Source organism: Falco peregrinus, chromosome 3 (genome assembly GCF_023634155.1).
Source record: "Falco peregrinus isolate bFalPer1 chromosome 3, bFalPer1.pri, whole genome shotgun sequence".
Classification (NCBI taxonomy): domain Eukaryota; kingdom Metazoa; phylum Chordata; class Aves; order Falconiformes; family Falconidae; genus Falco; species Falco peregrinus.
Genome location: NC_073723.1, coordinates 47,572,905 through 47,644,993, shown reverse-complemented (window position 1 = coordinate 47,644,993; position 72,089 = coordinate 47,572,905). Strand labels below are relative to the sequence as shown.

The following is a 72,089-nucleotide window of genomic DNA, read 5'->3' as shown; positions in this document are numbered from 1 at the left end:
ATGAATATTTATCAAATTCCTAAATTATTTTAAGAAAAATATGCTACAGAGAGGGAGCAAAGTAATGTCAGTGAAGTTAATGCATCTTTTCTCTTTGAAACACAGAAACATTTTGAGATTTCATTTTAAAGTTTTTGTTACATAAATCGGCTTTAAAAAATATTTTTTGTGTCTATGAAGCTGAAAAATTGCCAATAAGTAGTTGGTTTGTTTTTTAAAAACTAGGTTTCTTATTTCAAAATTTTACAGAGAAATGTCTACCATTTTTATTTTACTATTGGTTAACAACTGGCTCTGTTTTCTATGTTATTAGTTATTAACTAATAACTAAATTAAAATTTAATTATGTCACAGTCACATATGCCTAGAAATGTAAACACTGGAAATATTTTTGGTTTCCTATTTACCTTCACTGCATTACATGGAAGTGATTTGTTTATATTCTCAAAATTCATAGATTATTTTTCAATAATTTCTAGACAGGATTATTCTTTTTGAGAGTTAAACTCTTAGGCACTTTACTAAGGTTTCAAAGATGCACTTTTAAAAAGTCCTGATAAGTTTTAAAAATGCTTTCTTGGTACTTGTGTATGACACTGTATTTAGAGGTATACATTTTTTTCATCAGAATTACTTTGTTGGTTTCAGCTGTCCTTAATGAATCACCCAAATGAGTATTGCATTGTAACAATTATAACATACTATCAGTTAATACATATCCTTTTGGGCTATCCTACATATGATATTCAGCAAAATATCAAATATTTCCATAGTAAACTCCAGAATGACATATCCTGTCAGTACCCTGAATATCATTAGACATTGCTGCATAGTAAATACAGACTGCCTCAAATGGACTTTATTACTATTTATGCCCTTCATGACAAGTAATGATGTTATGTGTAACATGGACTATATGTTGTTTTAAGTAATTCTGTTCGACTTAAAATATCACAAAATTATTTTCCAAATATAACACATTCATTTTAAATATCAGAAATAGCTTCTACAAATTAGGTAATAATGTTTCCAGGGAAGATTCATTCAGTTTGTGTAGAGAAGATCATATATACCTCACAGACTGACATTATGCAAAATATTATATTAAAATAATAGAATTATATTACAACTAGTTGAAAGTTAAACATTTCTGATGGTTGAAACATTTCCATTAAACTCTTAATTTCCTCTGCCTCTAAAGGGACTGGTTTAGTAAAATTACTCCACAATATTTCTAGAGTGATTTCTACCCCAAACTGATTTAACCATACAAATTTCTGGGTATTAAACAGAGATCAACCTAGTAGGTCTTTTCCCGCTTGTTTGCTATTAATAATCAGGGACAAATACTGTTCACTTTCCCTTCTGGAAAGCAGGTACAAATGAAGGCTACTGCATTGTAAATAATCTCTACGACATTATAATAAGGAGGACAAAATTTGTTCATAAGAGAATGTCCTCATGGATGTCTTCATGACTTGCTTCTTCTACTCACAGTGAAAACAGCTGATCTTCACCTTTCACTGCCAACACAGTGATTTACTGGATGATTCCTGAGTCCACATTGAAGAAAATAGCACATTGTGAAGATTTTCATCTGCACTTACAACTAAACCAAGAAAACTTCTTTTTTTAATTGTTTAGTTGAAACAATGTGTTTGAAACAATGTGAAAGTGTGTGTGGACAAGCTGTGGTGGGTTGACCCTGGCTGGATGCCAGGTGCCCACCTCAGCTGGACAGGGGAGAGAGAATATAAGAAAAGGCTCCTGGGTCGAGTTAAGGACAGGGACATCACTCAGCAATTACTGCCATGGGCAAAACAGGCTTGACTTGGCAAAGCAAGCTGAATTTGTTACTAATCAAATAAGAGTAAGGAAATAAGAAATAAAAAAATAAATCTTAAAACACCTTCCCCCCACTCCTCCCTTCTTCCTAGGCTTAACCTCACCCTGATTAATCTATCTACCCTCCCGTAGTGCAGGGGGATGGAGAACGGGGGTTATGGTCAGTTCATCACATGTTGTTTATGCAACTCCTTCCCCCTCAGGGGGAGGCTCCTCACACTCGGGCCCTGCTCCAGCGTGGGGTCCCTCCCACGGACACGGCCCTCCACGGACTTCTCCAACGCGAGCCCTTCCCAGGGCAGCAGCCCTTCCCAGGCTGCCCCAGCCGGGTCCCCCCCCGGGCGCAGCCCCTCAGGCACAGCGGCTCCAGCGCGGGTCCCCGCGGGGGCACAGGCCCGGCCAGCAAACCTGCTCCCGCCTGGGCTCCTCTGCACGGGGCCACAGGCCCTGCCAGGAGCTGCTCCAGCGCCGGCTGCCCGCGGGGCACAGCCTCCTCGGGGCATCGCCCTGCCCCGGCCTGGGGTCCCCGTGGGCTGCAGGTGGGGATCTGCTCCACCACGGCCCTCCACGGGCTGAGGGGCACAGCCTGCCTCGCCAGGGGCTTCACCGCGGGCTGCCGGGGAACCTCTGCTCTGGGGCCTGGGGCACCTCCTGCCTCCCTCTGCGCTGGCCTGGGGGTGCAGAGTGGTTGTTCTCACATAGCCTCACTCTTTTCTCTGGCTACAACCACGTTGCCCAGGGTTTCTTCATCCCCTGCTTCATACACTGTCCCAGAGGTGCTACCACCATCGCTGATGGGCTCAGCCTTGGCCAGCGGTGAGTTCACCTTTGAGTCAGTTGGTGTTGGCTCCACTGGATGTAGGAGAAGCTTCTAGCAACTTTTCACAGAAGCCACCCCTGTAGCCCCCCACTACCAAAACATGGCCATGTGAAGCCAATGGACATGCCTATTGCTCCCACTCTTCCATCAGGATAAGTTTCCTGAGCTGCACAGCATAATTCCTCTGTGGTAGTTTAGATTATATTGGCTTTGGTACCCATGAAATCAGATGGATTTTGTGTAACATAATTTAGCAGCATGCTAAAGTTCAGATAGTCCACAGTGGCTACCAGCAAAAGCTGTAATATATTCTGGTTGATACTGTGGAGGGGGAAGGAGGAAAAGGGCTATTGACCTTCCCTCTAAGAGAAGAAATTTAAGAACACTGGTGAAGACTGAGTATTTCCTTAGAGATCAGTGATGGCAGCCTTACATTAGGGAGCGCCTGACTGACTGGTAGCTAATCCCTTCTTTAGGAAGTTGCTAAGGGTGAGTGAAGTTATATTACAATATACTACACTTATAAAAAAAGATTTATCATACCACGGATTAATTCCTCTGTATTTTCAGGTATTTATGCACATACAGGAACTAGTAATGCCTCAAAATTCATATCCAGTGCTATGCCACTGTCCTACTAGAACAGCAACATGCAAACACTAATGTTCAAGTTTTCTAGCTATGGCAGTCCCCTCTCTGTGCTTGTGAAATGCAATATGTACATTGTTTGAAATGAAAACAGTGGTATATGTATGATGTACCAAGTAAAGAAGTCTACTGCTCCACTAAATACTGTCAACTACGTCTTGTTATATGTTGTGACCCAGGTGTTTAAATGGAGCCATGCAGAAGGCAGCTTTGGTACTCACACGTGCCCTTATCCTGTAGAATGAGCAAAGGCCAGAGAAAAAAAGGGAGGGGGTAAATTGTGTGTAGGACTAAGAAGCCATCAGATAGAGAACAGAGAGAAGATGACTGAAGACTGGGTGTGACCAAAATAATTTACTGATGCTCCTAAACTGACTACTTCTACTAGCAGCAGTGACCATTATAAGGTCATAGCTTAGGAAATAGAAAGAGGTCTAGATTTGGTGAAGCGGTCAGTGCAAGCTTTGCAAGAAAATAAAGTACAAAAATTTGAAAGTAAAATTGATACTATTAACTGTGAGACTCCACTCTCTTCTTTATCTTTGTAAGTTAATTTCATAAGAGATCAAACCAGAAACAACTGTTTTTCTCCTTATTTTTACCTTTTCATTTAGTCATGAAGCAAGCAAATTAGTATTATTTCATTAATACTTTGTTTCCACAGAGACACTAAAGAAAGCTAAAATGAATTACTTAAAGATATAAATTGAAAGCCCACAGAGCAACTTGCTTTAGACCTCTGTGTGTTAATGCTCAAAACCAGCTTTCATTTATGAATATTTAATTTGCTTCTGAACAATCCAAACCATTTCGTCATGAGTGAAAGTTTCTGAGCAGAAGCCTAACACGGTTTAACACATGCCTCTTATTCATACCTTTGGATAAATGGACTGTTCCTTCTTAGACAAGTCCTGAGAAATTACATCTTCACAGAAAACTTTAGATTATTTCTGTGTCATGACAGAACTTTGCCACATTCTTGTTTTTAATATATCCTTTGAGTGACGGATTTTAATATATAATTCAAAACACAACAACAACAACAAAAATGCTACACTTGCCCATCATCAGTTGGTTAGCAGTTTACAAAAAAGTGATTCATTAATACTACTAGTAACATTTTATACAAAACATTTAGAGGATAAAAGATAAAGCCTTGTAGGTGAGGATTTACTTTATAATTCTCGTATCAGGAAAAGCAACATTAAAGCTCCATTATGATATTTCTCTTGAATTTTTAGCATTTCATGAGCCATGTAAAAGGTAGACTAAATAACATTGTAAGGACTGGTAATAGTGATAGATTTTTATGCACGTCTTGCAGCAGGATGTTGTGAACATTTCTGCAGCCACATGAAAAATCTATTTGTGAGAGTGTAAGTATAGAAAGGGAAATGGTGTAGGATGGATGAACAGAAATGATAGTAAAACCCATGATTTCACTCATGTGCTTGTCATGCAAGAAAGTATTAGGAACTGGGAGACACTCAGAAGGCTGTGTATAATTCAGGTCCTATAACCCAGCAATCTTTTAATTTCTCTCCTCCTGGTGAAGAATATTTAGCTCAGGAACTACAGAGAGAATTTAAAACAAGAGGATGATATTTTCTTTGTGAAGAAATGGCTTTTCTTAATAGCTATTGGTCGAACATACTAGGATGGATGTCACTATGCTGAACACTTTATATTAAAACATTTAAAAATGATGAAGGCAGTCTTAATAAAAAAAGATTTTCTGCACAAACTACTGCATAGCACCAAAACAATTTATTAGGAATATATTATGAAAACTACATGCAAAGTAACTAATCCCCAATGTACTGAGCTAACAGGAAAGTCTTAGGGCCCATTTTGAAGGCAGTAGGACATAGTTTTACAAAAATCTCATGGTCTTTTTTTACATGAAAGGAGGAAGAGATGAAGAGGCACTCCCTTCTTTGAACAGCAGTTAAAGGTTAGGGCAGGGTGCCTGGATTCTCTTTTTAAACAAAAAGCCTATCAAATCTGTGAACATAATACCTGGCATGTGAAACCATTTATCCCTCAAACAATACTAAGTAATAAAAGAAATAACTGTGTGGGCTGAAGGTAAAAAACTGCCTTAGGAAAGGTTTCTGACTGAGCGAGTCTTAAACCTAACCGTGTAACCCATCGACAAGAATACTTTCTCTGCAGCCCCCGCAGTCTCCCTTCTTGCTAGTCACTGGGCACATCCTGACACATTGTCCTTCCCTACACCATAGAGGCACAGCTTCAAGTTGTGGATACGAAGATGCCTATTGGTACCATAGCTACATTTGTATCATGAAGTGTACAAACATAACCTGCTGTACAATGGCACAAAGTTGATCCCAGATGAATGTCTGGTTCACAAAATCACTGGTTTTACACAGGAATGGAAAACATAGGAAATGGATGTGGTTTCACCTACAATTTGGGCAGATACATGTCTTTACAGGCATTGCCCAACATCTGTATCAAGAGGGAACCCCTCACATATTACGGTGTAAAATGAATGGGCAATAGACTACATTTACTACTGGAGAATTTCCCCTGTATTGGGAAAAGTCTTCATAACATAAAGCTGCAGCACAGGTTTTCTGGCTGATTTAAACGAAAGCAAGAGCTGCTAATTCTCTGTTAACTGCTGACATGAAAAGCCAAAATTAAGATGTTTAACATGGTAAAACTTCAGACTTATTTGAAAAAGGCTGTCCACAACTGTCCTTCCCTGCAATGCAGTTATCAGTAAGGTGCTTATGCCCTGGGACAAAATGAGTTTGGTCCTGGAGAGACCAAAGCAAAATAACTTGATCATAATGTTTGTGAGCACTGTCTGTTGCAATGTTTTACTTCTAGTTTTCCAGGGTTCTTGGTACTGCCACAAATTGAATAAAGAGAAACTTAATAAAACAGGATTCTGAGCTGAATAGAATGCCATGTCCTATTCAAGTTACAAAGAAGAAGAAAATAAGCAAATTGGATATAAACTTATCCTGTAGTGAGACATCAAGTTTTCTTGTGCACAAGCTTTAAGTCCTTGTTGCAAACTTATCTCCTAACAGCATCTGCAGATGTAGGCTCATATGTGGAAGCTGGAAGGCTGAAGTGGTTCACCTCCACAATTTCTACTTCTCCTCTGGCGTGACTTATGGCACCATACAGCTGTTCCTATAAGAAGCTGTCTAAAGTAAACTGGCAATCAATTTGTTTTGTTTTGCTTCACTGACTGTGACACTGGAAAGCTCTGGAGCTGCCGGACCTCCTGTTGAGCCATGACAGTGTCAAGGTGGCACCTTCTGGAGATGAGTTGGATGGGCAGGCTGAATAAGTTACCCTGTCACTTGGCCCAGTTTAATCCACACGATATTCAAGAAGCTGCAGTAGCATCACACAGTATTGCTTCTGTAGTTGCATGAAGTCCTATTGACTGCAGCAAAACTTTTGTGGGCAAGCCCCATAGAAAAGTTCATCTGAGATAGGCTGAATCTGCACAGTGAAGCTTAGGATCTTTGAAAAAATATGAATATTACCACTGAATGAGACCAAAGGACAATTGAGAGCTGAAACAGTGTGCTGTCTGACAGAGAGCAATTAACTGAAAATGGAACTTCTTTGCTTCACTTCTCTTCGTTTATTCTCACAATACAGTTCATACATTTTTCATGAGAAGCAAATGTCTGTGCAGATAAATGTCTGCAGAGAGTGCAACTGGGATGCCAGAACCCATTTTGAACTCAGATATGAGTACTCTTTTGAAGCTACTGACTATAATACAATATTGTAATGGTTTGGAAGTCGTATAATGGAACTTGTTTTTGCATCCTGCTTCTCTAAAGATACACCAACCTCTTGACTCAAATTAAAAAATTGATCAAGAACAGAAAAATATAGTTCTCATTTCTTCTCGTCCCTTAAGTGATACTTTCAAAATTACAGCAAACTTTACTTCTTACCATATTTTATTTGTGTTCCATATTTCTGCAACAGAACAATGAAAAATAAAGCAAGTGTCTTTGAATGTCAACATTGAGCTTAAAAGCTTTATTCACTTCTATTCCTCATGTCAGTGTCCTGCCCATTTCTTTGAAAATGTATCCCCATGTTCACACAGAAATGCAATTTGCAGCGTAGTACAGAGTATTCATATAGCTTGAATTTGTGTACAAGCTACAAATATAGATGACAGAAACTGTTGACCTCCATACACAGAACACAGGACAATCTACTCTGAATTAAAATAATTTCGTATATCTACTTAAGGTTGAAAACAATGTTCATAAACATTTGACTCTACCTTGACTGCTGTTTCTCAAAAGGAAGGGATAGAGCTTGTTTTTAAAATATTCCCACAATTCTGAGAAAAACTGCCAGCTCCTGCTGTATCCCCTGCTGTAGAGACAGACACTCAACCACCACTGTGGAATTGAAGTGGCCACTTTTCCAGGTGTGAATGCACAAAGTCTGTTCCTGAGATAAACCAATTTATTGCCAAATTCAGCTGGGGAAAAAGGAAGGAAATGGGGATTAAAAATTTATTTTTTTGGTCCTGGTTATTGGTCAGAGTGATTGTCAGTATAGTTTAGGGAAGCCTAATAAATGTTTGAATCTTCCCTTATACTTGATTACCACCTGTCCTGCAAATATTGTCTTCCAATGGTGCTTATATTGGAGATCAAAATGTGTCTAAAAATCGCCCCATGCAGAAGTTCACTGATTTCAGTGGCAGGATTTCACTGCAGTAATAGGCCTGACACCAAAAAGATCCCCTTGTCCTCCCCTAGCCTCCCAGAGTTTTCCTCTTACTATGCTTTTTCCTATTATAAAGACAATATAAACACAGGGCAGCGTGAGAACCAGTTTCCCAGGCTGTTTAGTCAGAGGGCTTGCTACTGCTAATGCTTCTCCACAAAGATTTAATAAAATCAGTGACAAGGAATGGAAACACATAATGTCATTAATAGAGACTAATGAGCTTGTTGTTCTTAACTAATCATATTTTAGAGTTGTTTGTGGAAGGATACATACTCAGAGGGCCAAATAAGACAAGCCATTAAAACATGCAATGTTTGTTAGTTATTACAGCAGGCTGAAATCTCTTTAATTTTCAAAATGACTTCTAGAGCATGGAAGAACCAAAACAAAACTGAACAAAAGCAGTTTACAGGAGCTGTATAATATGTGAATGATTGTGGTAACATTCCAAGAGTTTTAGAAATTAGTCCTAGCAAACTTGCTACTCAGTGGGTATAATAATGATTATTGCTCCTGGACAAAGTTATGCCTTCACTTTATTTTTGGATTGTAAAAGGAGCTATTGTGCATTGCATTGGTATTTGATTCCGCTTGTGATTTTCTCTACTGGAGACTTGTAGGAAATGTAATCATCGGCACTCCAAGAAAAGTCATGCATTCTGTCTCCAAATTATATGCATTCACTTAGTACAAAATAAGATCAAGGAAAGCATTTTTTTATTTTATCTTTGCTTCTTTCTGATTGCAGAGTTCTGATATCTGCTGCATGAAATAAAAGGAGAAAGCAGTGCTTTACTTTCCAGTTCCCAAATAAAGAAATATTTTGTTAGTTCTAATGTTATGAAAGATGTGTGTCCATAGGAATACCTCCAGCCTATAGGACCCCTATAGAATACGGCAGAGCAGTTACTTTGGCAAGATTCAGAAATGGCTGTAACTGTCAGGAAGCTCAGTGCTGTGATAGCTCTTATATCTAAGGTGTTGGGATGCAAAGTAGCTGCAGCCTGAGGGGGCAGCCTGACATGCCAGAAATGTGCCAGGTGACCAGGGAGTCAGGAGAGACCTTTCTGCTCCGTACAGTAACATGATGGCAGCTAAAAGCTGCCTTGGTAGTAGGGTCACCAGCTGGGTGAGCTTTCCTTGGATAGGGTCAGGTTTTTTTCATCTGGACATTTTGTCTGGGAGGAAGGGGAACTTTAATGATTTATTTGGAATTCCTGGACATCCTGTAGTATCACTGGGGCAAAGTCCCTGACTAAGCTGATGGATATCAAGAAATCGTGGAGCACTGTCCCCAGTGTGTGCCCACTAGGTCTTCTGCGTTCTGTGTATGATCAAATAATTTGTGCAGTACATATGTGATTAGTCAAACAAATGTAGAAGCCCTGAACTCACTGCATATCTACCACAGACATATACTCATATATCTCTGTCAGAGAGATCCATAAAAAGGAACTTTCCACATTTAAGTTCCTAATTTGTATATCTTCACATTCAGGATTATATATGTGTATGTGTGTATACATATATATACACACATGTATAGGCCTTGTTGATACTACTTCTTAAGCTGTGAAAGAACCTGGGATGCTTTGCAGAAAATCATTGTGCCCTAGCAGGTGCCCATGTCCCTGAGCACATCAATCCTCTCTCTAAGCTGAATGATTTCGCCCAGGAAAGCAGGGCAGGTTGCTGAAGCAGGACTGTAATACAGCTAAAGGTAATGCAGGAGAAATACTATTGGCCTAATCTTGACCTTCACGTCCAAGCAGTTCTTTGGGCCTTCTATGACTCAAGAATTCATTCAGATCTGGTTATTTCTAAAGTCTCTACTAGACCTGATTGAGCCTGAGTCATAAATTGTTCTGCATTTCTTCAGCTGAAATTGACCTGCTTTGGTCTATTTTATCTATGTCATCTTTTGTGCTCAAACCACTTTTTCTGTGGTCTCCATGCTCTGTGACACCTTTTGTGTCTGGGCCCCAGTAACTCTTTTCCTGGCATGTCTCAATATATATTTTATGCCAGCGTACTTTTCTGTGAGCTGGCTGGCAATAATTGGGTACAATATAACATCACTGCCAAAGAAGAGTCTGCCAAAATGTAATACATCAGAGAGACTGGACATCAGCTGTAGTATTTAAATTACAAAAAATACTGACCTAATAATTCACTACAGACGTAGAAAGAACAAAAGATGACTGTGGTCGATGTGAAAATGCTCTTTTTTCCCCATTGTTTTGAGATACACATCTTTCCACACTTCTGAGTTGTTCTTTCATCCAGGACTGACTAAATATAGCATGATTAGCTCCTTCCAGCTCAGAGGATACGTATTTGGCATCTTTTCAGAGAAAAAAAAAAAAAAAAAGTAAGCAATTCAGACTTTCCAAAATTAACCAGAGAGCACAGAACATAGTTTGCAAGTGCTACCAAGGTTGAAACAGAGTGAGATTTCCAAATGCTCATTTTGGCTTTGCAATTGGCACAAGTTTTTTTAATTATGTTATTTAGTGACATGGGTTTTTTTACCACAGTTTTTACAAGACACTGCAATGGCTTTTTTCCTCCTACTGAAGTTTTTACTTTGCCAGAGTAATTTAAAATAAACTGCATGTGTATTAGACCTTTATAAATTAAGGATGAAATCCTGTCCTTATCCATTTGTTACTGTGTTTTCTTTCAAGTTTTCTATAGAAAATATTAGTGACTGAGGTTTAAAAATGCATTATATCTCCTTATAGCTACTAAACCCAAAAATACTACGCCTCTTGTGTCAGACACGGAGTCTAATACTGAAGCTTTTAGCTTCAAACTGACATTTTTCTGCTTTCTGCTTTCACACATGATTGCTAAATATTAGGACAGGAATATTTATTACTTTGGATATAGTTCCTGTAATAAATATTCAAAGTATTGTGGACTTAAAGAGAAACTTTCTTTAAAGCTCCAGGTCTAAATAAAAGAGAAGAAATGAGAGAACGCAAATGTTCTTTCTTAATGTTAACTGAGATTAATTAATCAGTAATTAATCAAGATGAGTAATTGCGGTGGCTCAGGTTGGAAACAAATGGCAGGCTTGTTCTAGGGGATTTACATTGTTTTTCAAATGGCTTCTTAATCTGACTAATGTGGCTACTTGGTTATTTTTGGTAGAAGATGGTGGTGCTCTTAATGCTGCTGCAAGGTAGAGCTTTTATTACTAATATATCTGAATCACCTTTTCTCCCCATTGAATATGTTCCCCTCTGGACTGAAAACCATTAGTAAAAGTATAATTGCCAGAGTTCAGGATTCTGGTTCAATCTTCCATCCCTGAGATTAGAGAGGTTAAAGGCATGACAGTATCACATACTGTTCCCATGGTAACTTTTTTGGCATTGATGCTTCCAGGCAAATGACAATACTGGTGAAAGTTTAAAGGGCAGGATTTCAAAGGTCTGTTTGAAATACTTCTCAAATCCTGTTGTTGCCTAAGGGAGAAAAATAATAATAATAAAATACCATTATTAATAATGTTCTGAATCATGCATATTGCCTTCAATTCAATTTTTAAGTGACTTGACATAGGTTTAACTGCGTGTCGGGATCCATTTTGGACTGGACACTATAATTGCATCTGATCTGGTAAAGGCTAGAGGGGTGGTTTTTCAAGGGGTTTTGTTTTGCTCTGCTTTTGGTATTTATTTTAAAATCACTGAACTGACGCTTTATACCCAGGGACTGAAGCTTGCCATAGGTTATCATGCTGGCCTTCATCCACCTGAGGCAGAAGAAAAGGGGTGTTATTTCATCCTAAGGTGCATGTTCCAACACGTGGTGTTAGGTATCCCCCTTGTATCCACCCTTACAAGCATTCAGGTCCCGGGTGTTGTAATTTATACAGCAGCAGTCTCCCCAGAAAAGCTGGGATCTACTTCTGGGCACTGAGGCTGGAGCATGGAGGGAGCAGAACCTTCTCCAACCCTGAAGCAGCATCTATTCACCTACAGGTCAGCAGGGGAAAGCCCTTAAAGAGCAACCTCAGGTAAACCTTTGCAGGAGGTCTTTGTGGGAGGAGTAAGGAGGAGGGTTTCTCCCCTGTTCTTTTGCATCCTACACAATTGGGCAGAGGCCCTATGCCCTTGCGGGTCAACAGGAAAAATTTGCTCCTTCTTCATGCTATGGGGCAGTCCTGCTGAGCAGCCTGGCGTGAGCGGCCAGTGCAGAGCCCTTCCTGCAGCTCCCCATTGTGGCTGCAGGTACAAGGGCTATTACACGGGCAGCATTTTTTCTTGGCGTGTTCTTTACTGAATTAATCCATTTGTTTTTTTGCACCACTTACTGGTTAGCCTTATTAAAGAAACTTCACTGTTGTGTTACCTGTCCCTTTTGACTACCACTACTTTCCAGTTCATAAGTTACTTTCCTCCAAGAGTATAGAAGACCGCTTTTTTCCAATAAAGATGAATGCTGCACATAAAAGCCCATAGTTTTTCCTCTTTTAAAAATACCCCAAAATACAGAAAGATAAGCAAGTAAAAAATATCAGTACTTCAGGAATGAAAAGGTTCCTTAGAACAAGGACAGCCTGGAGAAAAGAGAAGCTAAATTGTAGCAGGGAGCTGCACAACTCTGGGGCGGCTCCATGAAAAGCTTTGTCACCCACAGTCTGTGAGCTAATTCCAAAAACCTCCCAACCAAGCAAAAGGTGATAGCCCAGGTCTGAAAAATAAACACCCTCAGTCCTTGCTGAAAATCTATAGCACCAATGAAAATGACAGAGATAATTTTGTGCTGTTTTTCCAAAAAAAACCACAAAACCCCATTATTTTATTGCAAATACCTTTTTTGTCCTCCCAGTGCTGTTCTTCACTGGTGACTCCAAGTGACAGAGAAACGATCATTCCAGCTGAAATTCTATTTGTGAAATAGAATATCTGGTACAGTGGGCAGGTAAAAGTGTGTTTTGTCAAACCCTATGGTTGCTTATAACACTGCTTAAAAAGGGCTGTGGGGAGCTAAAAAAATATTAAGGGAAGTAGTTCTCAGGAGTGCTCCCAGTTATGTATGCTAAACTGGACAATTCACTGCACTGTTTTCCCTTTCTAAGTACAAGGGTTTTCCTTTGTAAATATGGAAAATAGAAAAGAGTTATTCTTACGGATAGAGAGCATGTTGACCTTTCCAGGAAACAGTTTGATTACTTGACAGGTTTTGCTTGACATTGAACCAAAACCTGTGCTACCAATGGAGCAGAAACTACTAATTATTGCTCAGCCTTCTGAAATTGTTTCATAAATGAAAAGTAAATGCTGAAGTGCTTGAGGGCTGGAGCGCTACAAGATGTAACATGAGCAGGTACAGCGTTGTACCACTGTTGGAGCATACTAGGAAGCTTCCAAATATTTTGACATCTTGGCCAAACATATACACAAATGCGTCTGTTTAAAATCACTGCACTAATACAGCCTCTGGGAAAAGGTCACAGGTAATACTGAAACGAAGTCATACTAATTATTAATACTTCTATGTGGTAAACAAATACATATAAAACTTCAACTTTTTTTTTTCCAGCCCCAGGACCATTGTTTTGCCTTGTAACAATGGTGAAGTCACCTTTCTGATGTGTCTGATTTGAAGAGGGGTAATAAAATTATTTATGGCAGGAAGATCAGATGTCAAGGATTTTGCTTTCCAACTGGGATGCCACAGTATCACATGGTATGGCATTTCTGCATTGCTCTGTTGTAAGGCCCACTTGCCACACCTGACTAGGAAGAGATCCACCTGAGATCTAGATGATCTGTGACCTGTTCTGCTAGAAATGGATGATGAGAAAGAGAAACAGAGACTCAATAACTGACACATGGGAATACAGAGTTTTCCCAACTTTGATTTAGAAGCATAAGGAAGCTAAGAAGAGTCAAGACAAACATTACCTGTATTTTAACATTTTCATGAAATGATTAATAAACACTGATATACAGTATTTGTTGGAAGCACAGTTATTTAAAACTCCTATCTTTGTAGCAATTTTACTTTAGGAAGTGCATGCAATTTCCAGTACTGTACAAAGAGCTGATTTTACATTCCATTTTTACACAAATATTCTGCTAACAGCTTGCTTAGACGGAGGCTTTAAGAAAAATTAAAACAATCTGACTAAAATAGTGAAGATAAAGTGTTGGAGACCCTTGAATAAAAGCTCTCCTTTCAAAACAACCACCACCCTCCCAGAAAAAAAACCCACAAAACAAAAACTATCATGTTGCTATGACTTAATTCTTCTATTAAAATAATCTTCACCATAACTGTTTTCTGGGTAAAAATCAAAACCAAGTTTCTCTTTCTGAAGGCTTGTGGGATTTTGTAATCACTTTCCAAATTCTTGTACAAACTTCTGCGTTAGAGTTTGGGCAGGAAGCAATCAAAGAGATCTGAAGTGATGAGAGATTGGCTTCAGTTCAGCTGAGTGGACAATTGCATCAGCAAAGCAATCTTTCTTAATTGAAGAAAAAGATGAGAGGTTGGTCAAGCAGCAAGAAAGAGGAAGACGTTACAAGCCTAGAGTGTTAATTCCAAACCCACTGATACATCTCTGACTCCACAGAAAGTGAGGAGGGGGGAAAGTCATCCAAGGGGAATAATTCATGGCATTTTGAAAATTATGGCACAAAAGGAATGAAAGGTGGCCACTATTCTTGCCTGTGCCATGAAGCTGCCCACACACACACACAAAGTGGGCACCATAATGGAAGGTTGCAGGATGTCAGTAAGACAGGACTTTCTTTCTGCATAAGACTGGCCTTTGGTCTTGTGATTATAAAATAAGTTCCAGGTTTTCTGCAGGATATATGTCAGGCACTAAAAAGAAGTCAGGCAGAATAAGTCATTTGAGCTTGGTGCCAAAGCAGGGAACTAGTAGTCACAGGTGGGCTTCTAGGTGGACTATGCATCCAGTGTACTATTACAATTAGGCTTCTAAATAAAGAAGGAAGTGGGTGTTGATCACTCCAGAAGACTGTAGTTGCCTTTCAGTTCCAAACAGTCATTATGAAAACATTTAGCATTTCTGGTATTAAATCTTTAGGTGTGCCTCTGGGACCCTCTCCAATAGTAAATACCTGTATTTTCAGGGGGTTCCTTCTGTACCCTCACAAAGGAAGAGAAGCTTTGGAATGGAGATTCCTTGTCTTAATCCATTCCCCTCCAGGAAAGTAAATAAGCTGAAAGTAATTTTCTCTGGCTGAGTAGGGCATATCTCCTGGCACAAAGGTTCCTATAATTCTTCTCTGAAGCATATGGATCAAAGTTTTTCCCTTTCTCTTCTAGCAGGCAGTCCTTATTCTACAGAATTTTTCTGAAACATGGAGGTGGGCAACATGCAGCTGTCAGCAGCAGGCAAGCTGTATTACAGGAGAAATGAAACGGATTCCTAGGGATTACTGGAAGTAACTGGAGAGCCAGCATGGGCAGACTGGGCTTGCCAGGGTGCAGGTGTGGATATGTGCGCTGGTGATGCAAGTGGCACAGGCCCCAGTGTTCTTCCCATACACGGAGCTGGTGCCGAGCACCCCATCCTGGCAGGGAAAGTAGCTTTTGCTGAGCTTTGCATTGCCATGGATGACCAATTTCCACATGCAAAGGGAGCCACAACATGAGTGCTATAGTGCAGCCAGCCAAAGAAATACACATCTGCCTGGGAAATACCCTTGAGTGAGGTGTCAACATGGAGAAAATGTATTTGTTACAGTGGTGGAAAGAGAGCCAGTTAATGGGAGCAGAAAAGGTTAACTTAGTACCCCTGAGGCTTACAGGTCAGCAACTAAGATGCCCATAGGTTTCACTGAATGCTACAGGGACAAATCACTCAGGCTACTGTGGGGATTACAGGAACAGATCCTGCTTCTTGCATCTGAGATGGAAGATCTCAATCCTGATCAGGTACTCAGCTCTACCACCAGACCCTGTCCTGTGGCCTGGCTGGGAGGGGAATCCAGCTCAAACCAGGAACACAGGTGGTACAGCCCAGGAGGCTCGAGGGCTGGAGTACAGTCCATCTTGCCAGCTCACTACTGCAGATGCTGTGTTGTAACTCCTTTCTTTCTTTTAAGATGAATTTTTTGCTACTTGGGCTCTCAAAGCTCTCCAAAATTTGTTGTGAGCCAGGAAAAAGCAACAAAGTAATTAATGCCTCACTCAGATCAACATTCAGGCTTTTTGCATTAGCCTTCACCAGACAACAAATTATAAAACAGAAGTTTCAAAGAAAGCGTTTGCTGCTTATTAGCAAACCCCTAAGCAGCATGCCTGAATCAGAGGACGATGTCCTGCCATGTTAACATCTGTGCAAAAAACAAGCCCTCCCACTCACTTCAGTGGGGATAGTTTTCCACATGAGATTTGCTTTGGGCTGCAGCACTAATTTTGTTATGTTTATCTGAGAGCACACTATGGCCCCTACAGAGGCAACACTCGTAATTCTAAAAGAATAAGAGTAGTAATCTGATGGCATCAGTAAATCTGATGGCGTTAGCAGGAGCTAGTTTCCAAATTAAGCTTCTTTGTAGCAAAGACTGCTTGAAATAACTTCGGCAATTTTCACTTTTACTGTTCACCCCTTTTGCTGTATATGCATTTGTAGTCTCCTCTTATTCACAAAAGGCAAAACAGCTCCACACAAGCACTTTGCAGCCTTCCAGACTGTTAACTTCCCTGATGATGCTCAGTATCTCTGAAGTGTGCACACACAAATATTAGAATGCAAAAGCAACAAGCTTGCACATGCCAAGTACCCGATACTGTTACATCCCCTTTACACATGGCCCAAGCCAAAGGAATTCTCACGTTCCCCCAATGCCATTTTTTTAAAAGAAGTTCTCCATGGAGAGAGCTTGGTCTGGGTCACGTTCACCTCTGCAGATGACTATTCGAGAAAATACTTACCCAAAGGTCTGACTATAAAAACCATCATGCAATAATGAAGTCACTTTTGTAAGCCTGTTCATGCGAATGACTTATACAAATAACGCTCCTTAGATATTAATGATGCTTCTGTTCCACTGACATTAGACTTCTGCATTCCCCATCAGCCAGTTCAGTGAAAAGGCACCTGCTTATGGTTAATCAGTACCTTCTAAAATAATGTGCTTCATTTGAACTTATAATCCTGATATCCCAGCCAAAGGCTAGGGAAGTTTTTCTGAAGCCAAGCAGTGGATTACAGTCCAAAAGGAGAACCAGCCTGTGAGCATCCTGTTTCCAGGTAGTTTGCTCTCATTCATAACAAATACTAAGGAAAGAGAAATACTGCAAAACTGGAGGTTTAAAATACAGAAAATAAAACATTTTATTTCCTTTCTTTAAATGAAAAAAAAAATGGTGAAGGAAAAGGTTCAGAATTTCAGCTTTAATGACAAGTCTTTAACTCCATCAGAATGTGAGAGCTGTGGCTTTCACCACCGTGGATTTACAATGATACTCTACTTCCCCTCTGTGGCAGAGCTTGATAACTTACCAGTCATGCAGCCATATAGCAAGGATTGGAGGAGGTGTGTACTTCTACTTATTGAAGAATTTTTACAATAAAAAGAAGAAATTAGGAATCACTATCAAGAACATTTTCAATGGTATTCATATTTTCATCAGAGTCATTAATTTTTTATTCCTATCCTTTACCTGTTTCAAAACTATTTCTGTCACCATACATTGCACTTCAAGGGAGGTTTTAAAAAATCTTCCTATTATTGTACTTCCAGATTTCAGACTCACAACTGTGTGGAAGAGTGGAAGAATGGCGGGCGGAGGGTTTGCACCACAGGTGGGGCTCTTCAACACCCCCCCACCTTGCTCCCAGGCACGTGTGGGTCTGAAAGGGGCATTGCTGCCGTTGTGGGGCTTGTTGATTTGGGCACTGCCACACCTGTGCGCCACTGCTGTGGAGCCCAGTCGAGTACATCCATGCAACACCACACTGCGGCATGTTGCTGTGCCGGCGTGGTGGGACAGCTGGACTGGTGTGATGGGACAGCTGGACTGCTGTGGTGGGTCAGCTGCTCGGGGTTCTCCGCCCTGGTGCCGCTGGGTGCAACAGATACATACCTCAGCTGAGTTCTGTGTTGAAGGTATAAGTAGAAAAAAGGGAGGCAAGCCCCAGAGAGACTTTTCCAGGGTCTATGCTGAAGTGTTTAATAGGAGGCCCATCCAGGTGTGCAATTTCCTTTTCATACAAGGAAGTCACAGCCCAGGATTACAAGTCAATGTTTTCCAGGGGCAGAGAGTCACAGTTAAATCATACAAAAAGCTAACTCTTCTCTACAGGGAGAAGCCCAACAACCCACAGACAGATGGCAGAATGAACCTGATGATTAAAAATACTTTAATTAAACACAACTCCAAACATACACATTCACACTGTCTGCTCATTTTATGTTATTACTGGAAGAAATGTTATATTTTAGGTAAATCAATGATGCATTTGTATAACCTCTATTTATTTCTTTTAAATGTAAAAAATGATATTTTATTTTCATTGCTGTTTTCTGACTCTGACTCTGCAATTAGAATCGTAGAATCATTTAGGTTGGAAAAGACCTTTGAAATCAAGACCGACTGCTAACCCAGGACATCCAAGTTCATCACTAAACTATGTCGCCAAGCACCTCATCTAAGCATTTTTTTAATACCTCCAGAGATGGTGATTCCACCACCTCCCTGGACAGCCTGTTCCAACATGTGACCACCCTTTCAGTGAAGAAATTTTCCCCAATATCCAATCTAAACATCCCCTGGTGTAACTTGAGGCCGTTTCCTCTTGTCCTGTCACTTCTTATCTGGGAGAAGAGACTAACACCCACCTCGCTCCAACCTCCTTCCAGGCAGCTGTAGAGATTAAGGTCCCCCTGAGCCTCCTTTTCTCCAGGCTAAACACCCCCAGTTCCCTCGGCCGCTCCTCATAAGCCTTGTGCTCCAGCCCCTCCACCAGCTTCGCTGCCCGTCTCTGGACACGCTCCAGCCCCTCAATGTCTATCTTGTAGTGAGTGGCCCAAAACTGAAGCCAGTGTTCGAGGTGCGACCTCACCAGTGCCAACGGTGAGGCACCAGTTCTTTTTTGGGGGTAGATTCTCTGCAATTTATTACATCAAATTCATCTTATTAATTTGAAAGCATTTTATATCTCCAGACAATGCACGTAACTGATGCCTAGAAGTTAATGATTACTGTATCTCAGGAAACATAATATATTGGTATTTTTAATAATGCAAGTAAGTATATAACTAGAAATGGAGCTGCATCACTTTTAAAACTATTGACCTGTGAATTTCTGAAACTTTATTGCCTTTATTACAGTGATTATTAGAAGAGTTTTGTCACTTTATAAACCGTTTCTTAATTTCTTACTCTTCTATGTCTTCCATTTTTTAATTTTTATTTATTTATTTTTGGTCTTACCTTACAAAAGAAGATGAGCTGTTTCAGCTGTTATTGCTCACATTTTGCCTTTCTTGCTTAAGCCCCAGTGTGGGCACAGATCTGAGGCAGATGGAGAAGAGCGTGGAACAGTTACCAATCTGAACAGGTGGAACAATATCCTGAGAACCTAGAAGGGGCCAGTCAGAGATTTGCATTGCTGTTGCAACAGGAGAGGCAGCTGTCATTCCTGGCTAAAGAAACCATTAGCTGTTGCGAAAGGGGAGGAGAAGAGGCTTGATTTTTAACACTGCTTGGTGAGAAATGAGATGATTGGGAAAATACAGTGGACACCTTTGTACACCCTAATCAGAAACTAAAAAATCTTGGACATCATACATACTCTGTTTTAATGATCTCTTTGCTGGCTAGCTGTCCAATGGTAAAGTTCCTTTTTGGACCGATCTAGATGTAAGGAATTGGAGGCATTGGTACTCTGCACGCTGACAGTATATGGATGGATTTAAAACTAGCGCTTAAATTTGACTGTCACAGGACGGAGGGATAAGGATTTGAACACATCAGCAATAGTAAAATGTCTAAAATATTCTGACAAAATGTGGGCACCCTAACTGGGGCAGCCAGTGGCACTCAAGTTTTGATTTCTCTGTCAAAGTCAGAACTTAACATTTAATCAGTACCCAGGATATCAATGTTACAGCTGGGACTGAGACAGGCAATCCTAGCTCCCTTCTCTGATCCTCTGGACAGTGATGCTGCCAAATCACAACCCAAAACTTGAAACAACAGAACAACATCTTCAAGGAGCAGAGAGGAGGCCTGGGCTTTGTCAAGAGCAGCACCCTATGAGGGTTGCAGAAGCCTCCTCACACAAGCATCTTTCATAAGTCTTTTGATGAGACTAGTCATGAAGCTATAAAGATGACCTATGGTAATTTCCTAATTGTTAATATGTTGAACTCTTCTGTCAAGCAATATGAAGGTGAAACATTTTCCAAGACTGGCATAATATAGGTGCTAGAAGAGCTATACATTGCTTCTCCACTTCTACTGGAAATAGAAAAAAGAATATGATCGTACAGTTGTATTTCAGGGGCTAGAGCACAAAGTGACAGTGGGTCAGAATCATGTCGGCAGTTTTGTGGCAAGCAAGAGAAATTCAGCTGCTGCCTTCTGCATCCTTCTTCTAAGTGACTGCCTGGCCCTGACCTGAAACATTTCCCTATTTTTTGCCAGGTGAGTTGTTGTGTTGCCTTAGAGCAACAGGGTCAGGTGAGTGCTTGAGGCAGCAAGGAGGCAGGGGTCAGCAGCAGCCGATGTGGTCAGAGGGGTTTGGTCTGCTGTGGCAGTAACAGCTGAATCCGCAGCAGAGCAGCACCTGCTGCCAAGGTCAGGGTGAGGGACAGAGGGAAGGAGGTGTAACGAGCAAAAGGAAAAGGAGAGGTCTGAAGCCATCCTTTCCTCTAAGTGACTAGGCGTAGGCCTTTGGGAGTATTTCTGAGAGCATTTTCCTGAAAGTTTTCTCCGTTACATCTGCCTCACAGAAATGGAGAAAGAATAAACAAAGTGAATACCCCAATAAAAGTAAGCCTTGCAGCCTCTCAGCTGCAGGGACAAACCACATTTCCTTCTTACACCTGTGTCTGAACAACTGCAGCTATTCTGCTGGGGACGTGTACTCCACACAGCACAAAAAGGTCTGTTAAATTCCATTCTTTTCCGCTAAGAAACAGCTGAATTTGGAAGTAGTCCCAGTTTTGCCTGTTCTTCTTTCTCACTAATTTGTTTGCTCTGCTTGTCTTGGCTTAGCTACAGTTCATGGAAGTAGGTCAGTTATACAGAGGCTGTCGGTAAAGGGCCTATTTCTGTGAAAGGCCTGAAGTTTGTATATACTGCTCCTCACATTCTTCTGAACTACAGGCACTGTTTAAATAACTGATGAGAAATTTGCATTTAAAAAAAAACCAAACAAACCAGCAAACAAGGCAAATAGTAATCCAATGAAAAATCACTAAAAAATCCTGGAATTCAATCTCCTGTGAAGTTTTTTAATTCAGACTTCTTTTTGCCTTGCATTAAGCTACACATGTCTACTTCCACAGCCATCCTCTGCTGACCTGACCCATGATTTGCAGAAATGCTGAATGCTCGTGGCTTTAAAGGCAGTGAGACCTGTGCTCTAACCATGTGAAACCTTCTATAATACTAAAGGATCCAAAAGCCCTGCCAGAGGGCTTCTCCCACAGCTAGTTGGAACTTCTTACGCGTAATCTCACATGCTCCAGAAATGTTTGGAGGAAGGGATTTCTGAAGGTTGCCAGGCCAACCTCTTAGGAGGTTGCTCAAGCACCATTGTCACCAGCTCTACATCTGGTTGGTTGTGGCTTTGTCTAGCCAGATCTTGAAAACCTCCAAGCCTGGAGACTGCACAACCTCTCCCAGCACATGCTACCCTCATGGTGAAGAAGTTTTTGCAAATGTCCTTTGCTACACCATCTACCACTGCCAAGAAGAGTATAACTCTGATATCTTTGTAACTGTGCTTCAAACTGCTAAAAAATTGCCCCTGAGCCTGGAGAACATGCTAAATGACCCCAGCTGGTACATTGTGTGCTCCAGAACCCTGACCTTAGTCTCCTGCTGGAGACTCTCCAGCTTCTCCACAGCTTTCTTGCAAGAAGGTGGGGGGCAATCCTGGGCGACGTGTTTGGGCACAGTCTCACTGTCACCAAGGGCAGTAATAATTTCCCTTGATCTACTGGCCGTGATACACATGGCATGTGTTTTGCCTTTTTTGCAATGAGACAGTGTTAGTGGCTCGTATTACGATGTCCGCCACAAGCTTGCTTTTTTGTAAAAAGGATCATTCTTTCACCTCACAAGAAAAAAAAGGCAATCATTGGAACATCGGGTTTTTGACAGTTCTTTTTAGCACTTATTGAGTGACTGTGATACCTTAGCACTCTCAAAAAGTATGAATTGCAACAGTAAAAATGTAGGTAAAGCTTAACCTCATTGCCAGGGCACAGCAATGAGCTTAATAAGGTTGATATAAGCAAAAATTCATGCTTATTTTTAAATTTCCCATTATATTGTGCTCTAAAAGGAATTTTCTAAATGTAATCCAAAATTTTCTAAATTAAAATGCAGGCAGGGGAGGGCCAATTGCTCTCTGAGCACACAACCAAGTCAGTTCCAGACACCAGGCATATATCCGCAAAGAGGAATTGCTGCTAATTCCCTGTAATTTAGTACTTTCAGTGCAAAGTGGAGGACACACTGTACTTCCAGGTAAATGTGCTCCTGCCTGCACTTCTACTGTCTATAGCACAGGAGGAAGGAGCTGAGACTGTTTAAGTTCACTTAACATCAGCCCAATCCATTCTGAGTTAATCCTCGCCCAGCACAACTTTCTGCTTACTAGCATGCACGTTTGTATCATGAACTTAGAAGAAAAGTGGCAATTTGGAAAGGTTTTGATTTTTATACCAGATATAAATCATTTAATACCTCACAACAAGAGAGAAACTGAAAACGGCTTTTGTCTTCAAATTTACTTTCTCCATCATAGAAATTGTTCCACAGATTTGTTCCCCTGCCTTTTTATGTGCAAAGTATCTGGAGTCCCCAAGGGCTCTAAGAGAGAATAGAAAAGCAGCATTGAGTCTGAAGTTTCAGATGTCTAACAGCTTTATTGACTAAAATGCTCAGAAATATACCTATTCTACCATCCACATGAGGGGAAGCTCAAAAATGACTCTTGCCAGTCCTAACTGAGACAAATACTGGAACTTCACAATTAAGCTTTCCTTTAAATTCCCATCCTGAATTTTCTTTTGAGGGACTTCTGTGGGAATCCACCCTAGAAGGGTTTTCAAAGGGCTCAACTATTTGCAGTTCTCACTAAAGACTCACAACCCTTCCACTGTAGCAATCAGCTGAATATCACAGTCTCGACTTAAATCAGCCCCCGTCATAAAATGCTTTGGAGAGTCAGAAAGACATGAAAAAACTCCCGAGACAAAGCTACTGTCACCTGCATAAACAGCAATGGTTTCCACTGAGGGTGCAAGGAGGAAATGGGGTCTGAGCCCACCTCATGTTCTTACACTGCGGATTACCTGAGTATCTCCCTAATGCAATAGTTAGGCCTTTTCACTAGTCTTCCAAATTTTTTAGGGAAAATGGCTGTACTGAGGCAGTGGGAAATGGACATAATCCATCATCCCGAAAGCCTCAGATGTTCCATCCACTCCGTAGCCCAGTGCACCATAATGGTGACACAGCAGAAGCTCAAGTGTCTCTGTCCTTAATGTCTGGGCAGAAGATTGCCAGCACCAAGATGCCCAGTTTCTATGTTTTAAATGACTTACTGGCAAGACAGCCAATTTTTTTGATTTTTAAAGGATTTTACATTTTAAAGGATTACTACAATGAACTACTTAAAACAAGCAGCATATGAGCACATTGATCCCAGGTAGTCCCTTGCCCATTTTTTATTCCATACCTCTTGAAGGCAGAAGTGTGGAACAGAGTACGGTATTTGTAATATTGTTCATATCTTTGCCTTTGAAAAGGTAAAGAAAACCCCAAGCCTTTCAATGGCTGAAAAAAGGAAGACATAGGCATAATCTGTAATTCTTCAGTATTTCATACAGTGAAATTTAAGATCTTTCCATTTCTAGAGATGCTGCAAAAACTGCACTGCTGATCCAGAAAAATCTTTATTTTATATTATTTATTCCATTTTTCGATAGGGTCACTCACAAACTGGGGCAGGGCAGACAAGTACAGATGAGTGGGTTCTCTAATGCTGACAACATCTTTGAAACATTAGTTGTTCATTATAATTTCAAGCAAACTCCCTGTGCTTTATCTATTATGTATTTACAAGATGATACTGAAATATTAAAGCATACAAGAATGAACTTTGTATTTTTAATTAATTTCTGTGTTAATTATGTTACGTCAAGTGAAAAAAAACCCTCAAACTAAACCAAAACCTAAGTAGTTCAGCTATGCCATTTTTATGGTTTGGCTTAAAAGTAAGTTTTACAAAATACCAATGATAGCAATTTTCTTCTTGGCTGTCAATGTCATCATAATGATTTTTTACTTCATTTTGATATGAAATTTGCAGTCTAAATATTTGTTCTGAGTGATCCACAATGGATTGACTACATCAGTGGACAAGGAAAGAGCTACAGATGTCAGTTACCTAGACTTCCATAAGGGCTTTGACATAGTGCCCCACAACATCCTTCTCTCTAAATTTGAAACATATGGATTTGATGGATGGTCGATGAGGAATTGGTTGGATGGTCACATCCAGATAATAGTCAACAGCCTAACATCCAGATGGAGATCATTGACTAGTAGTGTCCCTCAGGGGTCCATACTGGGACCAGCACTGTTTAATATCTTCATCAATGACATAGACAGTGGGATCGAGTGCACCCTCAGCAAGTTTGCAGATGACACCAAGCTGAGTGGTGCAGTTGACATGCCTGAGGGACAGGATGCCATCCAGAGGGACCTGGACAGCCTGAAGTGGGCCCATGTGAACCTCCTGAAGTTCAACAAGGCCAAGGGCAAGGTCCTGCACCTGGGCAACCCCCAGTATCAATACAGGCTGGGGAATGAGGGGATTGAAAGCAGCCCTGCAGAGAACTTGAGGGTACTGGTGGATGAAAAACTGGACGTGAGCCTGACAAAGTACGCTTGCAGCTCAGAAAGCCAACCATATGCTGGGCTGCATCAAAAGAAGTGTGGTGGCCAGCAGGTCGAGGGAGGTTTCTCCCCCTCTGCTATGCTCTGGCAGACCCCACCTGGAGTGCTGCATCCAGCTCTGGAGCCCTCAATACAGGAAAGACATGGACTTGTGGGAGCGGGTCCAGGGGAGAGCTACAAAAATGGTCAGACGGGTGGAACACCTCTCCTCTGAGGACAGGCTGAGAGAGCTGGGGTTGTTTAGTCTGGAGAAGGCTCCAGGGAGACCTTTCAGTGCTTAGAGGGAGCTTATAAGAAAGATGGGGACAGTTTTCAGTAGGACCTGTAGTTATAGGACAGATAGGAATGGTTTTCAACTGAAAGAGATTAAGAATTTTTTTACAATGAGGGTGGTAAAACACTGGAACAGGTTGCCCAGAGAGATGGTAGGTGCCCCATCCCAGGAAATCATCAAGGTCAGCTTGGACAGGGCTCTGAGCAACCTGATCAAGTTGAAGATGATGCCCTGCTCATTGCAGGGGGGGTTGTACTAGATGGCCTTTAAAGGTCCCTCCCAACCCAAACTATTTTCTGATTCTATGATATAAAGTAATCTCAATTCCATTTCCAGTTAGATCCTCCTCTGTCTCTCTCCTTCTCCTCCCAGTGTCCTGGATAGGTGACTCAAGCCACAGAAATTCAAATCACGTTCCCACAAGTGATCAGGATGATAGAATTTAGGAATTATTAATGTACTTGTCCCCGCTTAACTGCAATTTTATTAAGAAGGCTGAATCTCACATATGAGGTTTCAAAAATGGGTAGTAGCTCTTCTTATTTTCCTTTTTCGTGACTCAGCAGATCTGGCCTGAGGAAAATTGCTCCCCTCTTCCCAACAGAAACAGTGCCAAACTGGAGGCAGCAGGAGGTATCATCCTAACAGGCTCCTCACTGGGATTATTTACGTAGGATTTTGTTTGTCCTAATAAAATTTCTGCAGGTGAAAATGTTAGACACGGAAACAGAAATCCAGAGTCTTGTTACTCAATAAGGATTTTTCTCTAATGACCCCAATCAGTACGTAGAACAATGAACCATCACCTCCAGCCCACCCCACAGTCAGAGGACAGATGCACAGCAAAACTCAGCCTAGTCCTGATTCAGACAGTCAGCACTGCAGAAAGTGCCTGTGATGAACACATACCAAGAAAAAAATCATGATGCACGGCCTTTCAATTTATACTGAGGATGGCTGTCCAAATAGAAAAATGCCCTTTTATTTTTTTTTTAAGCATAACACTAGCTTTCTTCTTTCAATCCTCTTTCATCTCCCAAAGTAGCTAGGAGACTTAGTTTGCATATTATTTTAACGTATTTTACTTAAATATGCAGCTAGATATAATTAACAGAAGGAATGACTTGCACACACAAATGACAACTCCCAAATTAGCATTATATTTGGACACAAATGTAAACCCTTTAAAGTCCCAATCTACTCTCCTCACTGTCAGCTGTCTCTTCAAAATTAGGATGCCTATTTTTCTCCAGCTTTTTTTTATTGTTGTTCTTGTTGTTAGACTTTTTGGTATCCATACCACACCTCTGGCAGACAAGGACCCATTTATGTTAACTTTCACCATGACAGCAACAATCACTGCAGCGGAAGACTGAAGTTTGGATTGCAGCAAACGGATGTTCTCCAAAACTCCTCTCTTTCATCTTGCCTCAGGTTTGACTAAGCAAGTCTGCAGAGGTGGAGAGCAGCAGACACTTGCATTGTCTGTGCAGCTGGAGCATGGGGTACATGGACCTTTTCTTTTTGTCTGTTCCACAGAAAGGAAGGTCACAGTCACTAGAAGTCCATGTGGTGCAAAAAAAGGTGCAAAGAAAGCAATAATATTACATTTTTAAGTTATTAATACAGTACTGGGAGACAGCTGTGGAGGAAAGCACTGCAAGATTCCTGTAAAAGGCTGAAAGAGAAAATTACTTTCTTTTTTTTTTTTCTCCATGTGAAATATGCACACATTTCTCACACAAGGACACAAATGGACAACAATGCCAGTGAGAGAAATAAGAAAACACTCCAAACAATTTTAGTAGCAAGTAGCTGACAAAATATCAGTGCGCTCTCTGTTCTTGCTGGCACAGTGGTCTGAAAGAGCCTAGAAAGGTCTGATGGAGCTGCTGCGAGAGGCCCCAATACGCTGCTGCAAGACAGAACATTTCCAGATAAAGGTAAGTATGATAGATCTCATGTGCAAGAAAGGCCAGAACAGAGGCCTATTTTTTGCTAGCTGGAAGGAAGTTCAAATGATATCAAAATATATGGCAATTTGTATTAGCTAGAGAACCAGGCTTTGGTATGTTAGTGGTAGTAAGATGGGCTGTTTCAGTTGCTTAAGCAACAGAATAGGCTTTTTTTAATTTGTTAAACTGGTAAAAATTTGTTTCATGGGGGAACTCCTACTTTTGAAGAAAAAAGCCAAAAAAAAGGGGTGAGGCTTTACAGAGGTTCATCAAGTCACATTTATGGTGGTTGAGAATAAAGATATTATTTCCATGAGACTGAAACATAGAAGTTGAGATGATGGAAGTGGAGGAGTTGCTCCTCTGCCAATATCAGATGTGAGAATTAACTTGAAGTGGCAGGTGGAGTGGTTATGTACTTAAAAGCACACAAAGCCTGGATGTACATTTGTCAAAATTGACCTTATCTTATGATTTACAGAAGCAAAACTTCTAGGAAATGAACTTGCACACAGACATCTTCATGGGAAGTTCACATCATGACTTTCAAGCTCTAGTTACAGATGTGTGTGAATTCATGGGATAAAATTCAAGGAGCTTGAAAAGAGTTACTTAACAGAAGTTACATCGCTGGTAGCTTAAACCCTCCATACAAAATGTGCACTTTTACTGCAATATTAAATCAAATCAAAAACACAAGAGAAAACATGCATTAGAAATAACAAGCTGTCCAGTTGCATAGCAGCAATTCAGTGCAGCCCTCTGGATCAGCCCTGTGGCTGCCTCGACTGAAAACATGCGACACAACTGAGAAAAACCAGTGTAAGACTTTCCTCGGTAATAAAATGAAACAAGCCTGTGAATTCACAGTCCCCGAAATCTTTCTGGCTCTTCAGGGCATTCGTGAAAGGACAGAGCCCTCTGGTGGCCTCTGCTCCCCCCCGCAAAGTCCTTAGTACGGGACATCCAAGTGCCAGTGCTAAAAGTTATTTTGGCATACATAGATTTAGAGCAACAAAACTATCAGGACAGAGTGCAATTTCAGTTCCAAAAGCCATGGTTACACCTGCGTCAAACTACTGCTGTAAGAGAAGATTAGGGTCTCATCAGAAGAGCAAGCAGATCGGTGTTTTTACACATTACATACATGAGATACTTCTCTTTTGCTAAAAGTAATTGAAAACCTTTGCTGTCGATGCAAATATTTCCAACAGATTCAGGTACTAAGATTTCAGAAAACTACGGAAAGCAGGTTAAAACACTTGCCTTTCCTTTTTTACAGAGTTCACATGTTTTTGATCCTCTTTATTTATTTCAGTTGAATACTATCCCCTTGCAGAAATACAGTGTGCACAGGAAGGGTGGTCAAGCATTGGAACAAGATGTCCAGGGAGGTGATGGAATCACCATCCCTGGCAGCATTGAACGTGCAGATGCGGTGCTTAGGGACATGGTTTAATGGTGGACTCGGCAGTCCCGAGCTAATGGCTGAACTTGATCTTAAAGGTCTTTTCTGATCTAAACGATTCTATGATTTGCTTTCTGCAAATACAAAGACACCAGACCCACCCAGCCTGCATGAAGTTCAGACAAGAGAAGTGCAAACCTGATGCATTCTTAACTCTACAAGTATACCCCTTTGGGAAAAAAATGTGTGGCTTTAAAATGTAAAAGCCAAATCTGTGTAGTTTCATGTCAGTCCACTGTCCTTACAGAATTACTGTAGATTAGCACTGTGCTTCTTGTGCTTTTCATTTAGATCATACCACTTGGAAGAATTCCTTCAATTTGGAGTCATTTTACTGAAGATGTGTGTCGAGCAAAGGGTCACCAAATCTGTGCCCACAGTAGAGGTGACAGGCACCCACTCTATCTGACACTATTGCAAAGCAGTCCCATAGCCCTGTCCCCGCTGCCTGACTGTGCTTTCACTGCTTCGGTACCCACTGGTGGTGCCAGGTCAAACTTCCATCCTCTGCAGTGGGAGTTCAGCCCTTTCCCTGGGAACGAGAAAGGGATGATGGCTGATGAAGACTCCTAGAATGCCCTTAAAGCAACTGAATCAGGGTCCAGATGAAGTTAAAACAGTGCTGTGCAGCGTCAGCCTGAAAAACATTGTTTAATTATTTAAGCACTACAAACGAACTGACCTTTGGAGTTGGAGACCATGACTGAAAAGCCCTCAAACATTAGACCAGCGTGCAAGATGCCCGTGTGCCAACGGATGCAAAGAAGTCGACTCAAGACAGTTACTACTGTACAAAGAAACAAACATGCAAATGGCTCTTAGGCATGCAGGACTTGAACTGAACTTACAGTATTTTTAACAATTTTAGCTTGCGTTTAAGAGCAGCACACGGACAACATGACTACCTGAAAGAAGAAAATAAAAACAAGGCGTAGACCACAGTATATGTGAGGCGCTGATCCAACAGACAAAAGGGAGCCATAAACTGGGTTTACATCCCTGAGGAGCAGGATGCCACTGCAGGCTGTTTAGTTTTTGCATGCAGCGTTACGCTTGTTACTTATCACACTGCTCTTCATAAGGAAACCTGCAAAAACGCTGACCCTGGGGCAGCTTCTATAGCTCAGAAAGAGCCAAACCCTGGTCAGAGATGAGACTGGAGGCTGCCGCTGGGATCAGTGTTGGTAACCAGTGGAAGCCTTCTCAAAGTCCAAGCACGGGTCAAGTCTTTGGTGTGATACCATGTTGTGGTTTAACCCCAGCCAGCAACTAAATACCACGCAGCTGCTCACTCGCTCACCCCACCCCAGTGGAGTGGGGAGGAGAATCAGGAAAAAAGGTAAAATTTGAGCGTTGAGATAAGAACAATTTAATAATTGAAATAAAATTAATAATAATAACTGGAATAACGGAGAGAGAGGCAGAGAGGGATAACATCCAAAGGGAAGGGAAAAAACCAAGTGATGCACAATACAATCGCTCACCACGCACTGACCGATGCCCAGCCTGTCCCCGAGCAGCGATCAGCAGGCCCCAGCCATCTTTCCCCCCAGTTTACATACTGAACATGAAATTCAACAGTATGGAATATCCCTTCGGCCAGTTGGGGCCAGCTGTCCTGGCTGTGTCCCCTCCCAATTCCTTGTGCCCCTCCAGCCCTCTGGCTGGCAGGGCCTGAGAAACTGAAGAATCCTTGACTTAGTGTAAACACTACCCAGCAACAACTAAAACCATGAGCGTGTATTACTGTCGTACTAAATTCAAAACAATTCTCAGCTACTGAGAAGAAAAAAGAAAAAAAAAAAACACAAAAAACCAACCAACCCAAAACCCCAACTCTAACCTAGCTGAAACCAGAACACACCGGTATAACACGGCAGCACTCAGAGCCTGGAAGACGACTGCTGGTGACCCAGCCCTTATGCCATACTGCAGTGATAGCTTAAATGGGAGAAATGTAAGCTTGAGATCCTCATGATACCATAGAGTAGATATTAGCCAACAACAGTCCTTCAGGCTTCCCAAAGGATACAATCATTTTCAACGAGCCAGCTACTGTTATCATATTTGCTCAACTTCTGCAATTTCCTTTGTTGTCCAAGTATCACGATACTTGTGCTTTTGCCCTTTGTGTGCCTTAACATAACCCACAGTAAACTGCAGTTTTGATGTTTTCATAACCAGTGTACTTGAAAAGACTATTTTTGGTGCAGCGAAGTTCCTAAACTGGCCACAGGAATCAGCTAGTCCAGCATTTCGTCACGTGAAACAGCAACTAGACACAACACTGCTTTCCTCAGACAAGCCTGCCACTTGGGCCATCCAGGTTGTTGCAAAGACAGTGTCATCAAACATGGGAAAACATCAGCATCACTGACAATTGCAAATGCCCATTTTCTCTCTCACACACATACTTTGCAAGAAATGAAGAATCCCTGCTCCTCTGGATTGTTCCTTCCCCAAAATGCCCTGCAAAGCATCGCAACAGACACTTCTCTTTCCAAATTACTGCCAAGTACTCCACACTGGTATCTGGTTAGATCACATACGATCATTTTCAAAGCATCCATGTGCAGCTCCTCTGGTGTATGTTGCCTATGTTCATACAAGCCAGTTACGCAGTCCAGAATGATCCCGAACTCCACAGCTTGCCGATCAGTACTACAGCATGATCCTCGGTGTGTTTTTGGCTGAAGCAAACCAACTTTGTCCCGAACAATTCCCCAGGCATAGTTCAGCAGTCTGCACAATCCCAGGACACTTCTCAACGGGCAGTCCGCATGCAACCATGCTGCTCTGGAGTGTGAAAGTTTTTAGTGGTATGTGCAATCACTGTTGGTGCCAGAGCACAATTTTAGGCATGGTAAAACATACTGTGAACACTGACTGGACCTTGCTGGCACAGAGGCTGCCTGCCAGTTCTAGTTTTTACCTGGGGAAAGAGGAGAATCAGCAAAGTACATCAGGGCCAGGATGGCACATGGCTTCATTGCACATCCAGTCTTGCACATACTGACAGCGGTGACAACAACCATATTTGAAGCTGCACCTAAGAACAGCCCAAAATGCCACGCTGATGTGGGACATTAAAGCATCTTTCAACATATTCCATAGCTTCCCTTATGAAGAGTGACACATTATCAGAAAAAGGACTAGTAATGGTACAGTTACTGCTCTACTACTACTATTCTCGTGCTAATAAGACACAAGCAGAATGAAGTAACGTTAATTAGTAAGAGTCCTGGAGGTGCTGTTGGAAGGGGGGATACTATACAAGGGGTTTCTAAGCACTCATTTTCCATCTGATAAATCCATCAACTTTCACAATAAAACACACACATGAAAGTAAAAACAGTGGAGATTTTGAATTATATTTATCACTAACTTGGCTTGACCTGTCAATAACAATAATCCCTCAGGCACAGTCATGCACACATGGACATATCACAGCTGAGCAGCCTGGCATGCATTACCAGAAAAGGAAAAATCTGGTGCACAAAGACACAATACCCAACAGAAAGACAAGACACAGGAAAACACACTCACAGACCGGTATTTTCAGAGAGTTTATTTATAGAATTATTATTTCAATTTGGCACACAATTGGCAAATGCTAATACAATTTGGTGGGACAACAGGAAAAATGCCAGTGTTGCTGGTCCTTCGGGGAGAAAAAAGAAATGTGAATTACAAATGAGGAACAATCAGGGTTGAAAACAGTATTGTCTGAAAGTGGGCTCTATCAGCTGTGAAAGATAAAAATATCTGAAAGTCTTAGAACCTCGAGACACTGGGATGATGTTTCCAAGTTCTCTAGTAACGTAGACTGAAGCTCCCCAGAGGTGAATTTAACACAACCCAGGTTGTTTGCACTATTGGCGGAAGCTGAACTTTTCAGAATTTAGCTTAATTTACTGTTCATGTTTTATCTGGCTTGCTTCTGCTCACATTGAACTCAGTGGGAATGCTGCTACTGACTTCAACAACATCAGGCCTTTCCCAGAGGGCCAAAGGAGGCTCCTGCATAGGCAACGAAGCTCTGCACCCAACGGAACAGAAATGCTGAATGCTTGTAACATTACACTGAAAAGCTGTTTTCTTATACTCCTTTCTGAGACAGTTTAACTTCTCCTTATTTGTATTTTCCCTGTATGTTCAGTATCACCAATCACATTAACCTCTTCAAGTTGCCTTTATTTTGTTGGCATCTATCACACTTTTGGTAGTATAAGCACCTTAGACATTGGTCCCAAACATTTAACAACTTCAGGATAAACTGGATAGTTTGCTGCTGTGGCCCTCATCCTGGGATTGTCTCCACCTCCGATCCCTCATTTTTCTTGTCCACGTGGACTAATAAAGTACCAAGGATCAGGAAAGAACAAAGAGATAAGGGACAGCAAAGAGGGAAAAGTGACCACGAATTACTGGCTCCAGAGGGAGTCTCAGAAGGAAACTGGATGAGCACTTCTGAAACTCTCAGAAGAGCTGGAAGAGCTGGTGTAGCATCTGAAAATCATGACGTGTAAGGCTTCAACACTTCTCAAATACAACCCGTGAGTGGCACGACCTGCTTGTGGAGTGCAGACACTCACAGCAGGTGCTAGCACTTCATTGTAAGAGCTGCCATACAGAAGATGGGGCTCAAAAGTCAAGCAACCTTTGAGTCCTCAGTTACCAGCCTTGTCTCAACAAGTGACATTACAGTGAAGCGCGTATACTGCAGTTTTATTATTGAGGATAGCAGGTCAGAAGACAGACTATGAATGGTATTTTGGCAAAGTCAAATCTGTAATTTTTTGTGTGTGTGAAAAGGCCTAAATCTCTACAACAGAGCACTGAAGAAAGACTCAGTTTGAGTGACCCGACAGGAAGCCACCCATCCAGGCTCTCCTTACTTAGAAGCAGTGCGCCCCCTGCCCTCATCCTGCTCAGACTTAAAATCCTGCAGGCAACTATCTGTGGTCCATTAAATCTTAATGGTTATCTAACTTATCTAACCCCTGAAAGACAAATGAAACTATCAGTGTTATTAAAAAAAAAAGATATCAAGTAATGGAAATCAGTGTTCTCTGTTACAATTTCTCCAGCACCAGCAGCTGCTTTGCTCCTCTCCACTTCTCTGCTTCAGAAAACAGATCCACGAAGGGCATGAGTGTAACTGGGGATACAGTAGCCTTGAAAAGCAGTTTTGTTATCAGAGAAACTGCAGCTAGAATGACATCCACAAGACAACAAGGCAGCCAGCTCTGCTGGCATGACACAGAAGAGGCCCAGCACAACACTCGGTTACTTCTCACCGCTTTGTTCTTGGGGGATGCAGACTCCTTGCTTTACACTGTTAAACCAGGAGAATACAGTATTGCACTGCTCTTGTACAACTCTGACAGATAACAGATGCTACAAAGATGTTGGGATACATTTGCAGAGATGAACTTCAGTGCTGACTCCCCTCCACGCCCCTGATCTCCAACCATGGCCATTTAAAAAAGTAAATCCCTTCTCATACCTGAAGCCAATTAGAAAATCTGTCCACTCTTATGATGATGAAATAAAAGCAAATATATGAAACAATATCACTATATGACTTTCCAGCTTTGCCTATATGGTTAATTCATCATCTGAGTAAGACATCTCTGCTAAATATTTTCATTATTATTACATGCTCTGTAGATCAGAACAAACAGCTCTTACATAAGTCCATCTGTAAAAGTCTGGCAAATACGTTAAACTCAAAACCAGTTAAGTACAATATTCAACCCTTTTATTTCTGTGTCCATTTATTTAGAAAACATTCATTCAAGGAATGAAAGTTAGGACTCTTAGTACAGTACGAGGCATCACCTATGCTACCATCTGCTCTTTTTAGCAGAATGAAAAGAGAAAATAAATATGACTTTAGAATAATTTCACTTGCAATTACCTTCATCATAATAGCCACTCAAAAAATCCACCATCAGAAACCAATGCTAAAATTGCATTCTAATAATGCTAAAATGCATTCTCTTACTTCCCTTGTTTGGAGATAGAATGATACTATGAATTTGTTTTACTACTTTTTTTTTTTTTTTTTGAAAAGGCATACTTTTGTAGGACCCACCTACCCCATGCAACTGTTTTAAGCAGCATCCCTAAAAACAGTATGACAGTTTTATGTGGAAATGGCTAGAATGTAAACAATAGTGTTCTAGCCCAGCAGTGAGGCATGGGTATGGTATGATTTCCTACCACTCTGGGCATAAGCTTAAGTCACATCCACACAGCTGAGACCAAACAAATAGTTAAGCCAGAATACCAAAAAGTTTTAGAACGGAGCATAAACATAGTCAAAGTAGTAGGATATTCTGCGTGTTAACACTATACAAACAAGTATCGAAGTACACTGGCATATAAGCACTAAGCAAGCACTGTTGAATATTTACTGGTCTGCATAAGAGTTGCATTTATTATAAAATTACATCAGAAACTGTTATTCACCAGGTACTTACCTATTCTCGTATCAAAGCGGCTCCTCTTTAAACTAGACTGGGAGACCCCAAGCACCATCTTAGGCCTCAGCTGTGGGAAAGCGTATGAGCTCAGGCTGTACTAGAAGTAATTAACTGGGCATGTCACCCACCGTTTCTTCATTTTCACAAGAAGTGACATTGGGCCAGTAAGGGTCCACTGCGAAAGGTACTGAACACCGTGATCCATTGCAACAAACAAATTTAGGATATAAATGGGTCTAATGGAAAACTAGGTATTTTAGCCAGCACGTGGGAGGAAGAAAAGGAGGGCTTGAAACTCTTCTTTGTACCTTATCTTCTTAAGAAAAAATAATTTAGGCAAATAGTTCTGTTTGTTTACTGTTCATCAACTAAGATGCAAGTAAGACCTTGTGCAATGTGTAACATCTTGATTTTCGTTTCTTATAAAGAAACTAAGCCTGATCACAGCTTATGCAAGGAAGTGATAGAACTGTACCCAAAATAAAAGCACACACATTTTCATAAGGTAAGTTTACACATGATTTCAACCTCAATCTAAAAGCACAACCTGCCACAGACTTTGTTTTAATTGCCTATTTAAATAATATTATGCACTCAACCTCTGTGACACAATTAGGTTTTTATACTAGGCTAACTATGGCTATTTCTCATATTTAAATTTTAATCTGTGTTCTTTCACTAATAAACAGAAGAGCTGCTTTTTTTTAGGCTTTAAGAGATTAAAGTCAGCCTGAAGGAAAAACATTGTAAACTTCTTGTAAAATACTACTAAAGCCTTGACAAATATCTTGATTTTTATTCTTACTGAGGTTTGAAAGCTCAACAAGGTTTTCATAATAGATCAGTCCCTTTTTAAAAAGGACATGTTCACTTATTTGTCACAGCATACAGTCATTTACTAAATGTAAAAATCGGAAGTTGTTCTGTGTATTATCTACAAGTGTAAAAGCTATTTTCAAATAGCAGCAAGTGTGTCCATTTTGGAAAAACAGTTCGCTAAAAAAACTACCCGTACCAAAAGGCTAGTAGAACTAAGCTTCAGTCTACTTTGCCAGTAAGTTTACAAAATAAAAGTCTGTATCTGTAGTTATGCAACATCTGAGGAGGTCTTTTGGAAACTGAACATTAGCTAGAAGTTAAAATATGTATCTAGACATGCTCCGCTACTGACATAAGGGGAAAAGCCTCTTTTTAATCAGAACAGCAGTATGATGAAAGAAGTTAAAATGAAAATAAATAAGAAATTGGTTTAAACAGCCTGAGCTTATACTGAATAAACTTTAAACAGAAAACATCTGTATTAACTATGAATTTTACCTTTCTTGGAGAGAGATGGGAAGCTTATCTACTGTTAATTCAAATAGCAGGTACATTGTAACCTTCTGAACCCTTCACAGGGATGGAGAGAACAACAATAGAGATGCTTACGTCTTTGCAGGTAGAAGTCCACATATTTTAGAGATGCAACAAAACTTATTTGCTATCAAAGGGCCTGTGGTTTGTTCTGTATCTATTGGACTGACACAGAACATTTTTCAGTAAAGTGTTGCAGACCCTGCTGTCCTTCAAGTGCCACATGCTCTTCAAACTTCCTTAAACAGATTCAAGTTCAAATGACAGCTCTCTTTGTGAATTTCCATAAACCAAATAACCAAGGGATGGCTCACGAGCTTTCCGCAGAAAAGAGTGCACCTTAACCTAAGAAGACAGAAAGTTATTTCTGGGGTTGTAGAAAAATTTCTGGTTTACATCTCACATTGTAAATGGAAAAAACCCACTCAATTTACTATTTCAGTTAAACTCATTCCATATGACTCTGTCCAATGGAAAAAAACAACAAAAAAATTGGTACTGAAGGAAGAGGCTGCTTCTATAGGCATAAACACCAAATGATGAACAAGTCCTACATTAGAGAAAAATCTAGCATGCGTCTTCAACACTGTACGCAGAAATCAAGGACAAGAAGTAACTTTTAAAAACTATACAAGGAAATGCTGCCTCCCTTTAAAAAGGTACATGAAAGTAATTACACTGATTAATAAAACACTGATATTCACAACCCACCTGAACTAAACTGGTTTACATCTTCAGGCAAAAAGTCAAAATAGTACAGAACATCTTTTTATGTCTTAAAAAGCAGAAGGAGTGCCACACTGTCAAGAGATAAACTGTTGCTGCATAAAAATTTGTGTCAGCCTTCTTGTGCTTTCTGTTCAGGCGATACACAGGGTCATGTCTCCTGCTAGACTGTTTACAGAGTTATGATGCCTATACAAATCAATCTTTTCTCCTACCTAATTCATTATGAAGTTGCTACAACTACAGTAACAACATTCAAAAGGTTCCAAGAAATTCTTGTGAGGACTACTTAGGTAACTTTATGAATAAATTTAGATTTTTCTTTAGTTCACCTATGTTTACCAATGTATACTGTATATGCACCTTGATAATACGAACTGTGTCAAAACAGTCTGAAAAAATAAAACATCGAAACTGAGGTGTGAGGCAGACAGTCCCCTTCCTACTTATGATTATTGTTATTTTATTCTTTTATAAATACCACCACTGAAGAAACCCAATGCATGATACAGTCCCCAAACCCACACCAAACTGCTTTGCTTTGCTGTGCATCTTTCCCAGCAGGTTTTCACACGTGCTTCTTCAGACAGAGCATTTGGAGGCTACAAAAGCACAAGTTGTACTTCTCCATCAGTCAAGGTTATTTGTGTGATGTTTTCTCCAGATCTGGAAGTTTTTCAATTAGTGCTTTATGGTTCATGTTGATACTGGCTATAAGTCCTCCCTCATTGCCATCTGAGCCAGTGTAACTAATTTCTTCACCAGTCAGGGTAGTCATATGGCCACCCAATGCTCTCAACACTGCATTTCCAGCACATATGTCCCACTTCTTAATATAGGTGACATGGATATATACATCAGCTTGTTCTTGATTCTTTTCAGCCACATCAAGGAGGGCCAACACTTTATAACCTAGAAGAAATGGACAGAAGTTTAAAAAAAAAAGTTAAACCCAGTTTTCCTGTTCATCACAAAGAACAGATCTACTAATGAGTGTTAATAATAAGCACATGGAAGATTTAGGAAAGTAATGCCATTAATTGTATCATGCAACCCAGTACAATGGCAGAGGCACCAATAAACTTTGTCTGTCCTCGGACCTCTAGAGAAAATTTGAAAAAGAAACACTCTCCGCAAGGTTTTTCCACTGCACTCCAATTAAATCCTTGGGTATTTGAGACACATTCTTTTTAGACAGCCTTTACCAATATGCTACATAGATTTATCCAGAGACACATTAAAAGAATGAGATCAGAAACTCAAATATAGTTTTGCTCTTATGTTCACTCACTTCTCAATCTCTATATTATGCTGAAGTCTACCTTTTTCTTCCTGGCTTTTTATTACAATAGAAGAAAGATACACATACCACTTTTTATTACAGCAATTCAGCTCAGAGCATTACCCTTTATCATCCATTAAGCAGTACAAAGTCATTGCTCAAAATAGCATTCTCTCTTTTCTGGAATTTTTTCAATTTTTCACCTGTTCAACCAATATCCTTGTTTCATTAAAACTTTTCTTCTCTTTTATGTTCTTATACAGAGTAAAGCCCTGGCAAAGATCTGCTATAATCAGTTACACTTTCACTTCCTTTATCATAAGAAAACTCATTTAGATTCACCATAAAGATCCTATGCAAGATCTTCTTGACTAATCTGTAAGGGAGCTCTAGGTTTCCATATTAAAGACAGAGAAAAACACATTTCTGTAAAATGCACATTTTGCATAGCTTTTCTGAGACTTTAAAACAGCTATTACTTCACACTAGTGCCTCACACGTTTGCGTTCTGTCATAACACGCATAAGGATACTGTGTAAGGTTACAAGTAGTAAGCTAAAACCTCTTTGGATTGAATATGAGACAGATAAAAATGCACTTTAGTGGTATTAGTTTTCTCTTTTGACATAAATGCAAGAAATAGTACCAAACTCTAATGGCTCTTCCTTAAAAGAAGAAAAAAGTTTAATTAAATGTACTACTAGTTAATGAACATCCAACAGATTCTCTTCCATGATTCTGTATGTGGTCACAGAAGCCTTTTTCCTCCACAGAGGCATCAGTAAACACACATCAGTGTGTTCAGTGAAAGGACCGCAATAACATTGGTCTGGGCTTGGATTCACTAACATACTAACTTGTGAACAGTCAGAAGCACAAACTAAGTTTGCATCTAGGTTTCTACACACAGGAGAAACTCTGTCGCTCATGTCAAGTGCTTCCTTTTAGGGATATGAAGAACAAAAGGTAAGAGGAAAAAGAGAAGATGCCACAGCTATATCCTTTTGTCTAATAACAGCTATCCTACTAAATCATTCGGAAGCAATAAAATGCATAGGATGCTTAAGGAACCAAACCTGCTCCACCAGCTGGGATTATCACAGTCTTATTTCCAAATGTCTGCCGTGCAACCTGCTCAACTTTTCCTGCATGGGAGCGGGATACAATAATCCTTGGAGTCTTCTCGTTGTAGGAGGAACGAGCTCTTATGTTTGACCCACCATCCACCATTGCCCAAGCTAAAAGAGAAACACAAATTCTGCTAAAATCTACAAAAGACAATCTCTGTTAAGTGTAAAGATAAAAGGATCCTTATCCAAGAAAATGGAATTGATACCTCCGACTTAATTTCCCTCCCTACTGTAAAAGAGAAAGTTAGGGTTGAAGGAAGAGGCGGATGCCCACATGTGCACACAAGGTGAAGAGAAACAGTCCCCTGCCCCACACACACCTTTGTGCATATGACATCTCACTGTGCCTGACTATTCTTATGTGATACTTTCAAAAAACAGTAAGAGGGAAAAATCCCAAGCAGCAATATTTAGAACTTGCAATTGGAAAGCCACCAAAGTTAAAAGTATGGCTCTGAATCAGAAATTGTCAGTATTTCCTCAAACAACCTTTTGAAAAAGAACAAAAAGTCCCACTACCCTTCAAAACAGATAGCAAAAATGTTATTGAGTCATTTTGTTCAGAATGACAGTAAAGCTAAGGAAGGAAATAGCTCAGGAGGACAGTAATACTAAGGAAAACATTTGATGCTGTGTTACGGAGGACTGAATTTAGAATACACAACCTCCCACTTCTTTCATCATGAGGTTCAAATCCAAGCCTGGTAGGCGGCATCCCCTAACCATTAATTTGACATTTACTTAGCAGACTAACCAGCAATTTCATCTCAGCAGAGGGCCAGATTGTATGGCAACAGACTAAGTTACGTGTAATAACAATGCCGACTGCCTTTTATTGCTTTGTATTTCTGTGGTAGTATTAGGAACAATTCTACTCACAACACGTTGGTATTTCCAGCTGGGGAAAAGACTATTCATCACATAGAATAACAGAAATCATTGCATCTCATCTGATGCCATGTCTGAACGTTTCACACTGTACTATTATTAAAGGAGATAAATTCTCAAAATCAGAGTGCTAAAAAAACCCCACCATTTTTTCAGGTAGATGTTGATATATAGAAAAACATGTTCCAAAACCTCCAAGATTCTTAAAACATATTGGAATATAGCACATATTTAAATGACTGGAAATTAAGTTCATATTTAAAGACAGTAAAATATTTAGCACAAAATATTGAGCATTCAGTGGGCAAAAAGAGAACAAATAAAAAATGTATGTATTCAGACTTAGTTTCTGTGCCAGAGCTACTGCATAACTTCACAACTCTAGAGGTCAGTATTGCCTAAGGGAAAATGAGAACATAAATTCTTGTTTCAAATATATTAGTTAAGACAAGAATACTAAAATTACTTTGAAGCTTTCAGAAGCACATACACGTTGCCAGCCTTTCAGCCATGCTCGCTGATACATCATCAATACTAAAGAATTAATTAGTTCATGGTTGTGGCATTAAAAGCATTTCAGATAAGGCTATGCTACACACTCCTGCCTGTTAAATACATACAGTTGCCATCAAGATCTTTAATCAATCTTTGTTATTCACACTGAATAAACACCAGGTCCTGGGTACGACATCACAGACCCAAGTTCCTCTGCTGAATGAGCAAAGTACTCTTCTGCTAAAGGCTAACAGCACACATAAGACTGTTCAGTACACGCAGGTTTCGCTTCCTTTGGTTTGCTGTAAGGACTCTGATGGAAAGGATCTTAATTCTTAAACGTATTTCCAGTTAGCTTGTTTTAAATGCATCATTTCTATGTTAAACAAGGGCGGCATTTTCCTTTGTGGTTTCATAGCACAAAACACATCTGTAGCTCTAATTCTGAGGTCTGCAGCAACACTCCTTTGCCCCGGGTACTATCTTCTCATTTATATCTACAGATGTTCTCTCAAACTTCAAATTTTAATTAACACTGTGACTGAAGATGCTGGAAATATGTGAAGGCATAAAGGTACCTGTATATGCTGAGAATGGCTTGTGTATCACTCCTATGACTGGTTTACCATTTACAGCCACGCAAACCATTGTCGTGACGTACTGCCGAAGATCCTCTGTGGGCAAAACAAGAAAGTGAGCAAGTTTACAGCCAGATGCCAAGAACACAAGAAGAAACTCGACATTATAGAAATGTTGTTCTTTGAAGACTAGCCTACATTCTGCCTCTCACAATTATGTAACTTTGTTGTATCTTCAAATAACCTTGCAGTTTTTAAAAGACTTTACAGACTCTTCAGTATTCCAGCAATTTTTCCTGTTCAGAAGATGTAAGCTATACTCCTACCAGATCCAATGCTAACAACCATGTCTTATGCAGCATGTATTTTCATGGGAATCTGTACCCCTGTATTCTCCCTTCTTTGCCACACTTCCTATCCTCCCTTAATGCAAAGGTAGTAATTCAAATACCAAAGAACATTCACCAGAAAAGGTGACTGTATCAATGGAACATCCATACAAAAATCCCCATTCTTCTGTTCGTTCTGCAGTACTTATCAGAAAGAATTTCAGTTGGATTGCCTTGAACATCTTATGTGACATCTTAAAACATTTGAAAAAGGGGAAGATGTAGTTACGGATGCTTTTTTGAAAAATTGTAACAAGATTTTTTTCTATCAATGTAAACAGAATATTTACTTAGTATTCCCTTTAAATAAACAAACAAAAAACTTTCTGAGATATTTAGTGTTGCCACAGTAACAACCAAAATAAAGAAATGTGTAATTCCAGCAGAATCCACAAGTGACAGTTACCATTTATTTTAGCAATTACTTAGTTGCAAGGAATACCAAAGTGATTTCAGAGTGGGAATATTTAAAAGTAAATGCTGTGGTCTGACATCTACAGAGATTTCATTATGCAATATGTTCAATTAAATCACACTGGCTTTGACATAACACACTTTAACAAGAGATGTCACTTTAAATACTTAGTAGTTTGTCTCCAGTATAAAAGGCAGACATCAGAATTACACACATGATTTGTCAACAAGAATCAGCTACCTGTGTATTCTTGTGTAGCATCTAACGGATCGATCCAGACAGTTACACTTTCTGCTGGAACTTCTTTAGGCTGTATTTTTTGTTTTATGTCTTCAGGAATACTGTGATCCCAAGAGACTGTCTCCTGATCAGCTGTATCAACACGCTCTTCAGAGTTTATCTATGATAAAACAACAAGTAGTTGCATTGATTTATCAGATAGAGTAGCTATGTTAGTCAGGAAAATTACAGGTTTGTTCACATCTTCTCTTTCTCCCTTCACCTCCAGCTGAAAGTGCATGAATTAGTAATTTTTCAGCAGCTCCCAAGCTATTACAGTCATGTGACAAGCAATGGAAAACCACAATCCAGAATTTTACTGTGAACCATACCACAGCTGGACAGTTTCCTTGGCTGCACTCTTCCTACTGAATGTTCTTGGGAGTATGAATCTCAGGGGTTTTTAAATCAAAAATTAAATCCAGTTGCTTCAAATCTACAACCAGAACAATGGACTTTGGAGAATCATGCAGTACACAGATATAGTCAGTGTCTAATGTTCCATTTATACATATCAGTATATATGTATATACAGAAATGTACAGATATTTTATCAACAAATATTTGGCAGACTGTAGTATGACTTGGGGACTAGGAATCCTAGTAGATATTACTGCTTCAGGCATTGAGTTACAACCAGAAATTTAAGCAGCTCAACTGGATGCAACCATTACACAATTGTCAGATGAATGAATGGTCTTTTATAAACAAGTTAATAACATTCCATACCCATGAAGAAAAGAACATTTATAAACAGCAGTCCAAGGTCCCTTTTAAGCCTACTGTCACCTGCTGCCTAGCTCAATGAATTTTACTCTGGACCAGAGGGCATTTCACTGTGCTGAACAGAGCTCGGTCCAATAGTGAAACACAGTCCCAATCTGTTGCATGGAAGAATGTTCTGCAAAACCCAATACAATGACACTGTGACTGCAGTAGGAAAACATTTTTGGATCACAAGAGATGTACTTATCACAGAACACTGTATGTCATGATCTCTCATGTTACAAAACAACACATAACCTGGCAGGAAGAACTACTGGGGAAATATGGATCAATCTGTCTTAACCCATCCATACTCGCTTACTATCACTGCAAACATGGTTTACAGAAGAGCTGTAATGCAACTGGACAGAGGTAGTGCTAATAGGAATTTAGACAGATTAATTCCATTTACTTTTGGCACCTCAGTTACATTAGGAGACTAGTATTCCTATGTTCCTACTGCCAATAAAAAGGAAATCATTGCTACTGTGCCTTTCAAGCTTCAGCCTGCGTGAACCCTTCAGAAACGCATCACTCCACTAATTACTCAGTAGGATGATGATGCTTATGGCTTAAATGTGTAGGTTATATGTCTGAAGTAGAGTGTAACTAATGTAGACTTTTAGGACCTTTCAGAATATTAAGAACACAAGTTTTTTTTTTATTCCTGCTAACTTTAAAGGTGGCTGCTTCTGATGCAATTCTAAAGGAATGCCAGGCTGGCAACCTCCGATGCACAGTCAAAAGGCAAAATAGTAGGCACACATGGAATACGATGTGTCTACAAGCAAGAACCACCGATTTCCCTTCACTTGCTACAGATGGAGTTGGGACCCCTAAAACTGATAAATCCCCCCCTGACTAAAGCAGCTTGTTATTACAGAGGATGTTGGCAAGTGACGCTGAAAGAACACAAATAAAGGAACAATCAAGACAATGTTTGAGTGTTACAGACTTTGTATCAGCAGGATTTTTACATAATTCACATCATGACAAGAAAAGATATCACAAACCTCAACTGCAACAGATCATTAGCAAAGGGTTAAGGCTCATGCTCTCCAAGAGAATTCAAGAAAAGAGAGCAAGCAGAACTGTAGCAACTCCAGCCATACATCACAGATGCCTTCTCACATAAAACCAGTATTTGAAGCACTGCATGTCAAACAGAGTCCTTGAAGTTGCCACGACATTTACAAATTAAACATCTGTCACTGTACAATAAACCTGACGATTGTGTTTTCCCCTGGGGAAAGCAGTCCTGCAAAGTCAAGATGCCTAGTCCCACAGACTTGGCAGCCTCAACACAGCCCCTGGGCAGTTTAAGTTCCGCTACAGCATATTGCGTACCACTACAATATAAAATGGAAAAAACCCAAAACAAAACAAAACCCACATTTCCTCAACAGAAGGAAGAGCCTCCAAAAAGTTAAAGGGTTGTAACCAGTCCTCAAAAGGAAGACTCTCTTGTTAAACCTGTGTTTACAGTACACTAAAGTTAAAAGATTGAAACTATCTGAAAGGTATTGTTTTCAGAGATAAACCTCCTATTTAGTTCAAATTCTGTAGCGGTCGCCATGAAGCTGCAGCAGTTATAATGCTGGTGAGAAGTCTCTCACAACAGCCATTATTAGTCTACCAGAAAAAAAGAAAAAAAAAAAAGAAAAAAGGTAATAGTGATGAAGTTGCAGAGCCATTTGTAGAAAATAAAAATTAAAAAAACCTAGCTGGGTCACTAGTTCTTCCATTCATATGATCATTTACTCTGTAGCCTTGGCTGAACACTCCACAAGTAGAAATTCACAGTCATTCCACCCCATGCACTTATTATATTGTTAGGAAGCCACTTTATAGGTTTTGCAAGACATAGTTGCCTCAGAGAAGATCACTAACCCTTAATAGTATGAACTTTTCTTCTTTCCCAACCCTGCTGCCCCCCCCCCCCCTTTTTTTTTTTTAATACATGAGAATATACCTGGAAAACATGCCTTTGTGTTAATACTACTATTGTGTTCTACTTGTTATTCTCATTTGTTGGAATCCTCCAGAGGCCATGACTTTACATTTGAAGCTTTTCTGAAGCGATATGGATACATAGTCGATGGCATTCCCCAATCTTCACCCAGAAATTAGGAGGAGCTTTGGTAGAAAGACAATCACAACGCCAAATGTTTCAGACAACAGTTTGTTCCAGCAAGACACACCGAGTCAATTAAACCTCTATGTTAGTGTAAATAATTATAAAGTTTGCATGCTTGCTATCATACACATAACTTTGCCTACTCCTAAGAGTCAGATTTAGACAGCAACTCATCATGCAAGAACCTGAGACAGCAAGCAGAAGAGAGAAATAAATAGCTATTTGGGGTTATCCACCTAACAGCTGTAAGCTGTAAAAGCCCATCTCAGGAGGTTCTGTAAGCTGTCCATCCACACCGAGCTCAACTACATTTCAGCAATCTTCCCCAGTTATGCTTGAAGGAAAAGCCCTCCTCACAAACAGCTGCATCAAACACAGAGATTTAATAAAATGCATGTAAATCTGTGAACAGACTACTGCTGAAAGGTCAACAAAAAATTTATTTCATAAATGAGGCACCTTGCCAGCACAGAGCATCCTCAAAATGAATCTGTGAGGTGCAGGAATCCCGTAACAGCCAGAGGACACTGCTCATGAGAGCCAGCAGCAGAGGTCCAACAGCAACACCAGGATCAGCCCACAGCGTGCCTTCCCAAACACCCAGATGTTCCCAGCCTTTGGAAACCCGTTGTACAGAAAAGACTCTCCTCCGGCATGTTGGTGATTGAAATACAGATCTGCTCAGGGACATGGGAAGCAACCCGAGTGTACTACAAACCCATGTGGATAAACGCAGTGCTCTGAACAACCAGCCAATAGTCCTGACCATGTAAAGACTTCAGGGAACCTCACACCAGCTCTTCCTCCCACGTCGGGCTACTCCCTACCAACACTTCACCATGTCTTTTGTCGCAGTTCATCATCCAACAAACTTACTTGAATACTAGCTAGCTGTCTGTAGTGAGGTGAACAAACTCCAGCTTTTCCTTGGTTTGAAAGAGTAGGACACTGATGTAGTTTTGCCTTTGAATTTACCCATTGAAGATAAACTGAAAAAATATATGCTAAAAAATTAAATAGACTTTTCTGCCCAAATACGTAATTATTTTTTTAAATAAACATCAACAAATGCAAATGTAATGTTTTTCTTATAAAGTGTTTGGCTGTATGTGGATTTTATTTAAATTTGTTACTCCCCATCCTTCCCCACATCCTTATCTAGCCCAATACTCATTTTGCATTTTAATATGCAAATAATGCAATGTCTTGAAAAAGATCCCCATATGATAATTAAGTCCTCTCAAACCTAAATCTCGGGGCTTTTTTATTAGAATAGAAAACAAAATGAGAACACCACAAATACTATCCCACCTGTATTACAAACAAGAAATACTAATTAAGCTAGTCAAGGTTAAAAAAGAAAACAACATACAAAACCCCCACAGCTTAGGTAACAATAAAATATAATATTTACTAGTGAGACTATGAATGTACAAGTATTTCAGACACTACATTTCAAGAACAGGGACTGGAACGGGTTGCCCAGAGAGACGGTAGATGTCCCATCCCTGGAAAAGTTCAAGGTCAAGTTGATTGTCTTCAACCTAATCTAGCTGGAGATGCCCCTGCTTATTGCAGGGGGGCTGGACTAGATGGCCTTTAAAGGACCCTTCCAATCCAAACTATGATTCAATGGATAAATCTATTGTTTTGAATGGAATCATGAAAAGGAAAAGCCTGGAGTCCCAGACAAAATAGTGTGTGCAGGGGACCGTTATTAAAACATTTACAGATGATTGACTTTGTTTTTCTGTTTTGTTAGGGCACTAACTCTGCACGACATACACAGTCACTTCACCAGCGATTACACAACCCAAGATTCAAACTTAACTTTGCCATTTGTATTCATGTGACAGGAGATAGAGGAAAGGAGTGGGGGGACAGAAGTAAACGCAAACATTGACAAAAAATAAACCAATGACTCTGATACCTTCTTACTGGCTGACTAAGACATGTCCCCTGTAGACAGTAGAAGATATTTTATTACTCTGTTTACCCTCTGGACTAATGCCCCTGGCAACCTGTAAGAGGTTACCCACAATTACGCACCTTGAAAGGTGTACTGACCTACTAGGTGGCTGCATGGGACTGTACTTGATTTGCTGTTATTTGACTGTGCTTCAGAGATGTCACAACTCGGGGGAAGAGCAATTCAGTCAGCAGGCTTTGGGCTTTCCCCCATCCATGGACCAAGCCTCACAACTTGCCCGTCCAACCACTGCTGCTGCACTGCACCGGAGAACAACATGCCCTTACACCCACCACACCACAAGTCAGACTGCTTTACCTCCATTTGCCCAGCTTCTCTCTGTTTTTTCCTCTCAAATGTATCAGAGGTGAAAGCTGTCTGATCTTCTCACAGCATCTGTGCACACACAAATTGTGTGAAGGAATCTGATGCCAAAACCTCTGAATGTAAATACCCACTTGACAAGTCAGGACCTATAAACATGCACACCAGGAGAGCAAGAAGTGGTCAAAGCACCATATTTCCAACACCCAAGGAAAGTACCTAACTTATCCAGGTTATAAAACAGGGCTTCAGAATCTGCTACGCAAGGAAGGACTTGCATTCACACCAAGATTCAGCTCACCTGAAGCTAGGACCACTCACGATCACTCCCAACTTTTTAATTTGGGGGCTGCGAGTAGCAGTTTTCACTATGAACAAAAGCTGCTTCCCGAAAGCTTATGTTACTTAACACTGAAAAGAATGCAAACTCAGAAATCAAAGTATCACTTCCTTAAGTTAAAAATTCCTTTAAGCTTTGAACAATTTGAACAGTAGCCCTGCCAGCATAGTAAAAAAGAAAAAATAATCTGGTTTTATTCAGTACACTGACACTTTTAAAGCCAGTTGCCTCCTTTTGAAAGGCTTCTTTTCCTCCTTAGATTACCACAACCTATTAGAAAGGAAAAATGAGCTTTTACAGGTGAACTTCATCTCTTTGAAAAAGGTTCCTCTTGCTAGGGTCCAACTTACAAAGAGTTTTAGCGGGGTAGAGTTTGTTACGAAAGGACAGAGGACCTTGCTGAATCACATGGCTCTCTAAATAAACACCTTGTTAAAAGGTTATAAATTTGAATTAAGATATAAAACGTATTTGTATATAAATGTGTAAGGTATAAAAATACACTAATATATAAAATAATAAAAGGTATAAAACCCATTGGTCTCATCATTCATTTGAAATTAAAACAACAAATACTTCTATAATAATGCCAAAACACAGATAAAGGACAAACGCATTTTTCAAGGCACAGAAGTCCAGACAGAGAGAAGCTTTCCTCTACCATCAACTACATCTTCATTTTATTTTAATGACATGAAGAACTCACTTCATGCAGGAACAAGATGACAGGATCAGACAAACCTAAATGTCAAAAAGCTTGATTAGCGTTTATCAAAACTCATTACATGGCTTTGGTCATTAAGCCAGCAGGAAGCAGAGTGAAACAAACAGGTTTTCATAGACGGTAAAGACCTGCCAGGTAACAACTCTGCTTCTACTGACTTATGACAAATAGAAGTTGGTGAACACAATAAAAATCAACAGAGGGAACTGGCATGGATCACAGAATTCACAGCTTCCACCAGTGATCTGCAGAAACAGATTTTAGAATTTAAAACCAATAAAAGAATAAAGCCACTCGCTTATTAACTCAGACAAGTCATTTCAGTAAATGGCAAAATTCTCCGTTACGGTTCTATACAGATGCAAGTCTAGCAAAAAGAAAGGTATGACTAGCTAGGAGAGTTGCAAAGCTACTTTTCATTTTAAGAAAACATCCAAATAAGGCCGGATTAGAAGTCTACCAATACAATAAATAACACTGACAAAACGTCCACTGTCAGTGGTACACTACTAAAAACCAAATCTTCATATGCCCAGCTGACAGATCAAACATCCCTGGTATACACACAAGCCACATGAAGTACTTGTAATTAGATCTGAAAATATAATCACAGAACTCATTACCATAAAGTTACAGGCTTTAACTTCATTTTATGTAGACAGTGCCAGCATAAGTCATCTAATATCAATTAAAACCCATGTTAAGAGATGCATCTCCAGACAACAACTACTACTGAGAGTCTTGCTTTACTTAGAAACCTACTGGCAGTTGCTAAGATCATACGGGTCAGAAGAACATTAATTTTGTTAAAAACCCTAAGACCTGAGGATGCCATTCTCGCAACACGGAGAGACAAACAAATTACTACACTTTTTCAGCAAAGCACTGAAATCCTTCTGAAGTTTAAGTAGCATTTTGATTTTTAAACTGACTTCTTTAACATATCTATCTTTCCCACAAAAATATTATCAGATGTAAAGCTTGCTATCTCAGATGAAATTCCAGTTTTCTAAGTATGACAGTTGGCATTGTGGTCAGAAGCCTGTAAACAGCAGGTTTAAACCTAGAAAGTACTCCTGGTAGCTTGAAAAAAAAAAAAAAAAGAAATTCTTGGAGACATTAAGCTTCCAAAAGTGGAATTAATTTAGAAGAAAATCTCATTAAAAGGTAAAACTGGCATGTTCTTCAATTTCCATTTCAAATACTGATGCCTGATTTCAGCATTATCATGCACAAACTTGAAATGAGGTATTTATAATCTGCCTTAACTGCGAAAGAGATGGAAGAAAGTTCAGATGCAGGACAAGACCAACAAAAAGATGCCTGAAGAGAAGACTGACACAGAGGAAGACTTGATTTCCAACACAGTCACAATAAAAAAATAATAAAAAAAAAGAAACAAAGGATATTTCTCTATTTGGTATTTGGACTAGAAAACAAGACATATAGCTGGTGCAAATATCGAACATAAATCGATACACTGGTCAGAAATAAAGCCCAGACAGCAGGAAATGGAGAGTATAGGGCAGAAATCACTCCGGCAAATAAGACTGAAGTCTGCATTTGTGAAAACACTAGCACTGTGGAGAAGCAAAATAGCAGAATTGTGTGGGTCGCTTTAAAATTGACCTTTCCATAATCAGAGGACAGAGGGAATGTGGCCAATGCACTTAGTTTAAGGAACACATCTTCCTCTGTCAATCACTCCTACCTTTGTGAGCAAGTAGGGCTGCTCCTTCAGATGTGCTGACGCAGGCTGTTGATAGGGCCATAATGTGAAGTGAAGGAGGGTATTTTAACCTTTATTTTACATTTTACCTTGGATACATTCATATATCGAGCTCCTGACACTGACCCCCAGACAAAAGCATTAGAAAAATGGCAGACCCTGATGTGCAGCACCAAGCAGCTCTTTTACCAAGTAACGCTGCTGAAACCCCAATATCACGAGATCATACCTTCAAACAGAGAAGCTCTTCTGCACAGAATGTACCCATGTTTCTGGCCAGTCTCTAACTGGATTTGGAACCCCTGCTGCCTCAGTCCCCTGTCCCCGTCCCCTATCCCCTCTCCCCCCCAGCAGCAGGGCTAGCTCAAGCATCTTTTTAATCCCCTCACTTGACTCCCATCCCAGTGCTTCTTATCACACCACCACTGTGCTAGCACAAGGAATGAGACTGCATAGAGAACAACCACAAAAACAGTGAAGTAACCCAGAAAGATAAATGAGATAAATAAAAAAAAATTAAAAGGAGCAGAGGAGATGATTATAGCTGGATCAGAGCTTTAACTCATTCTCAGCATGACAAACAAAACAGACAACGACAGCACACTGGTAGTGCAGGAGCAGTAAACATCTCAAGCCTGTAACAGCAGCTGAGGACCCTACAAATAGAAACCACTGCATATTATTTTAGCATCAAATGTATTTTAAAATCAACTGCACAAACATACTTCATAGAAGATGTGTGCAAATATTCATTGCCAGATGTTAAGCATGATCAGACAACACTGGGTAACAGCTGAATTAGAAATAACTGACTTGACCCTTCCTCCCTTATCTTTCTCACACCTCAATCTACACAGTGATAAAACAGAATGGATCGCTTCTCTTCAGTCTTACCTAACCTAGCAGTGAGAAATCTTGAACTGATGCAAATGCATCTATTTATATCAAATAGAGCAGGTGATGTAAGCAGCGGAGTTCCTCTTCCTCTGTAGTCAAAATACCTTTACTTAAAAGAACAAAGGCAAAACATTTCATATGGGTGGGGGGTTTTGTCTTCCTCCTTCAGATCTGGAAGTTGTTTTTTTTCAATCACAACTGCCAGGACTGTAGGACAGTTTATTTCAGTTTCTGAAGTGAGACGCCTAACTCTACCATCTTCTCTTAATAATCACACCATAAGAGAAGATCTGCTTCAGGCAGACTGTTTGCATGCTGTCCCTTTGTATGTCCCACAGCACAATACAGGGAATCCAAGGCTGCTCACTGACTAAAATTTCAGTCAAATGACTTCTCCCCCTATTTATTGTTAAATATTGGAAAGCCACAGCTATTCTTAGAGGATCATAGAATGGTTTGCGTTGGAAGGGACCTTAAAGATCACCTAGTTCCAACCCCCCTGCCATGGGCAGGGACACCTTCCACTAGACCAGGTTGCTCAAAGCCCCATCCAGCCTGGCCTTGAACATTTCCAGGGATGGGGCATCCACAGCTGCTCCGGGCAGCTTGTTCCAGTGTCTCACCGTCCTCAGGGTAAAGAATTTTTTCCTAGTATCTAGCCTGAATTTACCCTCTCACAGTTTAAAACTATTACCCCTTGTCCTATCACTACAGATCCTATTAAAATATCTGTCCCCATCTTTCTCTTAAGCCCCCTTTAAGTATTGAAATGTGACCAGAAGGTCTTTGCAGAGCCTTCTCTTCTCCAGGCTCATCAAGCATTTCCTTCGCATTATAGGCATATGTTGGCACCCGGGTTTTGTGCTGATTTGGTTTTTTTTTCCTGGCTGCAGCTATTGGCACCAATTTAAGTACCCCTGTAAGGCTCAAGGGTTCCACGATGTGAGTAAATCGCATTTTGCATAAATTTACTCTTGGAATTCTTTCAGGTTTTGTTTGACAGCTTTTGTTAGCAGCATCTTATCTAGCATGAAAAGCAGAGGGGTTTTATTTGACTTCAGCGATGTTTTTTATTCTGGAGCATTGCTCTGTACACAGGGATAAGGCTACAGATATAAAGTACAATGCTTCTTACAAGATGCAGTTTTATGCTGCCTCACATGAAAGGTGTCTTAGGAAATCCTCTATAATCCTCATATTCACACCAAAACTGAAGCAGGTCTGTTTATGAAACAGTAGCAGGTTTAGATGTGTTGTGTTGAAAGTACACATGAAGGATTTGCAGATTGAGATGAGACCTTGTCTTTGCACCCGAGAAGCGGGATAGTGCCACATGTATATAAATAACTAAAGTTTGTATTTTGGTTTGTACAAATGTTTAGGAATACATCTTCATCATAGTATAGACTTTAAGAGACAGCATGTCTTACCAGTATACACAACTTAGTGGATATTTTTTAAACACTGCATGAGACGATGTCAATAATAACAGCTTATGTACTCAGAATACTAAATATCCCAGAGCTGATCTGTCAGATTAAGTAACTCTAGATCAGCTGAAAGAGTTGTCAAAAACTCTTCCTAGTCATCCTCAATGGCCCAAGGAGAGGGAAGAGGAGAGGGAAGAGGGCATATGCCTGATTTTTTCCAGTTCCACAGATGTACACACACATTTTTGTCTTCGTACTGTGTTGAGAACACATCTGCACCTAAAGTACCATCTATTTTTAAAGACTAGCAGCTCAAGTCAACCATAAGGAAAACAAAAAGGAGTACCAAAGTTTTTTTAAAAGGAGATGTTCAAAATTAAGGCAGCCTGAGAGGAAGACACACAAGTCAGGCTGTCAGTGCTATGCATCCCAATCACGGGAGAGGAGTTTACACACTTGACCACAGACACAGAACAGGTGATAACAGTTCACTGAGCAATTAAGAGCCGCCCCCCCCCCCCCTCCTCCCCGAGCCCCCAGCCTTCTCTAAAAGCACAGACAACCCTTGTATCTAAACCAATGGCATCCCTCCACCCGCAGAAGGGAAGCAAGCTTACGGGTTTCAGGTAACGATACAGGTATGCTGTCATGCCAAGCTCCATGAGGACACTGAACAGCAAAAGAGAACAGGGGACAATACTGTTCCTTCCTTTAACATAGGGCCTGCAAAGGTGGCTTGCCATTGACAGACAATCCAGCAATCTTTGGAACATAAACTTCATAGTCTTTTTGCAGAGGAAGATTAATTACATACCAAGTTTATTTCAAATATTGAAGATTGTGGTGTTTCCTTTAGGTTTCATATTCAGAGGGTTCATTATAACACACAAAACCAAACAAACCAACCACCACCCTGAGGAACTTCAAAAATGGCCACTGAAAACTCATTGAGTAGTAACTAAATTTAACCGAAGAATAAACTTAACTATGCTACTTTTTCTCTCAACCTGTCCAGGAAAAGCATACAAATCATCACTTTTGAAACGCAAGCTTAAGGTTTTCTATCCATTCCAAATGACTGTAAAAAGCTAAGGATTTTAACATCAAGAGACTGAAGAGAGCTTCCCACTTACTAAAGAGAAAGTGGAAACAAATCCAACCGACCCCCAAAAACCTCAAAGTATAGCTCTGGTCTGGGTGCGACCTGAAGCATGAGACCCAGGTTTCATGAGCAAACAAGAGCGGGGAGGGGTGCACACCTCTGGAGAAAAAGCAAATTCCACTCGCCCACGTAGGCAGTGACACAGCCGCTTGCTTATCTGCTGTCCCGAAGTCACAGGAGCTAAGAAGCGCAGATACCGTGACACCACGTTCCTAAACCTCCAGATTCTCAATGCCTTGTCCCTCTTACAGGCTCCAGGAGAGTTACGGAGTTATACGCTCCCCCTGTAACTTCGGGCGGGGCGGACAAATGGCAGCGAGGATAATTAAGAAAACGGGCGTTCCTAATCTCAGCACCACGAGCGCATGTGGAATTCGCGCTATGCCATCACCTTCATCCTTACCCGGACAGCCCGCCACCCGCAGCCGTCAGGCTCGGCGCCCCGTCCCCGTATTATTTCAGCCATGTTGTTTCACCTCGCAGAGCTGCCCCGCAGGCGACCCAACCCCCTCCCCCGCAGCCCAGCACCCGCGGCAGCAGGCGTGAGGTGGCACTGCCACCACGGCAGCGCGAGGGGAAGGAGAAACGCCACACGCGGGCGGCACTTCCCGCCGGCGGGCACCAAACGGAGAGGTGACACGTGTGTCCCCCCCGCTCGCCTCAGGGCGCCGCACGGCCGGCAGGGCCGGGGGAGCCCCCCCGCCTCACGGGAGGGCGGCTGGCACCCACCTGCACGGCGGGGAAGGCGCCCTTCAGCAGGTAGAACATCCTGCGGTTGGAGAGGAGGTCGCCGCTCGTCAGCTGCTCCTCAGCCCCCTCCCGCGTCTTCCCCTTCGCCTTGGCGTTGAGGACGTTGCCCTCGCGGACCCGCTTCACCTCCTCCCCGCCCCTGACGGCGGCCAGGACGGACACGGCCAGCAGCTCCCGCAGGTCCACGGCGCCGGCGGGCGCGGAGCCGCGGGGGCTCTCGGGCCCGCCGGCCGCCGGCTCGCTCAGCATGAAAAAGGCGAAGCGGCCGGCCAGGAAGCCGGAGTAGAGGTGGTAGAGGACGCCCAGCCCCAGCAGGCAGAACACGGCCATGCCGAGCGGCGAGAGGCGGATCCCCATGGGGGCCATGGCCGCGGGGCAGGGGGCACTGCGGCGCGGGCGGGCGGCGGTACCGGCAGCTCACCACAGCCCCATGGCGCCGCCGGGGCGCTGCGCTCCGCTGCTACTGCGGCGGGGCCGCCCGGGCTCCACACTCCCCGGCGGGCCGGTGGGGAGACGGCGCCGTCTGTATCCGGGTCAGGCGGAGGCGGGGCCGGCCGCTCGCACTGAGCATGTCCCGCCGCCCTCCGTGCGGGGCCGGGCGGTGCGGCTGTCCCCAGTGCTGCGCGGTCCCCTCTGCGGGCGGCTCGGTAGAAGGTTGGGGGGAATCCCCCCCATTTCCTACCGTGGCCATGCCCGGCAGCGCACGCTGGCCACCCGCCGGTTGTCCCGAAGCATGTGTGTCGGGGTGCCGCTCTGCGGGCCCGGGGCGCGCACGGCCGGGCGGCGGGGCCGGGGGGTGTCCCTGGCAGCGCCACCGCCCGCTGCGTGCGGGGCGGGGGGGGGGCGGCGGCACGGGCCGGGAAGGGGCTTTCCCTTGGAAACTGCTGTTCGCATAAATTGCTTAGTTTCTGAAGGGTGGCTGTTAACGGGTCCGAGCAGCAGTGCTGAGCATCTCGTTGTTTTTCACGTGCTTAGGAGTGAAATTAAGGAGCTTGGGGAATCTTCGGCTCCCGCCGTGCTGCGGGGAAGGGGCTCCAAGGATTCCTGCAAATCCAACCAGTTCCTCAGCCAAGTGACGTGCTAAAAGCCTACCTGCACTGTGCTTTTCCTTTGCACCTCAGTTGGGTTGGGGGAGTGTGAAACTGCATGGTTATGACCAGAGTCTCTTTTTTTTTTTTTTTGTTTTCTAATTCTCTCCCGTATTTTTGAGTAAGCTATATCGGAAACAAAAGAAATAAATTTACAATTGTTTGAATTAATTACATGTTCTTTTACTCAAGCCGTATTTTTGTCTGTTGATACACAGGTTATAGACACAGACCTTGGTAGTGACTCTGGGAAGAAGTAATTCCTAGGGATCACATGCTATAACTGTTTTCCTGGGATCTTGTGTTTTAATTTTTAGAAGTGTGAAGCTTCTGTAATCAAGAATGTGAAAACTAGGAAAGACCAAAATTAAGATTGGCTTTGCAAACTAAAGTTGCCATATCATCTTCTCTGCATTTCCATTTTAATGGCAACTTCAATTACATGGTTGCATACCAAGTATCCTGCAGGATCACGCCCTCTCTGAAGGGTATGTACTGGGACTGAAAATGAAAGGACAGACCGTAGGGAGAGAAGTGTTCAATTTCAAAATGAGATTCAAAAGAGTTAGTTGGATTTTATTCTTTGCTGTGCTGGGATTTAAAGAATCACAGAATGGTCAGGGTTGGAAGGGACCTCTGGAGACCATCTAGTCCCAACTAAAGCAGGTTCATCTACAGCAGGTCACACAGGAGCGTGTCCAAGCAGGTTTTGAATGTCTCCAGAGAAGAAGACTCCACAGCCTCTCTGGGCAGCCTGTGCCAGTGCTCTGTCATCCTCAAAGTGAAGAAGTTCTTCCTCATATTCAGCAGGAACTCCCTGTGCTGCAGTTTTTGTACCCATTGCCCCTTGCCTTGTCAGTGGGCACCACTGAAAAGAGCCTGGCCCCATCCTCTTGACACTTGCCCTTGAGATATTTGTATGCATTGATAAGGTCCCCTCTCAGTCTTCCCCAGGGCAAACAGGCCCAGCTCTCTCAGTCTTTCCTCATCAGGAAGATGCTCCAGGCCCCTCATCACTTTGTAGCCTTTTGCTGGACCCTCTCCAGTAGCTCCCTGTCTCTCCTGAACTGGGGAGGCCAGAGCTGGACAAGGCACTGCAGATGTGGCCTCACCAGGGCAGAGTACCTCCCTTGACCTTCTGGGCACACACTTCCTGATGCATCCCAGATCCCACTGGCCTCCTTGGCCACCAGGGCACACTGCTGGCTCATGGGCAACTTGTGTATGCTATTGGGCAACAACTAGAACGTCCATGCTTTCCAGCTTCCCATTCTTTTTTATGTACAAGGGTTTTTTTCTATACAGTTGCTTCTCTGGCAGAAAGGCAGAGGGAGGATACACTGATGAGTTTCCTTATTATCAATTTCACGATTCAGCATTTCATATAGTAATAATTAATGGTAAGAAGCTATGCAGCAACATAGGGTTAGTGTTGGACAAAGAGTAAACTTGTATCTGTAATGAGCAATGAATGCAAGACTAACAACTAGGTGTGCTTGGGAACATGACCGTTATAAAAAATGCTGGGCAAAGTAATCAACAGCTATGCTGCCTGATGCTATCAGTAACAGTTTATGTGTGTTCAGTAAACAGGAATTTTAAACTACTGGTGGAGGAAACCCAGAAGGAAGAAAACCTGCAGGTTTTTGAACTGGTTTCTTAATGGAAAGAAAGTAAAATACTAGGCTTTTTGTCCCACTGAAGTTTGCAAAGACCTTACAGAGGTATAAAAATAAGATGGATTTATTACTTGCTGCTAACATTTCTATGCCTGACATTAATATAGACAGCAAATATTAACAGTAATGTAAACTGTGAAGAGGACAGTGCACAAAGGGCTCTTTATTTCAGTGATACTGTATGTGCCATCTCTGCCAGGTTTCAGAATAAACTTCATTACTGAATGATATCACGTAACCAATAGATGATATGCTGGCATCCTTTTTCTCCCTAACAAACTTATTCTGGAATTACCAATATAATTTTTAAAGGTCTTAGTCTGATACCTCCCCAGCTGTTTTTCCAAGATCCCCAGATCAGGTTTCTCGTGTTTATTCAGCCTGTCAACTTCACCTGGGCTCCAGAACACCACAGAGATCTTTGCAAAGTGCTCCTGCCAGTTGACGTAAAGGGAGTTTAGGCAAGGCTTTCTTTATGGCTTCAACCTGTAAGATGACTTTCCAGAGACCACAATGTAGGCACAAAATGAAATAAACTTGGAGGGAAAAAAAGAAGTCTTTGTTCTGAGGGAAGGAGTTAAAGAAATTTTAGTAGATCTAATTGCTTAACGATTACCTAGATTGTTGTTGGAAAATAATGCTTTGTTTTACTAACTATTGTGTAAATTAACTGAAGCAAGGAGTCTACAGTTCCTTCTGAAGGACAGTTCATGATGAGAACTAGCTAAAACCAACTCTATAGTTTGGACAAAGACCAGGGAACAGCGGAGTCTGCACAAAGAGAGAAGGTAAAAAGTTCAGAGCGAGGGAGACTACCAAGCCTTCATCCTCACGACCCTCATGACCACCACCAAGAGGCACTATGCAAGCGCAGTTGGGAGGGACTTATGGAAATGTCTTCTTGGAACTAATTTTAATATGAAGCAGGGCTAGGTTATGAATATGTATAGGCATATTTGGAAATCTTATGTATATGCAACATTTGATTATATAAATTGAGGCAAGTTGTTGCCCCTGGTGCGCATGGCTTTGGTGAGACTACCCCCTGTGCTGCCCAGCACTGAATAAACATACCTACTCTACAATCTAATGAGATTGTGGAGTCTGATTCAGCACGTCAGTTTATTCTTAGCAGAAGGAGATTTATCCCTTTGCATGAGGGGTGAGGTAAAAATCAAATGGAAACATCCCTTTTGAAAATATAAAGCTTTTCTTTTGGACACTTTAATTGTGGGCCAAAACCTGATATATTTGGGGGAAAAATAAAGTTTTGCCTGAATCAAACCAAGTTTTTAAACATTGTGGGTTTGACAGGAAAATTACATCCATATCTAATACTGAAGTGATCTCGAGTGGAGTAGAAAACAGGCTGCTCCAACCTGGATTGGAGCTGAGGATGCAAATCTGATGTTACAAAACCCCCGACTGGATCTGTGTCAGCTGCCATCTTAAGAGTCAGCTTTATGTGAAGGCAGCCCTGACCCTGAGGACCCAAACAACAGGCTGGTGTGCTGCAAGTAACGTGCCTCTTCAGCTTCCCACAGAAACAGTCACTGTGGGAGGGCTTAGCGGAGCTTCTCAAACGGGGTGCAGTGTGCTGGAAGTGAAGTGCGTTGCTTTCTGTTAGGTTCAGCTAGCAGAGGCTGTGCATGGCAGAGAGGCAGTGCGATAGTGCAGTGTGACTCCCTGAACTCGCCAAGAGCGATGCTCATGCTGTTCGCTGCAACGTTTGTGAGATGAGTGATGGTGACTTTGGTAGAAAGGTTGTACTCTGAGTTGGGGAGGTTGACAAATGAAGGGGGCACTTGCTGGTAAGGAAAAGGCATTAAGTCCTGAGCACCAGGTGGGGATCCCCAGGGAGCACAGGGAGGAAGGCTATGTAGGCACTCTGACCACTGCTAGGGAAGTTGGTCCCAGAGAGGAGAATGCCATGGCCATACACAACCCCCCTGTTTGTGCTATGGCTATGTGGGGAGCATGCCAGAGTACAGTGTGTTTGGTGTCCCTAACTTGTAGAGTCTGTGGAAACAAGGTATGAGCTATTGAGATTCCATCCTTGTCCAGGCTAATAGTTTTTTTGTCAACAGTACTTTACAGTGTGGTATATTGCTATAGCTACTTTGCCAGCATCAGTGCTGCCTGGTGGAAAAACAGGCAATGCCTGCATCTTCCATAGCTTCAGCCACGTGAGCAGGCTAACAGGGTCTGTTGGCAGCAACAGAAGTGCTGTGCTGCTGGTTGTTTCTCCGTGACTCCTGCGTAACCCTGGTGGTTTATGAAACCACTCACGGGCAGCATCAATGAGCGTTCAAGTTTTGTGTCTGCAGCTGCACTATGTCTGTGGAAAAGGTGGGGGGTCCCTCAGGGTCAGAGTTGAGTTTGATATGCAGCGCATGAAAAAGATCTGCTTTGTCTGAGCTTCTGAGAGGCCAAGAAAGAGCAGATGGCAGTCGGATGGGACCAAAGTACGAGAGGGGAACCTGCTGTGCAAGTGCCAGCACCAGCTGCAGCCACTTCACTTTCCTGTCAGAGCTGGGAAGGTAGTCCATGAGGGAGGCCCGTACCTACCATTGGGTGTAAAGTCTTTTGTAGTGTGGGGTAGCTTTCCCTTGCATAGAGCATTTGATTGATGCAGCGTGTGTGTATGGGGAGCTATGAATAGTTGTTGTGCTTATGCAATTGGGTTCTTCCTTCTTTCACTCTTTTCTTTTCTCCTTTTATTTCCTGTTCTTGCTGGGTAATTTTGCTTGTAACACCACCTCACCCAATCTTGTTTACAGCAGCACTCCCAGTTATAACTGGCTGTTTCTTAACACCTGGCTGGCTCTACAGGGCCGAGAGCCTCAGGAGGGTTGTGCACAGATGCATTGAACTTGAGGATATTTTTAAATGGCTTTATTTAAATTAGTATGTAAAATAAAAGCAGCATATGACAAAATGTGTGAAGCATGAAGGTAGACTAAACAGGACAGAGAAAATGGGTTAATGTCTCTATTTTAGAGTGTATCCAAAATAGGAGTGGGCTAAAGCTTCTACCATGCTTTTTACTACCCACTCAACCAGAGTATGAAGTGAGTGCTTGGAGGTTTGTATAGGAAAGGCATGTAAAGCTCCTGCTGTGGAAGCTGCATATGTAGTGTAGAAGACAACTGTGAAGTAGTAAGAGATGTACAGAAGGAATTAATGGCTGCTGCAGGGCCTTGATTAGATGACTTGTGGTATCTGTTCATCTTCCCATACCAACTTTGTGTTTATTTGTAAGAAACAAAAATTCTGAACTTGCCACATGACTTCCCATGGCTGCCACAGAACGACCCACCACTGGTAAGAGCATGAAAATCCGCTTCTCCATTTCTTAGCACTACTGCAGTATATTCCTGCCCTCACACTGCCGTGGATTTGCCATCTGAAGAAACAGGTATTCCTGGGGCAAATTTGGAACTCACTGACAGAAGCAGGCTGTGTGAGATCTTGCTCAATTTTATCTGTCATGGACTCTTGTGGAACAGACAGGCTACACCTTTACCTCTGTCTGTGAGCACTGGAGCTCAGTTTTTCATAACTGCCAACAAAATGTCAATGAGTAGGACCCATGCGGCAGCACATGTGGTACAGGTTAATGGGACAGTTGTCAAAAACATGGGACCAGCTGTATGGGTGTGGAGCATGGTGAAGAAGGCCTGGGCACTGCTGGGGCTGAGGTATCCTGGTTGTTGTGCTAGATCATTCTGCTGAAATGGCTAAGGCATCCCCAGAAGAGAAGAAGGGAAAACAACTGTCTTAGGAAATTCACTTTGTGGGACTTAGCTATCTGGGCTTGATGCTGGATCTGATTTGAGGTGCTGTAGGTACTGAAGAGTCCCTAGGTACCCCTAGCCCAGCTTTTTGCAGAGGTTTCCTCCCAACTGCAGGGTGCTCCTTGCACCCATGCTTCCTTTTCCTTAGCAAAGAGGAAATGGTACCAAATCCAAATGTGGGAAGGAGCCATAATCTGCAGTGCACATGGGACTAGTCTGTATTCCTCGCGAGGATAGGATCCAGCTCCTGGAGCTTGCAGCAGGTCACTCTGCCAGAACTAGAGCTGTCATGGACATTCATGGTCCCCTGGTGTGTGCTGTTCAGAGCCTGTCTCCTGCATCGCTCCAGATCTGCTTAGCGCTGACAGTGAGATGTTCAGCCGTCAGTGAGGCAGCAAAGCTCCTCACTGCCTGATTGCCAGGAGATGCTGCTTTGCCTCCTGCCTGCTCGCTCCCATAAGCATCTCAGTGCTCTGAGCAGCATCCAGGGAGCATTGCTCACGGCAAGTCCGGCTCTGTGCTAGCGCTTGGTTCTGGCTTAGTGGCAATGCCAAGATTATTAAGTGCAATACCTGTGTTTCAGGAAAAGGCCTAAGGGAAAACAGAAGAGCCCAGTCCAAGAGAGAGCACCCAAGGCAAAAGACAGATGCAAAGCGGCACGTAAGTGTGGCACAGAGAGAGAGCTGACTGTGGTGAGGCTCCAGGAAGAAAGAGCATAGTCCAAGCTCGCGTTTGGGGAAGAGCAGCTGCAGCCAGCCAAGTGCCATGTCCTCAGGAGTCAAGGAGTGGCAAGGGAAAGAGTAGGGGCCTGAAAGGACCTGTGGATGGTCTGGGGAATTCTGATATAGGCACCTGCTGCTTGATCTGATACAGAACTGGTTTGCCAAAATCTTTGGGATGATTTTTAACGCACACAGTGTTTATGAATCAGATCAGCACTCATCTTACTACAGAAGTTTTAATGTGCTCCTTTCAAGACCTTATGCCATCTTATGTGTACAGTCAAACCTGGTTTAGGATAATAAGAAAGGGTAGCATTTTACTACCTTGTTGAGTCACAAATTTGTTAATAGGCCAGTAAGGTATAGAGCTTAACAGCTATTCTGCAAAAAAAATACTATATCTCCAAGGAAATGAAAAAGTCTTTAAGAAGTCAAGTGTAGAAATATCTTCTGAATAAGTAAGAAATTAAGAAGTTTAGAAGGGAAAAGGCTGAATTTGTATGGAACCCTTAGAGGATTAGAAGAGCGAGCTTATCTGTAAAAGCTTATGTGATACATAAGAAGAGGCTCTGTAGATACAGCCTAAGCTGTATGGTATGCAGAAGACTGCAACCACAGGAAATATGAAGAGGGGGAGTTTTTTATATTTGATCTTGGTGCAAAAAGCTTAAGCTCTTGTAACTTTGTCGGGTTTGGATGCTGTACAGAAAAAATCCTTTTGTTTGAATTGTAAACAGCTTGGGAAATACGATTTCACTGGTAACTGAACTCCCAGGCTGTGAAGAATCTGAGTGACAGTGCAGTGGCATTTCAGTTTCGGAAATGCCTCGCACTCCAGCACAGGTGAAGTGCATGGAAGCTGTACAGAGTCTGAGAGTGAGTATCACAAAAATGGGGAAAAGCAGAAAAATCTGCTGGTGACAGTAAGGAAACTGCTGTAATGATGATAAAACAGTGAGGAAGGCATTGAACCACAGGAATATTGAGGCAGTTTGTGGCAGCTGTCAGGCATAATCTACACATCACTCTAATAAATTACTTAGTGTGGAGTAAATTTTAGAGGTCCAAGATAAAGAGATGATATTAAATGACCTGATAGTAATTTCTAGTCTTAAGTGCAAAATCTTCAAGTCTATGAAGTGAGTAAAAATGCTATCAAACTTAGAACAGCATTTACATATGGATTGGAAATATCCATCAGAGTGAAATACCCATTCAATTTATAAAGAATAGATTACTATGTAAGTAAAAGGCAATGAAATATTATGTTTCACAGCTTTGTGGAAAGTCTCCTTTAAAAGTCTATTATATATCGCCTGAGAGGTTTAATTGCTGATGGATTCTAACAGACTTTTCCAGAAAGGGTTGTGGTGATAAAATCCCCTCAGCTAGGCAGAACTTCATTTTAACACCATGCTGGTTTACAGAGGCACCTCTCAGACTCAGACCTGTCACGTCTATTTACAGATTTCCTCTCCACCCAAAACAAGATTGCATATTCTTTTCCTTGCAGCACTGCAGAGAGCTTCAGAAATTGCACTGAATGGTATCAATTGCTCTGTAGTTCAGTGGCAATTGCAGCTGAAGGGGGTTTTTGCTCCTCATTTTTCACCCACAACTGCTCATTTCTGGCCCTACCCTCTTCTTCCCCTAGTTGTACCAGCAGAGCTATTCACGGTTCTCTCCTGCAACCTGGGGCATGGAACTGAGACAGAGTTAAAGCAGTTTTATATCCCTGTGTGGTGCTGCCCAACTGAGCTCTTTAGCTTGGCACAAGCCCAAACTTGCCTGATCTCCCCACAACAGGCTGTCCCCAACCGTGTGTTTCCACCACCCCCATGCAGGCTAGTCTAAGTGAAGCCATGCAGTGAGCTGGGCCATGTAGCTCATCCATCTGAAAACTAACTTTGCAAAACAAATGGAAAGCATTGGGAATGGCATGGAGATTGTTGCTCATTTGGATGTCAAAAATGATTTTTCCCTGATTTAAGTTGCTATGTCCAGAGGAACTAGATGTCATGCCACAGCCTGGGAGTGAGGGTCAAGAATACTTTAAGGTTCCTAAGTGTTGTCTCTGAAGTCCTGTGTTGTGAAACTGCCTCCTGTGCTTCCTATTGCAGCTCCAAAATAGCTTTGTAAAAGAGTGCAAATACCCTTAATAAAAGCATCTCTTCTCTTTGAACATCTGAGGGTGGTTACCTCAACAGGAGGTAATAAACCCCAGGTATTCCCACAGTTAATCTATTTGAAGGAGGCAGTCTCGAAGTCTAGGCTGGTTCAGCACTTCTGGCATCAACCCTCAAAGTTAACACCCGCTTTCAGGATACTGGTGCTTTGTGCTAGAAGAGAAACACCTGAGTGGCAAGTGCCTCCTCGTTGTGGATGCTCCTCTGCAGAGAAGGGGAGAGGATACTGTCCCAAAGCCTCCCAGCAAACTTTGCCTGGACACTTTTTTATGGAAGGGGAATATAACACAATTTAGGGAAAATTTTGCTTTGAAAGTTCAGGAGCTTGGACAAACTCTGTTATTCCCCAAAGCAGCTCCCTAGTTTCTTGCAATGAGCAATTCCTTGGGTTCTCTACTCTGGCCTTTTTTTTGCCTTTTTTTTTTTTTTCTTTTTTTCTTTCACAATACCACTTTCAGGGAAGTTTACTCTGGTGTACTGAAGTACTGGCTTTATTTGGATGACAGATGTTGAAATAAAGTGAGTATTTTTATCTTTGATTATGGAGGACAATGTTGAAAAGTTTATGATTTTATGGTAGTTGTTTAAAAATTATTCTCAAACTATAACTTTTAATACTTAATACTGTAACACTTTTAATATGAACTTTTAACTGGCCAACGGTCTGGTTTGGGGATTTAGGGGAAACTGAAATGGAGACCTTTCTAGGTTGTTTTTGGGGAATCCACACGTTGCTGGTAATTACTCGGTTTCACTGATCTCAGTAACCATTCATCATCCAATCAATGATACAGTAGTGGACGTTACAGAACAATATCAAGCAAAAGTTTTAATTAGAAGATGCTTATTTTTATAATGTTCTTAGTCAAAAGCTGAGATCAAGTTTCTATCCTGTATATAGCAATTAAAATTAAATTAATTTCTTAGATACTTAAGAATCCAGAATTTCCACTATTACAAAATCTATCGCATGAGACTGTAGAAAGGGATAATAGTACAACAGTTAATATGCCATTGACTGCTTCTAAAGGTTTATTTTTTTTTGTTCTGTAGACTGTTCTTAACTGAATAATAAGCTTAGTAGTCTTGGCTTTAATGAGAAGGTCATTAAGCATAGGAATGTTAAACTAGCCTGCACAAAATTGCTTCCCTTGGCTGCTGTATACCAGTCTGTTCTCACCTTGAATTTCTGTGTGCCTACAGACAATAGACAGCCAGCTGGTGCTGAGATTCGATGAAAAATGCACACCATATTTACTTTTGCTCCTTTGAATATCTCATAGTGTCTATCTTTATGCTGCTGGTGCTCTTCTGCCAACTGGGAAGTATCATCAGGGTGGTTGGAAACAAAATTTTATGTGAGAAGATCTTGCTTTTAAGAAGGGATTGTCTTCCCATTCAAAAAGTTGAATCAATGTTGTTTAGTTTCCATTCTTGTGTTTTGTTTTGTTTCAAATTGTTTATTTATTAATTTTATTAAATTTTAATTATTTATTAAATCAATGAGAGTACTTGTGAGATAGATTGGGGGAGGTGATATTTCTAGAGATACTAGTTTCTCAGCTATTTGAGAAAATTTTGTTCTTTCCACTTTCATGTAAGCAACAATGAAGTAAATATAACTACTATATTAAACTGATCCAATGTTGTATAGTTTGTGTACAGCAGTTTCTATTTTATCAATATTTTCAATGAGCAAGTCTGCCCCCGTTATACAGAATTTGACAATGGATTTAATTTTTTCCTGCACCTGAATTCCATTTCACTGATGGTCTGGCATCACTCTCAAATTAAGTGTATCAGGTTAGCACAGAAGTCAGCTCTGTGCTTGAGTGCACGCTCTCCAGGTCTTCACACAGCCTCTATGTTAATTGAGACCGGCTTGAGCCTGGAGCAAACACTGGCTCACCGCACGAGGCGGTTGGGGCACAAGGGGAGGATTCAGGCAGTGTGGGACCAGTCAGCATGAATCGTGTGGTGCAGCAGACAGAATTCCACATTTAGAAAGGACTATAGGGGTATCTGAGAAGGAGCAAGAGAGGAACTGGCCTGATGACTTCCACTGGCTCTAGTTTACTCTTTGTTAGTGTTGTTGTGGGTGAAGTCATGCACTTTGGTCTCAAGAGAGAAGCAACAATATATTTTATTGATCTAAGACAGTGTGTTTGCAAAGTTTAATGGCAAATGCAACTGTGGTTTAACAAGATTCAATGGCAAGGTACGTGAGTATTTGCTGCATAAAGCACAGGATCAGACAAAATTGTCACAGAGACCCTTCTGTTGAGTCATGAGATTCAGAAGGGACTCCCCTGGGTTCTAAACTCCTTCTCAGAGGGCAGTTTAGACGTGGTTGCATCCAGACTTAGTCTCAGACTTTGACAACAGTTTATATCTAAGGATTTTATGTCCACAATCAATACTTTATGTCACTTAGCTAAGATTTCAGTTTAGCATGCTGTTAATCACTTACTGAGAATAAGTTGTGGCAAGGATCTCTCAATCTGAAGGAGTAGCCTTGAGAGGTGTCCCTGTTCAAGGGGAGATCCTGTCATGTAGCCCACTGCTGTGCAGGACACCTTAACAGTCCCTGGGCTGTCCACTATTTATGGAATAAGACGAGTGACTCATAGTCATATTTGCATACCAACTACAGACGTTAGTTTCTTCCAAACTTGGCTTGAGTTAGACCTTCACCAGTGCTATGGTTGGGCGGCACGTTGCTCAGATTAGCCCTTGGCTATTGTATTGTTATCTGTCTCCCCTGAATGCACTTTGAGTGGATGCAGCCATCGCAACCTGAGGCATCCATTACTGGTACATTATCACCTGAGCAGGGTTACAGGAAATAAACATCAGGTTGCAGGGGAGGCAAACCATCACGAGTATGACTGCTGAGGTAGGCTGGAGGCCCCGCTAACCTGCTGGCTAACGCCAGGAGAAATGCAAAGGAAGACGTGCTTGCAGCCAGAAGCTGGTGCTTGTGCACCACATACTTTGCAAAGGGGAAATGCCAGTGTTTCATTCTTAACTTGTGAAAGGCAATAGGTCTGATGGCTACTGGCTTGTCTCTTTGCTCATCATAAAGATTCCTTTAGCATGTGAGATATGTTGCTTTTTACTTGCTCAATTAGTAGTTACACCTGAAGTGTCTCTTGTAAGGGTTGCATGGGGGTTGCGTGAATACTCTGCCTGCACTAGCAAAGATCTCTGTTCTGGTTCCATGTAGTCTGGAGTACTCCTCCACGTGGGATGACCCCAGATCTTCTATTTCCAGTGCAAATGGCCCACAGGACTTACAGCAGTTATGAACTGGAAGAGCAGCTGTAAGTCTAGGTGACCAGCAGCTCAGCATCCAGAGTTGGTGCCTGGGTTTGAATTTCACTCTGTTTGCAGGGACAGCTGATGGGGTTTTAGGTGGTAATATATGACTGTCATCAAATGAATGTCTTTGACTCTATTTGCAGTGCCGTATCAGAAATACCTGTACGTGTTCCCTGCAGAAGGACTGATTACACAGCAAATCTCCATAGCTGTCATTGCCCATCAGTTATGATGTGAATTGAAGATGATCAGTATCACAGAGATCTTGCTAATAGTTAAAGAAGAGGCTCTAGTTAAAGTTTCCATTCTGCTCTTCTCTATATTCCACAATGGGTTTCATACTCATAAAGAGTTGCAAGGGTATATTTAGAAAGGAAGATGTGATTAAATGATCGTGAGCTTAATCAAATTATAATTCTTCTCTTGAAACCCATGGTAGTTAGTGGCTTTTGGATTTACCCTTCAGCCACTCCTGTATCTTGTTTCTTATCTTCTAACTCCCCTAATCAAGTCCTTACTGGTTTACTGTGTTGTTAATAATATTAATAATGCTATTTTTGTTCCTGACTGTGTGAAATATTTATTTTTATCTGACTATTTTTCTAATGTGATCCTGATTAAAATATTTAATTTGCAAAATATGTTTTTTAAATGATAAAGGTTTATGACTTTAATTAGGACAAGTAGACTTGTGAGATTTAAAAATTACCCAAGAAGACATAACCGAAAGAAGACTTGCTGTTTTGCCCTTTTTAATACTTTTCTAAGTGTAAGACTAGGCAGTTGAAAAGGAGCAGTGAGAAGAGAGAAGGGTGTTAGCTGAAGGATGAAGTGTGTGAGGTAGCAGTTTGTGCTGTTCTCAAGCATTTATTGGAAACCTTTTTTCTCTGTAGAAATCATTACAATCGTGACAATTTTGCTGAAACATTCCTAAGTAAGTAATGGCCACTCTGTTAAAAACACCATCTTCTGCTTGTACTAATATTGTTAATGTAATGCATGCCTAATTATGGAGCTCTTTTAAGAATGGTGTCCTTTTGGTTTTCACTAGTATTGTGTAAACAGTGCCTTGTTCCCCATTTCTAAAAGAAAACTGCACTGTCAAGGTTTCTTCACATCAATGAAATGTCTGTAAACAAAGGAGCTCTTGTTTATCTATCCTTTGCCTCAAAAAAAGTCAAACTGTTGGCTGCCTTTGTAATTTTTTGAATGTGAGCATGTTGTTCCATGAAGATTTTTGGAAATAGTAGACCAAAGATCGAGTGGCACAAACTCAGGCTCTCATTTCCCACAGAAGCACAAATTGTGCTCTCAGACATGAGACAATGTTCTCATGCCCATGAAAAAGCATACTTATATATTCAAATAAAATATTCTGGTAAGCAGAGTAGAACTACATGTAGGGATTGCATCGGTCAAGTGGGTGTTTTTTCAAAGTATGATAACATGTTAGTCGAAAATTTGTTCCAAAGCAACTATATTTTGTTTGGACACTGCAGTCTGGCATTTTATCTTTGCATGTAGTTATGAACCACACAAAATATTCTAGAATAGAGTATGGATTTTTATTATTAATATTCCTGTGAGCAGTAAGAGTGAGAATATTTTTTAGATAGACTAAAATTTGATGCCTTAAATGATTTTTCCTGGTTAGGCAAAGAAAATGCTGTTGACCAATACATGTATTTTGACATGAAAGAGCTTTAAAAGTATTTTTTTTAAAAAAAATATTTCCTTATAAAAATTTGTTCCTTATTTTGCTATCATCTTAATTATTTTTCTGCAACTTCCCCATGTTAATCTGACTTTTACTCCTAAGAATAACTGTCTGCAAACAAAATTTGGCTAGTTTTCTGCTAATGATAATGTTTCTCTGGAATAAATTGAAAATCTTCCAAGGCACTTAGAGAGCCAAGGCCTCAAGCACCTTGAATCCAATGCAGTAAAGATTCCCTGCCCAAATTCCACCTTTTGTCTCCTTCTTTTTCATAAGTGAATGTTTCCTGGAGAGCAAGACACTTCTCTGAAAGTTAAAATATATAAAACATAACAACCACCCCTGCTAAAACTCCTCTCATGTCATGCTAATCCTTTCTTCAGTATGTGGTCTCATGACCAGGAACACATTGAATTCTTCAGATTTCCTTTTAAAACATTGCCAGTGCACTTGAGAAGGCCTCTTTGTCATTGCTTTTCAGTCACAGTGTACAAATGCTGACTTTTGAAGCAAATTAACAGCCAGGGGGCTGTGAAAAGTGTGTAGTAGTTTCAGAAGGAGAGAGACTAGTTTCCATGTAGCTGGTGCTGCTCGGGTTCCCATACAAGTTGGCTGTGGTTGGTTAGCACGTGCTCAGCAAGTCTCTAACCAGCCAGAATCTTGCATTAACATCAGAGACATGCAGTGTTGTTGAAACTCGCACAAAAATGTTGGGGTGTGTTAGGAACAGAATACAACCAAGTTGTTGCGTATGTGGGTCCAAACTCAATGTATCTGGAAAATCTGAACAAGAGGAGATGGAGACAGACTGACAATGCTGTTCAGATATTAAAAGCACATTGTACACCATATTCCTGTTTGAACAAGAACCTATCAGCTGGGAATCAATACCTGGGGTTTTTTTTCCTATCTTGTGTATACGAGACCAGTGCCACTCACAGATACAGCTCAGCTTTCTGCCGTGTGACTGCTCTTGTAAATAGGGGCTGCAGAACTGGGCTCTCAATGCATACCTTACAGCACAACCTTGAACTTTGGGATACTGATGACAAAGAGATAGGGAAAAAACTTGGGTTTTTTTTTTAAAATAGGACCCTAAAGACAAGCTTATCTAGCTTTACCACTCAACTTTCACTTTTTTTTTTAGTGCTAAACATTTAGATTGACATCTAGGAAGAGGCAGTTGTAACAGGTCATGTTATTCTTCCATTTAACTTCAGCAGTGCCTTTACACAATAGTAAGAGATATCCTTAAAGGGATGAGCCAGCAGTGTCAGAAGGAGATGGAGCCTTATGCTTGGTTTCTAATGTTCACTTAAGCACAAAATATGTGGAGATTTATCTATATATATGTATATATGAATGCTGTTTTAATAGTACTTTGCTAAATGTGACTGCGGTCCTACTGCTGTACAGGTATAATTGGCCCATGGACTTTATGTCTCTTCCACTGTAACCTAAGTAATCTATAATTTCCAGGTACTTCTAATTTCTTGCAGATGCACTGTAAGATATTGAGCTGTATTTCATCAAGTTACCTTGTTATTGTTGGTCCTGAATTTTAGGACATTAAAACCCCTAGGTTGCAAATTTACTAGTCTGCTGAAGAGCTATGTGTTACTGGCACTATATTTCTGGTTTAATGATCGCTTACCCTATCACAGCAACATTATTCAGACTCTTTCTGGGCTGATTGCTCCTGGAGCTGTTGCTTTGTAGTGCACAGCACTAAATAAATTGATCTTCTATACCCCAAAAGGCAGAGGAATAGAAGATTAAACTGGGATGTTTATCACTGTATTAATTTCCCAGGGAGGAAACAGTGAACTTACTTGAATCAGACTGTCTGCTGTTGCTAGGATACTGGCATATGAACAAAACTTCATGGTCAAAAAAAAAAAAAAAAGCTAACATGTGAAAGAGTGAGCCCCAGACACCTGATCTCTTCCTACAGTAGAAAGCTATCATCCATCTACACAATACCAGAGGGCTACATCCAATCTTAACAAGCACTTTAGTATACTGGTGGTGGAGCTTAACAGAGATGAGTTTGTCCAAAAAGTGTTTAAAGCCAGTGTCTATCCGTAAATTTGTCACCCTATGTTGCCTAAGCCAAAATTGGTTTAGCTGGTGCTTCAGGGATCTCTCTCTGTATATGTATGTGTGTATTACAGAGAGAATAATTGATGCTTCCATTCATTGTATATTCAGACTTGCTCCACAGGGCAGGAAAGAGACGCTGGAGCAAGTCAGAGTCCAAAGTGCTGACTGCAAAGCCTTTATCTTGTACCCTTCAGAATTCTCCAGGATTCATAATTAAAAGCTTATAGTTATTAAGCTGCAAAGGGCACAGTTCATCAAAGAGATTCAATAATCTGTGAAGTGAGAAAACTTACTAAGCTGGCTTTTTGCAATACAA

The 72,089-nt window shown here is 41.2% G+C and overlaps 1 protein-coding gene across 1 annotated transcript; it reads right to left on the bottom strand.

Annotated features, from left to right (window-relative positions):
* Positions 1 to 32,460: 32,460 nt before the first annotated feature.
* On the bottom strand, positions 32,461 to 55,979 carry BPNT2 (3'(2'), 5'-bisphosphate nucleotidase 2). Its single transcript, XM_005238231.4, has 5 exons — positions 55,140 to 55,979; positions 42,895 to 43,054; positions 41,851 to 41,946; positions 39,836 to 39,997; positions 32,461 to 38,389 (listed from the first exon to the last, which is right to left on the bottom strand). The coding sequence occupies exons 1-5, from the start codon at positions 55,524 to 55,526 to the stop codon at positions 38,118 to 38,120; spliced, it is 1,077 nt and encodes a 358-aa protein (XP_005238288.2). The 5' UTR covers positions 55,527 to 55,979; the 3' UTR covers positions 32,461 to 38,117.
* Positions 55,980 to 72,089: the final 16,110 nt, after the last annotated feature.

Bases quoted from the DNA above. Each gene is read 5' to 3' on its own strand.
- BPNT2 (XM_005238231.4), bottom strand. From the start codon at position 55,526: ATGGCCCCCATGGGGATCCGCCTCTCGCCGCTCGGCATGGCCGTGTTC. The intron at 41,947-42,894 runs GTAGCTGATTCT...TTTTGCCCACAG, and splicing joins TGCTACACAAGAATACACAG to AGGATCTTCGGCAGTACGTC. The intron at 38,390-39,835 runs GTTTGGTTCCTT...CATTTCTTCTAG, and splicing joins AATCCCAGCTGGTGGAGCAG to GTTATAAAGTGTTGGCCCTC.